Genomic DNA, 72,089 nt, shown 5'->3' on the forward strand with positions numbered 1-72,089 from the left:
CTATGTGCTGCTTAAGAAGCATAAACTATGGAATTTTTTGGCAACATTGCGTTTCCTAGCTCCTTTTGTTTCATTAATGATTGGAAGCCTCACCACCTTCTCATTAGCTTCTCACTATTCATTAACTTGTTTCTGAACTGCCTAATAATGGTGGCACCTTAAAAACTGCCCAAGGTACAAGGAAAAAAATTAGAAATTTGATGGACTTCAGATGTGTCTCTAGAGTTCTTAATTATTAAGAACTATTATTAATTATCTAGTAGTTATTTGTAGCTAATTGTTATAACATTTTTTACAACTGATATACTGAAGAGACTATATTATTTTTAATCTTCTGACTTATTCTTTAATTCTCTCCAGTAATAAGAATATACTGATGGCTTTCTGTAAAGACTTGTCCAGTAATTTTTGGTACTTCTTTCTCATTGTTTCTGACCCAAACCCGGGATTTCAGCAATGCTTGCTCTGTAGAGTGGTGAAATATAATATAAACCTTTTGCAGACTCTAAGTTAAATACCCACAATTTTGCATAAGACACTAATATGTTTGGTTCAAGCTGTCACATTCTGTTCTGAATATGTTATAGTATGCACTTTAAATTTGATTTTAAGAAGTTAGTTTAGTTCTTCTTCTGGAAGTGTAAAGATAGACACTTTGGGAATGAGGAAGGAAGCTACTGTACTTCTAATAAAGGTGGAAGTAGATTTTAAGTTACCTGAACGTTGTGAGAAAAAAAACCCTATACATCTCTAAAAGAGTAGTAACAGCAATTTGTTGTTTTTTTTTTTCTTTAAGTCAAACTAATAGAAATTCAAGATAAAATTAGAAAGAGAGAGCTTCTCTTAACTAGTAGAGAACATTTCATTCTGTTTTGGTTGGGGTTTTTTTGCGAATGATCATCTGTTACATTTCTTTTGCCAGAATATACCAATTATATTTCTAAAAAAAGGTTTCTTTCTTGAGATAGTTTACTATTTAACTTGAGAACTGGGATATTAAATGATGTCATTGTTTTTAAGATGCATAATAATTACCTTCTAAATAGAGATAGAAACACCATATACTCTAAAGAATCTTGGTCTTATATTTGTTTTTCTCAAATAAACTAAACAAGAGTGTCTTCCATGACAGGGTTAAATCTGCCCAGTTGATTTCCATGAGTTAAGGTCAAGTTCTTAAGCAAACCTACTTGACTAGAGTTAGTGAGAATAAAACCAGAGGAAAACTCTTTGGAGGAGGCCTCTGAAATAGAATAGATAGGGCAAAAGTTTTTATCCTCTTTTAATGTGAAAGTAAAAGTAAGCTAATGGCTAAACTAAGGAAGTTTTTATTAGATAGTTAAAAGAAAATTATAATTTATGTTCAAGGAACCATGCTGAAAACAGCAAACTTTCCTGGATATTGCTATTTTATAAAAACATGATATCAGATACTGTTTCATCTTTTGAATTATGACTCATTTGTGATTTACATTATGTATAAAATTCACCTAGAATAAATCAACTACCTTACTTTAATCCCTTCAAGTGAGCTTTCCAAAGCATTTTTAATTTTCCCCAAATTCATTAACAAATAATCTCCAATCAAACTGCAAACCATTTGTCAGTTCTGATATTTCTCAGTGATCATAAGTTCAGAGGAAGGCACTACACAAATCAAAAGGTTCAGAGCGTTCCCTGACTTTTTTCACTTACTGTTTTCTGGTTAAACTGGGTTAAATCAGCCTTACAATGTATTTGAATAATTATCTGTTACTTCTACAAGGAAGCTTTAATAGTTCTTTGAATATACAAATGTTTCTGCAAATCCTAACTTCTTCCTGAATTAAGTTCTCACTTCATAATTCTCTCTTTGATCCTTAGACCTCAGAATTAGATGTGTTTTTTTTGCAAAGTGCAATGGGCCACTGTTCTCCTCACATATCTTTATAATATATGTTCTTTTACTTTAATTATGAGACATGTTATTCTTTTGTTGCTTTTTAAAGCTTAAATATTTTTGTATCATCTCCCAGATAATATGATAAACTTAAAAAAAATGTTTAGAATATATGTATATAATATAATAATGTATAATGTTATGAACCATTGTGACTACTGAAAATTAGTAGTTGTAAATTAAGGCTTTTAACAGCTTTGCAGTTCTCAGATTCCCATCTAACGGGTTTTAGAGTGTTAATCTGTGTCATAGTGGGTAACAACACATAAGAGATTCAGACCTTCATTTCTGTTTTCATTTTCTGGTTTCCTTAAAGTGGAACCCTCAGATTAGTGTAACAGCTGCTTCCTTTTTATCCATGTCCTGCCTTAAAGAGACCTCACCTGCTTTCAGTTTGCAAATGGAAAGTGTTTGCTGCAGAACTGCCTTGAATAACAATAATGTTATTGAATATGCTCATCTTAACAATGTGAATTTGGAGTAGTTGGCAAACCTGCTCTTAACTTGGACATCACCGTCTTCTCGTAATGGTTGTCATAATCCGCCTTGTCAGCCTGCAGTACATTCCTTATTAAGCCCTGTGCATGGATATTACAGCTCAGGTTTGCCATTCAGCACCCTAAGTGCACTGTAGGAAATTACCACCATGTATCTGAGAATAAAGCAGGATTATACAGTGGACTTTTCCATTGTTTTCTTTGTTAATGACTTGTTTTCCACGGGCAAACTTTCTCCATTAGGAAGACCCCAATTAATTATTTTGAAAACCAAGGCTACAAATCCAGATCCACTGCCCTCCTGGCTTTGGTAAGAAGCCACCACCTTTTACAAAAGTGTGCTAGACTACTGTTCTGTCTCATGATTTAATGATTCTCTGTATTAATGACTGTTGTGTCTGCAGACAAATCCTATTGTTCGCACAAAGTGAGTCTGTCCCAAAATGTTGGACTCTGTGCATGTGTTGAAACTGTTCTAAATACACAGAGTTGTTTATTGAATTGGAGGCTCATGTCTAGAACAATAGAATTTAGGCAATAATTTTAGCATGATTTTTTTGGTTTTGGATCTGTCAAAATCACATGGTCTGCAAAACATGCCACTGGAACAAGTTTGAATCTCATTGATGTTGATCGGATGATTGTAGAGAGCTATAAGGTATTACACAGAACTCATGTAGTCCATAAAGGCTACATAGGATGGTAATTTCATTCAAGCTGATTAAAATGTTAACTGAGTATATCTCAGTAGGACCAGGATATTTCTTTCTACAGCTCAGTCATTTCCAATTTTCTTGCCAGGAGAGATCAATCAATCTACCTTTTACCTAGAACAGAATGCTTCTTGGAGACCCAAGTTTTAAAAATTGAGGTCAGACTCACCAGTTTACTGATTTTGGAGAAAGCACAGAATTTTCTTTCAATTAGCCAGCTACTTTATCTTTGACTGCCCCTATCATCACTATGGCTTGCAATATTGCCAGCTCCTAACAAGAGTTAGGAACTCATAATCCTCTTTCCTCTAGTGATTAAGAATATTGTATGAATTAAATTGCCAATACTTTATGAGACTGCTTGTAGATCCAAAGAGAAATGTAAAACTGTGTATACATTCCAGACTACAACTAAGTGGCAATCAATTGTGCTTTGAAATTTGCCTGTAGATTAATATAAAAGTTCTACTTACAAATGACATTGCACTCTTTAAAATGAATGTTGTTTTCAGTCAAGTATAATGAAAATTATGGAAACTTATCTGGTCAAAAAGAAAACCTAACTTTATTGATAATATTTAGATAAAGTATGTTTTTCTTTTTTTATTGTTAGCAAAACGAAGCTAATGTTTATAATGAAATTAATGGGTAAATCAATCAGAATTATTAAGCAATGACCAGATCCCATTAGGAAAACTGCTTTTAAAAGTAGAAATTGAAATTAAAGCACTAATTTGTCCCTGTATACTTTTTTCTTTGTCCTAAAATGAAAGGGCAGGAAGTAAATAGACAAATTTTTACAGTGGCTAGATAAAATCCACTTCTCAGGTTTTGTACCCTGATACTGAAGATCAGAGGTCTAAGGATCTTTCCAAGCTAAGAGTGCTAAGGTTGCTCCTGCATTGTTCCAGTGACTAAATGAAAGTGGCCAGACTGTCTTGCATGCATCTTTATCCATTCCCTTAATTCTGAAGTGTGGGTTCCCTGAAGATAAAATAGCCAGATTCCTTCTTAGTCTGTAGCAAGCATCAGGGACTGTTAGAGGCACTATTATTCAAATAGATGGACCCAGGGTCTCAGTCCACAGATGCCTGACATTACAGGCAAATTATTAATTCAAAAATCTACACTGAAAATTAAAACCACAAAAATCTGTAATAAATTTGTGAAATAAATCCCAGATTTTTTTATCCTGTCATAACTCATGCAATATGGGATAAGCAGGTGAAAATGCTGATGGGAGCTTTAAAACCTGAGGGACTTAAGACCATAAGTCCTCTTTGATTTGCACAGACAGAATATATAGAAAATTCTCCTCCTGGTGAAGTAATTTTGCTGGTTTTGAGTGGAAAATATTTTTGTCCTCTACTTCATTGAACATGTGTATTTAATGATGTAGTGATGAGATTTCACCATGGAACCATCCTGATATGGTAAAGTCTTAGCCATGGGCTCTTACTGAAGAGACATTTTAAAGTTCTAAACCTCTGAAAAAATCACCATTTTCATTTTCAGTTTGCTTTATTTTAGCAGCTATGAAATAAATTACTGTTGCTGTTATTATAGCCTCACACCTGATCCTACTTCCCTCGGCCCTTTGTCCCTGATTCATTTACAAGTGTGACACGTTCAGTGTGAGAGGCAGAAGAACAATGATGAGACAAAGGTGTGGAGGAAGGGTTCTGGGGTTATGCAATCAACAGCCTTTTACATTTTATTTAAACAGTTCTGGTGGTGGTACACCTACATTTCACAGATTCCTGTGGGTAAAACCTCTGCCAGCCTTAAAGGGTTTTCATTTTGAGTGAACTCTGTGACCGGTTCTTTTTTTCCTTATACTATTTTGAAAATAACCCTTCTTGATAAGATCACTTGTGGCTCAGCAGGTGATTGCTGCACTCCCAGGTGCACAATTCTGATTTATGCTTACTGACAATTCTTGAGCATTAAAAAATAGCAATAAAGCAAGGAGATATATCCATGGCAGCTGAACATCTATCCATTCTTAAATTATTCTGAAATTCTTATTGGGTTTAATGTTTTCTTAGGAGACCAGGACCTCCATGCTTATCAGTGTCTATACACAGGGATAGATTATGTTAAATCTTCAATATATTTCATCACTTCTTTCAAATGATGTAGAAACAAAAAATCAATTATGAAGCTTTCTCATCAACATAATAGTAGTAGTAGTAGTAACAATAACACTAATAATTTAAAAAAGAAAAAATCTAGGTATGTAGAAGAAAAGTTGGAATACAATTGGCTGAGTACCATTTGTACAGTACAGTTGTATCAGTACCATTGAATTGATTGAAGGACAGAGGTTAAACTGTGAAGGGGCTTTTGAATACCAAACACAACAGGAAGATTTTTACTTTCAGATGTAATATTGCTGCTGAAAAATGTCTTTGTCTTTATATGAATGACCTTAAATAGCTATTCTCCCTGCTTACTACTTATGAACAATACTTGAGAAAATAGGATTGTAAAGTATATAGATTACCAGAGTTCTCCATTATGAGAGTTAAAGACAACTCATTGACTGAAGAAAATTCAAAATCTCCATTTAACGACTCTCTATGGCTACTCAGCCTGTGGATTTTTAAAACAAACCAATTCTTCTTTTATGAAATATTGCAAACATTTATTCATTGGCTTAACTAGTCACTAGTAAAATAGAAATAACAAATATATGAAGACACTTAGGCTTCTGTGTGAAGTATGTTTATGGATATTTTGGAAATAGACAAATCATAGAAATTAATTTTAAAGGAATTTGTATGTCAGAAGCCCAATGTGAGCTATATGGAAAGTGGAATCTCTTGGCAAGATACAGAAGTACAAATCCCAAGGTCTTGTAGAGTTAAGCACTTTTTAAGTAAGACTGCTGACAGCAAAAAAACAAATAAAAAAGGAGATATCTAGATAACTTCAGAAAGATAGAAATAATGTTGGTGGTTAATGCTTTTGGCTAAGTAACTAGTTTTTTAATCTTTAAAAGAGTAGACATTAGCCTATATATTTAAATTGTTTATTGTTTTTCATGATTTTCCCTTCATACAATTAATTTAATCTCCTAGAAAAAAACAATGTCTGAATAAGAAGTTATCAAGCAAATTTGAAGTTGCTTGTGGTGAAATATGGGAACCCAGGCTGCTGAGCTGATAAAGAAAATTGTATTTTTAGTTTTCATATGTTGACCAGATGTCCTTGAATTTAATTTATTAAAGCTAACACTCTTGGAGTTGTTAAATAATTTATAGAGACATCATTGCAGAATTTTGCATTTGGTGACTTATTGAATCATTTTTTATTAATACATGACTTTTAATTAAATATTTAAAGCATCACTACCATGTATAACGGCTTTAGGAAAAAAAAATCTTATAATCAATATGTTTCAAATATCATATCAATAACCACAACACATTGTGGTGCTATTTCATACTTACAGACGTTTCTGCCATTATTCCAAAGAAATTAAGTAATTTCTAAATAGCACTTAACATTGAAAATGGTGTACAATAGATGGACATGAATTTCAGTTTCTTTTTTTATAAGAGAATTAAATGTAAAATTTGTAATATTTCCTTTTCCTAAAAATCTAGCTATTGAATTCTTAACTTAGTATAAACTGATATTCTTCAGTTTTCTCTGATCTTTTATTTTGTTCTGGATCTTTTTAAATCCTCTTACAGGCTCACATACTCCTTGTCAATGTTAAGCACTCTCCTTTAGGGTTTGATTGTGGAATAATCTGAATTTTGAGAAACCACATAGGCTGATTTAGTGATGCAGAATAGAAAAAGGCTCAAAACTGGTTTGTGACCATAAAGAATTTGCAGTCTCAGCATTTATTTCTTTATTAAAAAAACTTTCTGGTTTCATTTCAAAATCTGCCCTACTTTTCATCTTTACTATGAAGATGTTTGTCTCTTCTCAGGTAATAAAACTGTCCAGATAAAGGGTTAATTTCTATATTCAGATATAAGCAACATTTAGACGATAGAAGGATATTTTCAATAATACTGAGAGCAAACTGATCATATCAAAACCAATTAAGAAACTTTTCTTAGATTATCAAGTATGCATTGAATGTAAAAATTTGGCAAAGTGTTGGGTTTGCTCTGAGTAATTTTGTTTGTTAACCATGTTGATTCACTTTAAACAATGCAATGCTAAATCTAAAAACTGTACAGGTCCAAATCTAAAGGTCACACAGATGCCTGAACTTTCATTTCTAAACTATTCAGTAAGTAAACACTACAGTTGTATGCTATACATTATTCAACTAGCATGCCTGTTGGTTTAGCTACATATTATAATGATGCTTGTGTGGATTTTCTCAAGAACACTTAGCAACAACAAAAAAAATCACTTCTTTTTGTACATAGGTTTGCTTAGTACTGTAGTTTCCATGGAAACTCCTAGAAATAGCAATTTCATTCCAACCTTTACAAACCCACTGTGAGCTTTTTCATTTCAACATTTTTTCTTTTCTGCTTTAATATACTCTTAAATTATAACTAGTTAGAACAAACAGTATTGTTGTGAGTTATTGTTTATTTGGATATTCTCTTCATTTTTTTTCTCAAATAAAAAATAATACTATCATTGTCCTTTTACTGCCAAAGAATATGAAACAACCTAATTTTGAAAAAAATATTGTTTAAATTGACTGTCACTATGAACAGCTTTGATTAAGTTTTCTACTGCATTTTAGCTCTCTGATAGCATCTGAGTTATACAGAAAAATTATATACCTAACTCTTAGCATTATTAAAATAGCTGCAGCTGGGAGGTGTAACTCCATCATGAATGAATGACAAAGTTAAAAAAAAAATTATCCTCTGCAAGGAAGCTTCTCAATGAAAATGCTGGTAAACAAGTCTGAGAAAAAAGGAAACAGATGCTAAGTGATAAGAATGTGCTTGTTCTGCCAGGGAGCACCACCAGCATGCGTGTGTGATGGGCTGAATGTGTGTGTCTGCAGGGGGAACTTATTCAGCTGTTTCCTCGCTGCATTCAAGAGTGAACCAGTAAAAAAAGATTTGCTTTTCAGCTGGGAAATGACACTTTGATTCTGTGCTATAAAGGAAATGTCCCTTTTGTCCTCAAGTGTAAATTACTCTTTAGGAATTCAAGACAGCTTGGGTGCAGCCAGGATCTGGAAAAATTATTTTTCAAGACTCGGAAGATGTGTGCTGTTGCAAAAACAAGCAAGTGGCAGCTGGCACCAAATTAAAACAACTGAGTGACCACCAAGGATGGAACTGGTAGCAAATTTTGTGGAGCTTGATTAACTTTGTGGTCTAGTCAGCTGTTAAAGACTATTCACAAAGGGATCCTGCAGAAATTCCAGTGCCTGGAAGCCAGCTAGAGAGAACATGTTATGTTTAATATAGTCTGAGTTATGGCAAATGGCAAAATAATTTTCCATTATGTATTCTATGCAAATCATGAAGAAGTTAACAAGAGAAGCTATAGGAATGTTAATCAGCCTGATACTGCCTTTACCAAGGTTGAAAACTTGGGTACATTCTAATGGGCAATTTCAACTTCATTATGACTGGTAGGGTTGAACTTCAATGATTTAAGAAGTACCTGTGTGGCACACCCATATATATTAACATAATAAGATATATCTTAAATCTTCACATAACATATATAGTCCTACTGCAGAAGACAATTGCCACTGTGGATTTCTGTTTTCCTAGCTGGAAAGCAGTGTCCAGTTTTGACAGAACAGATCAGGTACTGCTTTTTGGATTAAATATTTTCACATTTTCCATTTTAGAAACAGCTGATGTCTTTCTTAATTGTGAGCTTTCTTGATTGTTGCACATGTTGTCCTCTGCTTTTGATCCCTCTTAGAGGAAATATTTCCAAGAATACTTTATTGATGATGGTGTGGAAAGCAGATGTGAAGGGTTCATTCTGTAATCTCAGAAATGTACATGTGGTGAGTATCTGCAAAAATACATTATCTATCTATGGTGGCCACATTTGTAATGATTTCTTTTATATAGAAAACAAGAGATCCTTTTGCAAAGTATACAAATTTTTCCATTTGCATACTGTTCTCCAAATAGTAAATTAATGTATTTTTAATTTCCTTGAATCAAAAAAATGATAGTATTTTGAATCTTGTTTCCGCTGTCTTAAGAAATTTTAGATTATTTACTAGGATTCTTTAAAGACAGAATAGATACTCTTTTTGTCAGATCTCAAAAGTAATGTATGGTCTCTGAAACAAATGGTACTATCTGATTTCAACTTTCTACATTTTCAGATCAAAATTTTTGTTCAGTTCATGCCTGGGTTCAAAGTAAAGCAAGTGTTCAAAGTAAAGCACATGCAGTGTGAAAACTACTAATGGAAGCACCACAAATTCAGACATTTCAACTTTTATTGCTTTAAAAGGCATAGATGCATTTTGACTCCCTTATCAGTATATTACCTGAATCAGAAGGGCTTCTACTGAGAACAGTATAACTCACAGATAACAAAGAACAGCACTGAATAAATAAAAATCTTTCCTGCAGTTGTAAAATAAATATCCCATGCTTGGGATTAAGCTTCCTTGCAACTCTACAGTTAAATATGCCTGAATCTTACACTTCAGTCGATGGAACTCATCTTCTTTCGAGGCTTGGGGGTAGAGATGGTCAGCTCTTACAGCTGTGATATTCTGAGAAAAACTCATTTAATGTCTGCTGTTGTTTCTTCTTTTGCCATTTACTTTTTCTCGAACAATGTGATATGCATATCTTAACAGAAATACATCTGCAGTAAACTGGGAGTAGGATGTCTCTCTCAAACACATATGGGTATAACTTGATTAAGATGAGTCAAAATTTCAGCCTCCTTTCCTCTCTGATGTTACTCTTTACAGCTATAAGGGCACTGTTTTGTCCTTTTTTTATTTGATCAAAGTAAGAAGTTTACCTGTAGGTCCATAATAAAGTTTGAATCCCTGAGGTAAAAATTCAATCTCTTGTGTTAACAAGGCTTTGGAGAAAAGACTGGAAGGAAAATAACATCTGTTGAACAACTCTTGGACAGGGTTCATTTTGGAATGAAGTGCTAAAGTCTTCCCTCAACATTGTTTCTATGCTCAAGGCAAAAGAACAGAGAGTGACTTTACCTCAAAACCAGAGTAAGGATTAAAATAACATTGAGCTTCAAAGCCCATAGGTGACAAATTCCTTCTCTTATACCGATATTCAGCACAACTAAGGGTGCTGATCCCTCTTCAGTCATCTGCCACCAGAAGTAGTGGGAATAAGAGCTTCTTTTAATCTGTTCTCCACAAACATGCTTTGAGTAGCAATACAGAAGTGCTTGCAGAGAAATATGAAGGTGCCTTAAAGGCCTTTGAGGAGCAGTGAAGGCAATAATTCCAAGTTCTCTGCACTACTTTTGCCATCAGCTGTGACTTAATTTCATAGAGGGAGGAATGGGAAATGTGGTAAGGAGACACTTTAGGGGTCAGGGTGTAAGACTGGGTGATGCTCTCTGAACACATCCGTGGTGTGGGGCTCTGAGGGGAAGCTTTTCTTTCAGAACCATAAACTAAACTGAACAAAACCAATCTTGTGGAGGGCTAAAACAAAGGCTTAACCTTATACAAGACCCTATAGGTCAGTTGATTTTTACCTTTCAACATCTGGGCTGAAAAAGTAGCATTGATTACAAGTACCTTACACTTTGAAAATGATAACATCTGCACAGCCAAAATTTGTCACTGCTCAAAATATCAGTACATGGTGCGATAAAAAGTTTTAGAGCTTTGAAATAAGATACATTTTTATGTGATTTTAACAGCACATCTGAGTCCTGTAAAATGATGATGAAAGAAGCAAAAACCTTCAGATAGAGACAGCAGAAGTTCCTTGTGATAACTTGCTATTGAATTAATATTAGACCCCATGCCTTTTTCAGAAAAAAAATAATCCATTGCATTCTAACACAACTGATCCTTATATCAGATGCACATTATATTGGACTGTAAAGAAACATTTTAGATTAACAAATCTCCTTGCCATAGTCAAATGATAATTTGAAAAAACACAATTTATATGAAGATATCTCTATTTCTGTGGCATGAAATTCTCATAAAAATTACTTCAACAGTTATATATTTTCCTACATATTAATTATTTTCTATTTTTAACTAAAAACATCTCCATTCAAAGGTCTAACTGAGACAGGAATCAGATCTTAAATTAAAAAAAAAAAAAAAGAAAAAAAGAAAAGAAAAAAGTTAAATAATATCTAATCATTCCTTTAAAAAATTTTGCAGTGTTAGTGGGATTCAGTATTCACATAAAATTTGCCCAGTTTGAAGCTGACACATTTAACTCCAGAGAATTTTCTATCACTCTCAGTTCTATCAGTTTCCCCATGACAGCTGTGACACAATGTTTCAATGAGGGGGTTATAACTACCCTGTGAACTGTGGGACCTAGAAAAACACACTCCTGATTTCTCTCATGCAAAATGGCAATAAGGGAAACAGAGGGTGCAGGATGACATAACTTCTGAGTCTGTGGTGTATTGTTTCCAAACTTTATGCTTACTTTGATAAGAAAAATTAATTAAGATAAAAACTTCAGAGCTAAAGAGGTTTAAACTTCTCTGTTTATATTAACTTCTTATGCAGAACCACTAAACCTCTCCTGTACCTGAGGTTAATTTAGATTTGTGGCTTTGAGGAACAGTTCAGTAGTCATCTATAAAGTATCAATTTAGGTGGGAGAATTTTAGATAAGACACACAATTATCTTAAATTCTGATTTCACAACTTGTTTGGGGAGAAGAGATACTGCTAACACATCACTGTCCTGTGATGTCAGACTGGTGCCTATAATGAATTCTTCTCAAGGTGTATTTGTCATATATTACAATTATCTTTCAGTGATGGATATATTTAGCAAGTGAACAGTTACTCCAAGAGGATTAATGCTACAGACATGGAACAAGGATGGAAAAAAAGGGCTGATCATGCAGAAATGCTGGGAGTTCTATGAAGGAATATAAATGTAACAGGACCTTTTTAATCTTTCTGCTAACAGGTATAATATCCCTGTATTTAACTGAATGGGATTTTTTAAAGTACTAAGTAAAGCCTTCCACAGGAACTTCACTATGAGCTTGTGCTTTCTTGTGCAGTTTGGATTGGAAACTAAAAATGTGGCTTTCATCAGCTATCAAATTTTCTCTTCAACTTTTATTTAGGACTGGACTAGCCTGCAATATGCTGGGTGGGCTTTGCTCAGGAACATCAAAATTCTGTAAGTTTCTGGGAACACTGATGAAAACTTTCCTTCTCATTAACATGCCTTATTTCCTTCTCACTCCTGTTATTAATGCTGTCCCAAATAAAGACAGTCAATGCCACTACGTGCACTGCTATATACAGCCTCTTTCCCAAGCATATGAGAAAATAAACTTTAAGACAAACATCTGTGGAAGTTAATATTCCCCTTCCCAGTCCCTATGCTGATCAAGCAATGAACAATGTGACATATTTCTCTCCAGTATGAAAGCTGCTTATGTCATCATTGGGCATCCAGCTGTGGTGGTACATGCCAGCTCTTAATATAGTACTTTTTTAAAAATCACATTTTAGAGCTGGATAAAAACATAAAAGCTTGTCCCTTTTGATCATCTCTTCCAGTTTGGGAAGGCCTTGGTTGGAAGTGTTACATTTTATTTTTGGCAGAGCTTAATTTACACAGATAACTGTAATGATACCTATTATATCTGGATGAAGGCAGTTTGACAGTTGCATGCATGTTTCATAACTTTGTAGGGACACAGCAAGAGATATCTGGTATTCTACAACAAATAATAGCTTGTGTTGCTTTGTATTTTTTTCCATTGTATTTTAAGTGAGACCTGCAACACTTGAATCCAGGGAATTTTTTAGCTAAATTTTTCTGAGATTATCCATCCTTCTGTATCTCCATATGACATTTAAAGACAAACATGCTTTGAAGGAAGCATTTTGAAGGAAATTTAAAATAAGTATAATATCTATTTCTTCCTCTATATTAAAAACACATTGAATACTCTAGTACCACAAAAGATTATGTCTACTGTTTCCAGCTTTCTTTATACAGCTTAACTAAAGTCTTCCTGCCTCCCTAGGTCTTCTTCATGTCCCTATTCATCTGCTAATAACTCCAGGTCTAGGCTCCCTTTTAATTCTTCCCTCTGTCCTAAAAATATTACTATTCTCAGACCAAAAAAACTAAGCTAACTGCTAAACTCTATGCTCCTTTCACAGAGGTTCAAGTTTGCCTCAAACTACTTTCCAGTCGACCTATAGCTACAAAATACAATAGAAAAATCCATGTGCTTAATGTGACTGCAAGTAGTTTTCCTCTTCTTCAGTGTCTCCCTTGGGCACAGTCTATGCTTTGACCTTAGAAAGTATAACTGCACTTGGAACAGCTCTATTAGCACAGCTGGAAGATGGGTACAGAGCTGCAGTAGAATTGCAGAGGTGACTGCAGATAAACAGATCTGTGGATCTGCTAACAAGTGTTAGCTCGGATGCACAGGGTGGTCTTATTTGGGGGTGATGAATGGTGCTGTTTTAGCCAAAGACCTGTGTGAGATAACTAATCCTGTCTGCTGTATGCAAATTCTGGATCAGAATTTGGTTTGATTCTTGTCATACAGTTTATTTAGAAAGTAATGTTAAAAAGTCCTTCATCAGCTTAAAGAATATTTAATATTTTTATATTAAGTATTCTTCAGACGCTTCAAGAATTACAAGCCATATCACCTTGCTTTGTAGTCAGATGGCATTTCTCCAATTTTAACAATTATTAGATCATTGATCTGACAGAAAACAATGAATATGGCAATAAAATGTCAAAAAAACAAAAAGTATACAAATGGGGATTATAAAACAGACATTAAAAAAAAAATACATAGAAGAGGTAATCTTTTTGCTTTATTCCTTCCAGTACTGTTGTGGGCTTGATGAGCCAAGAAAATGTTGAAGTATTTGTTTACCCTTAGATATATGATTATCTTCATTAGAATTTGCCTAGATTATCTGAAAAGAATAATGAGATGCTTAAAGATATGTTTAAATGCTTTATTGGCTCTAGGCCATAAATCTTTGGTATTTTCAAAAATCAAAGCTTGCAGCAAGAAGCGTCATCTCATACAAGAAAAACCTTTTAAATTCAATTTTCACAAGGTCACCCTATCTCAAAAAAATAAGCCCTAGGAAAAAAAAATTGTAAAGGTGGAAAAAAAGCATAAGATTACCAGACATAATATTGAATAGTTAAATCTTTTTGGCTTAGAAAATACTGAGTGGGAAGTACAGTTTTTGAAGGTTTTTTGAAGGTTGCAGAGAAGATGAATGCTTTATGTCTCTAACTTTTTAAAGCTGAAATGCAGCCACCACTGACTGCAGTGGTGCAGTCTGAATGCACAGACTCAGCCAGTTAAACCAGAGTAAGATCATGAAGTCAGTTACAGACAAGAAGCTGTTTGCACAATGGATCTGATGGTCTTCTCCAGCTTTAGCTTGTCCCATTTTCCACACAGACAATTCTTACATACTGTTCAGGCTTTTTACATGGACTGTTTCCCACCCTGTACCCGATCCCAGTGGGGGAATAGTTCTGAAACATTTTTCTACCCTTCTTGTCATATCACACCTGGGGAAGGTGTTGAATATCCTCCATTTCTTGTTGTAGAGCACCACAGTACTGGTCTTCTTTAGCCTTTCACGGCTCAGACATTACCTTATACATTTTGAACCAACTAATACAAGAATTGTTGTCTTAGTGTCAGGGGAACACTTATCCATGAATTACAATTTGTGTTATGTAGTGAGGATGTGGTCAAGCTACTCATGAGGCTATGAAGATGTAAAACAAACCATATTTGGCTTCAAGTGTAAGTTTCTGACCTTTTTGTTGTTTAGCAGTTAGAACACATCCATAGAAACCAAATATTGCAAAGAAAAGAAAGAAATATTGTGTTCAAGGACAAATTAGATAAGTATATAAGTATGAGAAAAACAATGGTTGAGATTGAACTTCCATTCCAGAATCCCCTAAACACATATCTGTTGGAAGAGAGAAGATATTTCAAAGGAAATGTCACTCCATGAAAATGTTCCATGGCAAGTGTTTGATACACTGGCAAGGACCTCTGATCTGACCTAATGATATTAGACAGAAGAATCAATGAACCTCAAATAAAAAAGCTATTTCTGATCTCTCTCTTTTAGAATTTTTTCTTTTTATTTTTTCATTTTTGAATGTGTAGAATTCACATGAACTTTGTATTTTTTGAGTTTTACATTACTTCTCTCAAAAGCTCTCAGATCAAGTAATACTTTCATTTCTTTGAACACATCTTTTTTTTTCTGCAAACTCAATATTATATGCAGTTCCTAATGCTTTTTTTGGGCCAAGTTACTGGTTAACTAGTTAACTATCAAATATCCTGTTCCTTACAAGATGCATTTAGGCTAATGACTTCTGAAGATATATCCTTCTTCAGCTGTTCAATTAAATTAGTTTTTAAAATTATTTTTATTTTGTTTTTCTTTATTCTTTGTGCTGCATACTTTTAGGCACAGATTTGTTACTCTGCATCACAAGGTATATTTAGTCTGTTTTACACTTTGCATCTCACATTCTAAGAATCACATTTTTTTCCCCTTGAAAAGCTTTTCATTTGCACAATTACCACAGTCCATGACTGCGGTCTGTCATGCCACATGACAGTCTGTATGGTACTGTGTGGAGAAAAGCTGCTCTGCTTTGAAATACCAAGAATTCTTTTTACACTAAATCTAAAATGTTTGCAATATCTCAGATTTTAACCCAAGCAAATCTTACAGAAACACAATATAAAATCCTTAAGACTAGAATTTCCACATTCCATTTGCCTCAATGATAACACAGATTAATATGTTACGAGTTAAGCCCTGCATAGGGTGTACATAGTCTTAAACCTGTAGCCTTGGCTCCCTAATTTAAGCTTTGCCCAGTGAGAGTTCTTCAGCTCAGATGTTGTGCTGACAGAAAAAAGAAAGCAAACAAACAAACCAAATCCCAAACCTCTCAACTGTCACACAAGTTTTCAGAGAGAAATGTGATATTAGAATTTAGAGATAGAGTGAGTCTGGGCAAGATCTTAACTGAAAAAATTGCTTAACCACTTTCAATCATGCTATTAGATGAATATCTTCATATTCATATTTGATAATGTAATTTTTTGCTGACCATTTGACATTTAATGGGTTAGATTCTCTATTGATATCATAGAATCACAAGATTATTGAGGTTGACTCTGGAGGTCATCTGATTCAACCCGCCTGCTCAAGAGGTGCAGCTCTTGAGTGCACAAAGAACAGGTTGTCCAAGATGATGTCCAGACACTTTAGAATATTTCCAAGAATGAAGAGTTCACAACTTCCTTGGGTACCTTATACCACTGCTCTGTCACCCTCACATTCCAGAAGTGTTTCATTATGTTCAGATATAACTTTCTGTTTCTCAATTTGTGCTCATTGCCTCTTGTCTTTGAGGCAGCTTGTCCAGAACTTGTCTCTGTCTTCTTCACAGCCTCCCTTCAGATACTGATACACATTGGTGGGTTTCCCTCTGAGCCTTCTTTTCACACTGAGCACATTCTGAGTCCTCCACTCCCTTCAGTCTTTCCTCATACGAGACAGGCTTCAGTCCCTTAATCATTTTAGTGACTCTTTGCTGGCCTCTCTCCAGTAGCTCCATATTCCTCTGGCCCAGGGAAGCTCAGAACTCTGTATTTCTATATGCCTTTTGTGTTTCAGCTTTGGCAGGAGCTCCATGTTCATCCACACAGGGTTCCTGACATTTTAGTTTTCTGCTCACTGGGATGGGCAGCTCTTGAGCTTGGAAGACAAGACTTTTAAATATAAATTATCTTTTCTGGCCTCCTTTCCTATCCAGGGTAAATGGTTCATATTTATTATACTGTCATGCTTATTTTACCCAATGTACCCAATGTTTACTTCATGCATGTTTATTTAACCCAGACAGTCCATGTTTATATCATTAACATAATCCTGTTAAAGTATCTATATTCCATCATTTTTGAAATTATATTGTATTTTTTCAATAATAGCCTTTAATTACTTTTTTCTTTTTTTCTGGTTAGCAGGTAAATTAAAAACCAGAAAAGACTATTGCCAATATAAAGCTTGTATTTTATTAAAACCTCCTCTCCTTTCTGTTATTCACACTGCATACATGTTTTAAAGAGGAGCCAGGTGATTCATACAGAACTAATTAGTGGTTTAATATAAAATGAAAATCTATAGAGAGACCTTAAATTTACACCACTGTACATGAGATCAGAATTTGGCTTTTGGCATTTGTCATAAAGAGCAAGTCAAATAGCAGCCTTACACCAACCTAATCTAAAGATAAAAAGCATTCATTCCAGTCCATGATTTCAATATTAAAGCAGTGCATGGGGAAAGGTCATCACAATTAAAGGCATAATGTAACACTGAAACTCTGAACAAGTGTTTGTGCTGCTTCTCCATCTCAAGATTTATGTGATTGACTCTTAATTGGAGACCTAGGGTTTCATTTCATAGCTTGGGCAGACAGGCTATTAGATCTCAAATGAACAGAGAGAAAATAGCAATACTTTGTGTGCATGTAATAGAGAATTAAGATACTTTTCGACCTTTTATGATGATTAATTAAAGAAAAAAAAGTTTAATATTCAGAAATTCAATATATTTGGTATAGGAGTAGAGTATTACTTTATGATGGTGAGCAGGACAAAACTAAAAAACACATGTCCACACCACCATATATGAGCATTATGAAAATATACAGATGGATGGGGAACACTGGCATTTCAGCAAACTGATGGCACTTCCTCGCTGGTTTTAGGCTATAAAATAACCGCATAATGAAAAATTTATTGTGGATTTAAGCTTCTTTGGGTACCACTGAGTGTGGAAATAGAAATGATTGCTTAGTTATACTTGGTAATTAATATAAGACTAGGTGAAAAGACATCATTGGTCTGCCAAAACTGTGAGACTGGGCACCTTCAATCCAGCTGCCTAGATCCTACCTTCCTAAGCCCAGCAAGGTGAGTTATACTGGGAGGCAAACTGGTGGATATCACAAATCTCCAAGGTTTTTCTGGGTTGCTAGCATCTCTATCCATGTTTATGGGAAAAGAATCTTAGCAGAGTAAAGACTGCCTTTGCAGCTATGTTGGTTACATTGTACAATAGAAGCAGAGTGGATAAATAAATATCATATCACGTTGTGACATATTGTGATATTGTACAAGGTTTTTTTGTCTTCTATTTTCTTTATTTTTTTTTTTTCCTACAAGAAATTTGATTTCATTTGTAGGAAGCCTGACTAGGAGACATAATATGTACAATCTCAGAATGATTTTTGCAAACTTATGATAAAAGAAAAAAAATACCAGCTCCAGACTACATCTGTTGTAATGTAATGAGGCCCTCACAAATCAGGAGGCCTGGGGCAAATGGCTTATTTTTCTTGCTTCTTTCATATGTAAGTAACTTCTTTCAGCTCAATAACTGAGCTTCTGGGCTTTTACTTTTAATGCCTTTCATTTGGTTTCTGAGGCTTCTATTTTCTTTTAGCATATTCCAAGGCCAATAAGATAACAGCTTTCAGAAATGTAATGAGCAAACTTCTCAGCTTTGCATTTGCTGAACTGCAGTTGGGGATGCTCAACAGAATATTAAACTGGAGAGTTATTATTCCACTATATCATCTCCACTCTTCAGATGAGACATACAGACACAAAAAAAAGGCATGTCAATGTGGCAACTGAACTGTGGGTGGATAAGGATAGTGTGCAGCTGAAATCTAAATCCATCAATCAAATAAAATTAAAACCATAGTCAGCACCTTGTGTCATAATCTCTGTGAAGAGATAATCAAACCATTTGCTTCAGGTGGGAAGAAGGCAAGTGTGCTTAAACAATCTTGTGCTATTGATCCACTGCAATTCTGAAAACAGCCCCTGCAGTGTAATCTCTAAAGCTTGACAGATTGCATTAGTAGATACACTGAGATCACTGAGATTACCTTCCACATCAGTGAAATAAAATGTATCAAAAATAAAATAACAGCATTCTTTAAAGTAGGAAAATCATGGACTAGAAAGTACAAAGAGGGTATGCATCTGCCTTCCATCAGTGAAGTGTCTGAATACAACACCATTTTGAGTGTAAGAAACTCACACATTTGGGTAGAATAGTGCTTGGCAGATATGGAAACTGATATTTATCGGTATTTTCATAAATATCTGAGGCCCAAAGATCCACATAGCCTCTCAGAATGCCTGCATCAAAAAACCAAACTGACTTGCTCAAAACAAAAGTCAGGGTATACAGATCTCTTTTTCTTTTTCTTTTTTTTTTCAATAGCCCTTTACTGACAGGAACTGGGAAGTTATAAAGCATTATTTTGATTTCTGATCATTTTAAAGATAATCTTAGCAAGTGAAAATCTTAACTACTTAATTTCAGGTTTAGTTTAAAATGTCAAGAAAATGAGCTCACAAAAAGTTCAGCAGCTAGCTGCATGTATAGACAATCACACATCTCTAGGTTAAAATATGAGTTGCAAATAGACTGGGAAAAATGATGCCACACACAGTTCTGCTGAGTTACCTTGCTATATGAATGGTGCAATTTGACAGAGCTTGGATAATTTTTTGTAGAACTCTGCTGCTTTATACAAGAAGAAAAATTGACTTTTCAACTTCACTGACTTTATATTTTATTTATTCACTGACTTAATTTATATCACCAAGTTCACAGCATGACTGGACTTTCAAAGTTGAAACTCTAATAAAAACTATTCACTTTCATATTTTGTGCATTTGCAGCCATAGAGAACAGCAGTTAAAGATTTTTTTTCTTATTGCAGTTTCTTTATGTAGGCATTTATTATGTATGACAATATCTTGAAGGGATAAATCAGTAAAATTTAATTTGGTCACTCATGACAGTAAGGGAAAGAATACCTGAAGTCAAGTGTTTCTTTCAGCTTCATAAAGTAAATGGACTTTAGTTTTCATCTGAATAGAACCTGACTTCTCATGCTTTCCATTTCACCTTCTTATTTTAGAGACTGCATGGAAAGAAGTTCAGATGATCATTCCTTTAAATTAGACTGGAGTTGTGTTTGTTTGAGCTATTAGTAAACATTGAAACAGATGAAACTTAAAGAGAACTGAAACATGAAGTAGTTTAAAAATAGCCCAACCTTCATGCAGTTTTTGAAATTATTACCATATTCTTCAAATCCTATATCCTTCCACCTTCCTATTTTTCCTTTCTAAGGTTTGATTTTAAAATTTGCACATTTGACCTAAAGGAAGGGGAATATAAGACCACAAGCTTCATTAGTGCTTTCATTGTGTGACAAATTCATCACAATGTTTATACCACTGCAAGCTGCCTCCCCATGGGCCTGATTGGAGAGAAAAGGGAAATTCTGGGCTGTGACTCCATGCTCAAGGAGGTTCTCAGTGCCAGGGGAAGTGGTGTGAGGAATTAGTGCAGAAAGCCTTGGAGCTGGGCATGGGAGGTTGCTGTCCAGCTGCCTGCAGATGCAGTCCTCGGGACACAGAAAGCCTTGAGCAGCTGTGGGGAAGCAAAATGTTTCCAAATGCTCCTTTTTACTTGCCATTTTCAGGCTTGCTGATACCGAGGAACTGTTTAAATCCTCATTCTGTATTTCACAAGAATGTGCTTGCAAGGAACCTTTCCTTATCATGGGTATACTGGAAACCAGCATTGAAGATTTATATTAATTTAAATATTCATATAATGCCATTTTACCCACTTTCCTTCTCTCCTGTGCCAAGCTCCTATTTCTGACATTTTTTCAAGCCCTTTTTTGCATTTAGCAAGTCATATTCCTTCTCTTAAGTCATCACATTAAAAATTTTCCCCAGTAAAGATTTATTTGTCTCCTAAATTTGGCAGAATAACTGAGGATGAACGTGTATGGTAAGCGTAGAGAAGAGTCTAAGGTCACATCCTCATGGGAAAAGCTAAGCTTGTCTCTTGGGTTTTGCTATCAAATAAATGAAAATTAAGTAAACTGAGAGATCATTTTAGTCCTTGAAAATGCATTGCTGGAATAGGCAGAATAAAAGACTGCACATGAAACATTTTGTGTGGAAGATTTCACAGTACACTGATGATCCAGTTCTGTCCTTGATTCTCTGTGAACATGCCAAAAGGTTTTGCATACTAATGAAGTTTTTTTTTCTCTTATGACAGGATGATTTTCTTCAGGCAGTGATCAGTCATGTCTTCCATGTTCACATTTTCCATGAACTGTACTCTCAAACATATTAAACAGGTTTGCTACTAAAGTTTTTCTTTTTTTTTTCTTGCAAATTCAAATACAATTACTTCAGTTTGTTGTGGACATTTTGTCAATACAGTTATGTGGAAGTCCTGCTAAAATGTCTAGTATACCTCTATAACTGAATCAAATTACATTGTCAGTTTGCAAGAAGAAATTTCTGTCAATTTTGGTGGTGAAAACTGCTTAAAAATTATAATATGACAAGCCAATGAAAAATAATAATAATGAATTACTTATGCAGCCAGCTAACCACTCTTGAGAGAAAAGAGAGGAGGGAGAGGAACAGAGGGTGAAGTTTCTTTTCAGGTTTTCTAAGACTAGATCTGAATATCAGCTGTGATTGAATATAAGAGTGGATAGACCATTTCACTGGTCCCATTTAACATCTTTTTTCTCTCATATATTTTAGCTGGCCTGTGGTGCTCTATCACTTCTTTAACTAGAATAACTTTGCATAATGTGCTAACTCTAGCAAAATACTGAATTGTGTAAAAATAGCCTTACCTTGAATTACTGAAAGCAAGGTTATATAAGTTGTTAAATATGGGATAATTATTCTACCACAGGATCATCAGCGGCCACATGTGCTTCACATAAGTGAATGGCAAGATATAAATTTACTGTGTTAAGAAAAGGTCTCTAATGACCTCTTAAAATTTTAATACCTGAACAGAAAATGTGTGCTGCACACACATCAGCTAAGGACAAAACTGCTAAACTTGGTATCAAGAACATTTTCAAAAGAAGAGGAAAGTGAGAACATGTGAAATAATTGGCTAATTCTGTGTCAAATTTCAATACAGAACTGTGAAGGGGGTGAGAGAAGTCCCCCTCCCCTCAAACTTCTGCTGCTGAAACAGCCCCCAGTAACTTGGGCACACAACCTCAGAAGGAGCTGGCCTTTGGGAAATTCATCATTTAACAGAGAGGAGGGGAGAGGGTGTGTATGGAAAGTCAGAAGGAGCACAAAGGATGATTTGACAAAACTAAACTCACAATATCTACAATAGGCACAGTCACAGTCTGCACAGCAAGTACCATATGGGCTGGGGGTGAGGGGGCATCATTTGTCATCTACTGACTAATTTGATATATAGCACAATTCTTCTATCTTTTCAATACATATGAAGTCAAAAATTATTTGAAAATTACTAAGGAGATAACTGACTCTTTTTTTTTTTTGTCTTGCAAAGCATGCAGTTCACTGCACCTGACTTGGGGGAAGGAAAGTATGAAGTAATGGCAAAATTCTTAGAGCCACACTTTCAACTTGGTAATCAAAAAGGAATATTATCAATCAATTACATTTTCTCCTAGAATGTCCTTATGTTATTGGGAAAAAAAAAATAGAGAAAAGACTTGAAAAATGGCAAACTCTTCTAATCACCTTTCTGATTCATATTGACCAATGCCACTGAGCTTAGCTTCAGGTTATGGAACATGCCTGGAATCTTTATTTAACAAAGCAAAGAACTTGCCATTTGTCAATCTGCAGAAAGTCTAATTCAGCTCCAAAAGGATCAGAAGTTTGAAATTTAATTAGAGTTAAATTTTTGTAGGGACTATATTTGGACAAACTCAACAAATATAAATATTTTAAATTAAATTTTTTGTACAAATTTATTTTCACATTTTTCTGACAATTTCCAAAAGCTAGGAGTATTATTCCATTATTTTAATTTTTTTTTTCTTGTGCAATATCAGCAAAAACATTTATGAATTCTTAGTTCACGTCAGGAATTGCTATTTTTAGCAATACTTAGTCATGACTATGAAAGAGCAATATCATCTGATGAAATTTTTTGATTGTCTGTGTGTTAGCCCTGGAATTGCATGAGATGTTCAAAATACACATAAAAAATATGAGTAAAGGGCTATTCCAAACTAAACATCTCTATTCTTTTAAAAATTTTGTTCTTCTGTACATAGGTATTTTCATAAAATTGTATTTGAACTGTGATATACATTTAGAATAAAAAAAAAACTAGAGATGAAAAACTATTGTTCATTTTTAATTTTTATATTATTTTAAAATTATTCAAAATTATTATTATATTATTATTCAAACCTTAGCAATGGGAAGGCATTAAGGATAGTCTACCTATGTCATATTCCATGACAAGTACAAGTTCTAGTGTCCACACATAACCCTTCCATTCTTGTTAATATAGTACATTTCTTAGGGGGAAAAAAGGATTCCACAATGTTTTATCACCAAGTAGTTAATCTGACCTTTAGCTCACAGATGCTTGCACAGGTTTTTTATATTATTCCTTGCTAAATGTTTTAGAGTCTCAAATAATCATCTTCACACTTAAAGTTTTAAATATGCATAGACTGTCATTATACTTACCTACATCAATTGTCTGAAATAAACAAGAAAAGAATATATGGGTCTTTTTTTATTAATTTTGACTGCAATTTTTTTGTGAGCTTTGGTCATTTTAACAATAAGGAAAGCACAAACAGTAGCATCTGCCAGAGAATATTGTGAGTGGTAACATGTCAAACAGCAGACAAGTGTGGAAGAAATCTTAGAAGACCAGAATGATATTTTTACATAATCATCTTACTTTGTTAAGTTCAAATCTTTGAGTCTGAACAACAGTTCTTGAAATTCACTTCAGTTTTATTATTGAATTCTCTTCTTTTTTTTTTTTTGAGGTGCAATAAAGCTCTAGATTTCCAGCTCCAATTATTTAATTACTAGGTCTATCATATGACAGATATAATTTATGAAAATAGATTGCATTTAATTATTCAGGCAAGGTCTATTCATTATAATCTTCTTGAAAATGCAGATAGAAACTCCTTCAAAATTTGTAATAGTCTTCTTTAAGCTATTAAGCTCTTCACTACTGGTCCCATCAGGTATTATAGATTCAGGGGGTTTTTCACTGTGTCACCTGCACCTGAAGTTGTTCTTTTAGGCAGGGAACAACATCTCTTACCCCTAAAGAGCATGGAAGAGGCACTCAGCTGACTAAACAAAAGAGGAGAACAAACAAAAAGAAGCTGTATCTACGGCCTCTAAGTATTCTGAAAACAGTTCTCAAAAGGTTTTTTGTCAGAGGACAGTGAAAAGGAGAACCCATCAGCCCAGAGCCAAAGGTACTCAATGGTCACTGAAATCAGTTACCTGGGGGTCAGTGCTAGAATTGGAAAAGGTTTATTTTTTTTTCCCCCACCTTCTACCCACCCTATTTAGGCACAGAAAAAGACAGGATGGAGTCTTGCCAAGCTTGCTCACCACGCCTGAAAGGACACATGAACAGTGTGGGCATGGTGAGAAGCTGGTCCCGTGGGATGAGCTGCAGGCTCACCTCGCTGTAGTCAGAGACATCTCACCCTCTGCACTTCGGGCAGAACTTTTAGGGCAGGTTATCCAAAGAAAGTAAATTGGTAAATGTTGTAATACTGCCAATCACTGGAAAAATAAAATACAGAAAAGCAACCTTTGGATTTTTGTTAAAACATCAGTTCAAACAGAAAAGCTGGGGAGACATGCAAATGCAGCTCCCACTCACAAGCCTTGGGGTCTCCATTTCTATCTGCATTTTATTTCTGAAACACTTGTGAATTGCATGATTCAACCTGAACTCATGGCAGTCACCTTTAATGGGACAAAAGACCTTAGGAAAAACAGAGATTACAAGAACTGCTTTCAATGACTGAGAATGAAAACAAAAATATGTCTGGCAACTTGCCAAAATTACTTGTGCCTGAGTGGAACTGGAGGAAAGCCAAAAAATCTGGCAGCTTTGCTCTGAATGCAAATATTATTACAGAGCTCTAATCAAAACTTTGCAAAAGATAAAGCCATACCATGGGAGCAAAGACATCATCCAATTACACAAATGCCATGATTTTGTCCATTTTCACTAGCAAAAGCTAGAAAGCAGAAGCTACCCTTTTGAGTGTGAGTGGGTTTTAAAAACAAAGCCAAATTCTTTCTCACTGGGATTGTATCTCAGGTGTTTCTTACCACATCTCTTGTCCTGCAAAATATGCATCCACCCCAACTTTAACAAGTGCAGTTGGGCCATCTTGTCAGTGCTGAGGATTTTAGATGATCACCTGTGTTCAGCTCTCATTTTTGGTTCAGTACTTTAAAACTGAATTAAGCGATCTTCTAGTTCATAGTCTGTGTGCTCAGTAAGTTTAAGGATGGACTGTAAGCACTAAATGTTGTTAAAACTATTAGTCACAAATCCTCAGAAGAACAAGTTATATTTATTCTTGCTGCTTCTTAATATGTCTGACTATAAACATGCATTTCTACTAGATTGCAACTAGTCTATTCATCCAGTTTAAGGTGCCATTCGTAATGGAATCAGTCGAAGCTGAACCCAAACAACTGAGTAGAATTGCTCCAAATTGCTTTAGTCTCAAATTGAACCAGATTTACCTGTCATTTATGTTGCACAGTCAGGTGGCCCTATTTCCTAGCCCTGCAATCAGGAAACTATTGACCAGCAACAATAGTTTTCACTTCATATTATTGAAATGAATGACCCCTGCAGTACAGAGAGACTTTTTGCTGGATTGTTGTTTTTGTTGTTGTTGTGGTGGTGGTTTGTTTGTTTTGTTGGGTGGTGGTGGGGTCTTGTTGGTTTGTTGATTTTTATTTTTTTATAAATTTCAGATAATTCAGTGAAATAAGAATCTTAAAGATGGGGAGCTTGGGCATGAAGGTGTCAAGCAGTCTGTGAGAATTAACTACATTTCAGCTTTCCAAAAACTTTGGAAATATTCAATTTCTTTCAAGAGTAAGATAATGAATTTTTATTTTGGTTTACAGAACTGGTAGCTCTTTAGGAGACTTTTATACCCAGACTTCTTTTCTTGCATGGGAGACATGTACCTGTGAGTATGCATACAGCAGTGGTTTGCTGCTTTTCAGTCCTCTATAGCAAAGCATCTCATGGAGATCACCCCAGTTTCTATTTATTTATTTATTTGTTCATTTTTAATCTCCCAAGAAAGTAACTCCCAGGCATATGATTTTTATAGGTCAAAGAAAGGTGAGTCCCATGACTCCCTTTTCCATTCATGAAACCATTTCTCTACTTTTCCTTTCTATTGTTGCTCTAGAATTTCCATCAACAAGTATGGCACAGTCCCTAAATATGAAACTCAGTGGCACTTAGTGTAATAGGACACTTCAATATGTGTTTTTCATTCTGCACCACAATTAGGAAAAAAAAAAAATATTTTAGGGGAAAAAATAATTTAAGCTAAAATGAATAAAGGCAAGAAAAATAAGTATGAAGGTTTAAGACAGTAATTTTAAGTGTCACGGATCTGTGCATATTGCAGTGCTCTACCCTTGGTGCAGAAACCTTTGTCAGACATTTTAACTTGGGGATGCTGCAGGTTGTTGTTCCCTTCTACATTGTAATTTAGTTCTATCATGATCTACTTGTTACCTAGGAAACAGATTTATGAGGAAAGTATGGGTGATTGTGTAAGCACTGATTTGGATTTTTGGTTTTAGGGTGAGAGTTTTTTTCAATTTTTCAGAAGCTGAAAGTATATTTATATTGCTAGATGTTACAGAATTTCCAAAATTCTTCTAGGCTTTCATATTAGTTAAGTATATTTTACTATACTACAATTACAAAACATAATAAAGGCTATGATTTTTAAAAGACCCCTAATAAACTGTACAACCATGTACAGACACTGAGCAGCTCATTATCAACATTCTGACAATGTCACTGATTTATTATTGCCATGGTTATTCATGATACTATAAACTTTCTAAAAGCTTAACTGATCTACCACAGGGATTTCTACCACAAAAACTCAGGTGATAAGAGATGTCTTGTATTCAGCTTCCAATCTGTGTCACATTAGATTCTGGTCATTTCAGTACCTCTGTTTAGATCACATTAAATTAGATCTTCTCAAAGGAATTCACATATTATCTTGAACAATATATCTTAGTGTAGAAATAATTCCCACTTCACTTGATTCAGAAAAATTAAAATTTTTATACTATCACAGGTTGTTCTGATAGTTAATAAGATGCTGAGCATGAAAATTTCAGGGGAGAAATACAGATCTTTTAAAGATGTATTAAAGGTGTAATACATGCATTAAAAAGTGCATGTATTACACCTGTTATTTTTTTTTTTTTAAAAATAAACCCATATATTAATTCACCAAAGTATTTCACTGAAAAAAGTATCAGATATGTTAGCATTAGTAAAGGTGAAGTATAGTATCCTATAAATTACGAGTAAAATTTTGAGTACTGAATAATTATTTTATTGGCAAAAATAAAACATTTCTTTACAAAATTTCTTTGCCCTGCTTGGCTATCTGCTTTCATTAACCCACTATCTGCAACCAGCATGGATAATGTGTCTATAATGCATTAAGACACAAAGCAAATTAGCACAGTTGCTATAATTTAAATTCAGTAAATTCCTAAAATAGCTTCCTACAAATGCTACTGAAGCAAATCAGAAAGGCCAAAAAAGTGTACTCTCCCATATGCTGAAAAACCTGCACATTGCTTTTATTTACTTTATTACTTGCCAATAATATGACTGTGCAAAACTAATGTTAATAAAAATATATAATTCAATCCTCATGATCACTCTTTGAATTGTCAAATATTGCAAGAAATTGCTGTTGTGCAGGATTAGAAGGTCACCCAAAAATACTGAAATTTTGCAGTGTCCTCTCTTTTTTACCTTCCCTTTTTCACCCTCCCCTTTTTACCTCCATTTTTTTACTATTTATGTCAAAGTTTGTGAGACTTCACACAGCTCTACTAGCCATTCCTTGGTTTTACTTCCATTTTCCTCATTTATCAGTTTTTCATAGGTTACCTAATGAGTATTGAATAAAAAATTCCAATAGTAGTGTCCATATGGCATTATTTAATTTTCTTGAAACCTTCCAAGATATTTATGGTGTTTTCAGACTTCAGTGATAAAATGTTTGGACTTATTGAAAACTATAAAATTAGAGATTGCACTTTCTTTTTGGCCTATAAATCTCAACTGAGATGTAAAACAATTTTGTATTATGAGAAGAAAATCAGTTTAGTGCTTATGTAACTTACAAGTATTTCTAACCCTGTGCGTGAAAGAAGGCAACATTATTTTTCTTAGACACAGATATTCAACAAAGCAAAGAACTTGTCTAATGCAATCTTTGGTATACTTTTGTTAATAACTGAAAATAAACCATGCCTGTTTTATTTCCTTATAGCACATTTTGTTTTAATTTAACAATAATCTCCAAGGTTTACTTCTATTATACATTTGGTTTTACTCTGGATTTACCCTTAGATGCCCACAGAACAGGACTGTAAATCATCTTCCACTGTAAGGGAAAGGGCACATGTCATTCACAAAAATAATTGGCATGTTTCTTCTATAAAATCTGCTACAGCTATTTTCAGGCCCCACCTTAGAAACACCAAGAAATTTATGGCAAAGAAAGTACTAACACAACTGGTGTGATTGCAAAATCAAGAGGTGGAATGCAAAGCATTTAAAGGCTGGGAAATAATTTACTCTTCTTTTTAGAACATAATTACTTTCAAGTTATTTCATAAACACTTTTTTTTTATATCTAAACTTTGGTGGTTTACAATTTATTATCTAATAAAATCACCTTACATACATAGGACAATGAACACACCTAAAAATAATAGTTTTTCTTATTTAAACTTTTTAAAAATAATTTTCTATTTTAAAAAGTAATACACTTTTGCATTTGCAATTCCATATATATGTCGTGCTCTCAAAACCCACCCACTAGGAAAATCATCTGTGTGGGGTTGGGGATTTTTTGGTTAGGTTTTTTGAGTTAAAAGAGGATCAGGGTTTTGGGTCAGTGTATGCTGTTTATCACTTTTATGGGAAGGAGCAGAGCTCCTCCTAAAAGATTTTGAGCTCCAACATTCCACAGGGTGGGGCGAGGCACGCCCTGTCCCAGCCACTCCTCTTTGTCCTCCCAGTGCTCCACAAGGATGGGCACACAGACACAAACACCACCTCTGTGTCTTCCTGAGATGTCTCAAGTTGTACTTTGGCCTGGCCCATCAGCTCCAAAAAACTTTCTTCACTGAACTCTCATGCCAGAAAACTTTGTAAACAAAACCACAATAAAAGCAGCAGGGCTGTGTCTAGTAGCATTGAGAAAAACTTTTTGTTTTTTTGTTGAGGACTTAATTCTAGCCATCAGATAATTTTGGATTTTTTTTCCATTTTTCAGTCTGAAATTTCTTTCAAGAGAAAAGCCAGCATAACATATTCACTTTTCCATTCATCTCCCTCTCCCACCCTCTTGTACCCACCCCTTCCTTCCCCTTCTAATCCATACAGAGAAATGGATTTGGAACTAATGGTCAAAAGGGTAAGAAATGGATACATCAGAATTCATTTAGCTGCTGCTGTCTTTCACTTGCAGAGGAGAACAATGTTTTTGTACATTAAATTAAGCTGTTGGCTTTTGGGGATTGTTTTACAATGGTTTCTCTTTTAAAGGAAAAATCAAACAGGACAATGATTTAGCACATATAAACATGTATTTTAGAAATAATTAAAATATTCCCTTTCATTTAATGATCTGCACATGAAAATAAATTTTATTGTCTGTTTTTTATTACTGGTAAAATCAACTTTTCAGAAAAATAACATTAATTATAGTTAGAAATACATCACTTGAACCATTAGATCATTACTGCAGGATCTCCAAAATGAATGCAATAGATTGCATTGCATTTACTCCAGAGATACTCTTTTGTACAAAACTCAGTCTGTTTTCTGTTAACAATATATTTAACAATGTAAGAAAGACTACAGACTAGAACATTACACCCTGTGAGATAAGGAAGTAATTTGCTCAGGTGTGTGAGTGGAAAATAACCCAATATATGAATTGACTGCTGTGTTGGTGTGAGTCAGCTTTAGAAAAGAGATTGATACTAAAAAAAATGTCTTTCCCTTTTTATGGGCAGCATATAATGGAAAGAAATCAACAATTATATCTGCTGAAAATCAGATTGCACCAAATACACTATCCTGTCTGATGTCTTTAGAAAAAACACTTTTAATGTCCATTTATATTTCTGGGAAGAGGATATTCCCTGATCTCAACTCCACCCTACACAGGACCTTTAACAACAGTAGTGAGGAGTGACACTGAATGCCATGGAATTTGTAAACTGGATGTTACTCTCTGAAAGACTTTTGGGTATAGACAGGGATTTTTTTGCTACCTGGTAGGACATTAAGAAGCTTATCTGGGTAGGAAAGTGAGTAAAAAGTAGCTGTTCCATAAGATCTCTGGATTCCCCAGCAGATACATGAGAAAAACTGTCCAAACTTATTTTCTTACTCTTTACTTCATGACATAAAAACTGCTGTAAAAAAGTGAAAAGTTCAGCTACTGAATGTATCTAATTACTATAAAAAAACATCAGAAATGACTCAAACACCTTCTATCACAATTTTTGAGAGATAGAAAAAGTGTAGATGTATTTTTGCGAATACTGAAAGAGAAAAACCTTTCAGACTTGTGAATATCATGTCTAGGTATTTTTACTTTCTTGAGAAAACTCTCTTCCTGTCACAGATGATAACCATTCTTGAATGATTTTTTGTTGTTCTTGGCTAAATAAAACTCTCTTGATATTTGATCTAATTATAATAGTATTTTGTTATCTTCTCCTTTTACTTTTCCTAAGTAAACTGTCCTGGTTTTCATTTAGGATAGGCTTCCTTTGAGAGTTTTAAGTGGCTTAAAATTTCAAGAGTTGACTATGTTGCTCTCCTACTCTCCTTTATGCAAGTTTCCATAATGTTTTTGATAAATTACCACTATTACCAAATGTAACATTTTCACCAAGTTCTCAATTATATTTTCAATCAAATTTAGTAGGACATGAGAATGCTACTATGAGCTCTGCTTTCTGTCAGGAAGTAGAGTGTGAGAGTCTCTCTTATTATCCTTGAATACAGTAATCTTTGGGCTTGGTGATCGACATCTGTGGAGATTTTCATCACCCATCTGTACCAATCCCTAAGCAACCCCATCTGAACTTTGGCTGACCCGGTTCTGGGCACCTCCTGGGGTTCCTGTCACCCCAATGACTCTGTGGTGCCGTGATTTCCTGAGCGAGGGCGAGACCCTGCAGCTTCTCTCTCTGTTCTCTTCCCTTGTGCTCTGAATAAAAAGAGGGCAAAAAGAGTCACTGAAGAACTACAGAGCATATTGCTTAGTCAGTTTTCCTAGTTCTCCAAATTCCTCAATAAGCATAGTTCCAAATTCTCCTGTGCTTTGACTGGCACTCAGAAAAAAAAGAAAGAATGTGTAACTCATCATCATGATTCAGAGAACTGTAAAGATCTGTGTTAATTTTATTGTCCCTTTTCTTTTATCATTACTAGGAGACTGTCAGGATATCTGTCCCTCCTTTTTTGCAGACACAGGAAAAATGTGTGAATACCTCTTTTTATATTTTCCATTCTTTCATTTGCCCTGATAGAGTGACTGTCAAATATATTTCATTTGTTTGCTCATTAATTTGATGTTTTTCTTATACTTACTTTGCATTTTCATTACATTCTATTGATAACAATTATAAAAAATAAATTTGCATATATTCTGTACAAAAATGACTACTATAGTAAGTTATGACAGCTTCCAGTAGCAAGAAACAAATTTGTTGAATGTTTTAAGAAGACACTGCTTGAAAGAACAAGTAAGAAAATATTAGATATCATAAGGAATCAGGAACATATTGATCTGGGAGACAGAAAAATATCCAGCATAAATCTATCAATAACAAAATTAAATACATCTTCAAGCATTAAAAATGGTATAAGACTGACTCTTTCTTAAGAATCTATCATTCAAAGTTTAATTAGGTCTTGATAATTTTAAATTTGTCAAACATTATAACTGTTTGGCGAGATATGTATGTTTTCATCTCTTGACAGGGAATTTTAACAAATATATCAAAAAAAGTATATTAGAAAACTCATCTTCACCGAATTTGTGCAAAACAAATACCTGCAGGTATTTAATTCTTGTTAAATTATTATAATCTTTTTCAGTACATTTGCTCTCATCAAGGAAGGATTTTTCAACAGGAAGGTTCATGTACAGGTTATTGTGATACCATTCCTCTATCTGATACTGAGGTAACCTCCAATCTCCACCTGCTTATCTTTAGTGAAACACTAGAGAAGTTCAGAAAAGAACATTTTTTAACTTCATATGATAATTTTTAATTTTTTTTTTTTTTTCTAAGAAAAACACTGAGGATTCCATGTGCCTTACTGCTCCCCTCCCATTGATTGGTCAGCCAATGTTCTTTACTGCAGTCTGCACTACAGGGCAGCCAGTTTGCTTCATGGCTGCTGCTGTAATTTTTTGCTCTTTTTCCTCTAGTTGCCCTAATTCTTTAAGAGAGAATGAGCAGAAATTGGAACAAAAGTACTTTTCCGGTAAAATATTGAGTCCAGTGTTGCTCTTGCATATTAGAAATAAAATTAATATGAATTGGAAATAAATTATTTTGTATGGGGTTGTATGGTTGTATGGGAAAATATCATTTTCCCCCTAAATATCTCTTTGCTATTTTTAATTTTATGCTTTAAATTCTGAAATTCAATGCGATTTGAGGGAATTTCCTTATTTAGAAATCAGCCATATATACCACCAAAAAAGTTTGGTGACAGAAAGAAGACTGACATCTGAGCTCTTATATTTATTCTAATCCACTGGTTGTATTTATTTCTCTGTTGGATGTTGGCACTCAACGGTTTTCTTAAAAACTTTCCATATTCTAAACATTATGGTGATCTTTTTTCTATCTAGGACATTTACCATTTACAGCTGTGTCTGGTGCCTTTAGGCTCCATCTTACTACACCTGATTGCTGAGCTCAAAATGCAGAGCAAACATGTCTCTTTTGTTATCTTGGCAGACAACACTGACAGGCATTTTCCATAGATGTTCTCCTTCCCAGTGTTTGCAGTGGACAGAAAGTGGCGTGAGGAGATGGGATCAATGAAGCATAAAGAGATCAATTACTTGCATCTGTTACAGTCCAGTATTAAAACTGAGACAAGCTCAGGCCAGATCAGATCCATGCTGCCCTCCCATGACTAATCCCACCCTGTCCCCTATCCCAGTTCCCATCAGTTCTACCTTCATATCAGAGACACAACAAAAACTTGCCTATTATCAGTTTTATGTGTACCACACATCCTTCTGTTCACTTCAGCTTCTCTTGACTATAGCTTGAATCTTGAATTCTTTTTCTTGTTTGTCAGAGGTTTGCCTCTTCATGTTATTTGCTGCCTACATTCTGGAGGAAAAAGAATCACAGTAGCCAGGAGCACAGTTACTCAGAGACTCAGCCAGGATGCCCTATGGTGTATCATTAATATTTTACCAAAGGGCTTTTCCTCTGGCCGCCAGCACCTTGCTCCTGCATATGCTCAGGTCATTCAGCTGTAGCCAGCACTGAATTGCAGAGGGTTCTTAATGTGCTGCTAACAGAAAAAGCTTTAAATATCAGTTCAATTTAAAAAGGTAAGCTAGTATTAGTAAACTGTGACAAGGAGAGAGAATGATTCATCAGACAGAAGGGCACATTTTTTTCCTACCCTGTTGTTTGCTCTTCTACTAAGAGCAAGTAGAGGTAACAATTTATGCCTTAAAACTCTTTGGATTCTTTCTTGTTTTCCCTACTGTTAAATAAGACCCACACCAAAAATTGCTCCAAGTACTGTAGCTTTGTAGGTGATTCATCTCACAGGAATTATTAGAGAGAAAATACCTTTGTGAACTGCATTCATTGAGGTAATTTGGTGGTTTTTATGTATTGTTATTTATTAGCATTTCACAGACACTCATAATAATAGTTCAAAATACATAATACTGTCATAAATCTAGAAAAGTTAGCTTTATCCTCTCACTTTTTATTACACACTTTGCTCTCATAAATCTTTGGCATTTCTCCCAAAATAGGAAGAATATCCCATTGCATTTCTCTGAAGCAGAAAAAGGCTGTGGTGTTATGTCTGTGATTTTGTCCATGGCACTGGTCCTTCAGCTTCAATTAAGTGGAAGTCCTTGCTCCACTGGAAGATCTAAATTCAGTTTGGATACTGATTAAAAGCTTTTTGCTCTCAGGGGAAAAATGATTTGGTGGCTGAATTGCTCAGTTGTAGTACACTGCTGCAAGCTGATTCTGCATATTTCTGGTTTTCATATTGACATTATTTTCCAACTGGAGATCTCTGTGTTCACAGTTCATTTACACTTGATGCCCCAGAGATTGTTTTCTTGAGCAGGCATTTTGTAAAAATAGAGTGAATTAAATCCAGTTCTGTTCTGTGCTGTGCTCTGGATTGTGTATTCTCATAAAAGCACTTTATGGAAGGACTGTTGTTCCTGACAATTAATCCCTTAATTCTGGTTCCTGTGCTTACCCCAAAGTTTTTGTTCCTCTACAAATGAGAATGTATGAGATGTATGGTTTGGGTTTGGGTTTTTGGAGGGTTTTGCAGGCTTTTGGGTATTGTGGATTTTTTTAGAGTATGTTAATGTTATTTGTTTTTCAGATCTGCCCTATACCTTCACTAATCGCTTGAGACACAGCACAAGAATGAATTATTATGAAGTGTCTTTCTGTCTCCTGACAGGTTTGCTTGAAAAGCAGCTTGCCTGAAGCTGAATTCATCACTATTCCACTTATCTCCAAGTCAGCAAGGGACAGTTTTACAAATCTCTAACATAAGGCATGAAATGGAATTCAACAGCAGTGCTGATTTCTTCTTTGTATTTGGTTCTGGCCAAATGAATGGAGGCTGGTGGACTGCAAACACAGAGAGCACATTTTGGAGTGTATTCTTGAAATGTTAACTTTATTAAAATCAGTCACCCTGTGAGAAAAACAGTAATCTCATAGAGAAACAACTCTTCCTGATTTATTTATCTTTCCTTGTATATGCTTCAAAATACAACCTTGGGGTGAAATACTCTGGAAGCTGATTGCTTTTACTGACAATTATGAGCCATTTAATATTTTTTTGACCATTACGTCTCTAACATTAATGCTAATAAACTTTATTTTTTAAAAAAAGTGTAATTAGCTTACAGCCATTAAAAGACATTACATTTTCTCAAAGCAGAGTCCTTCCCTGAATCTTTCAGTGAGCAGGGATGATCTCAAACACATTTTCCTAATAACAGCATTGTTGTAATCGACTTCTACTCATGGCTTGACTCCCATCTCTATACTTACATGAACAGAAGCCAAGGACATAACTATATTATTAACTACACATGACCAGGGTCTTGATGACACAATTATCGGCAGCTGAGAGACGGGGACATCCAAGCTGAGATCAGAAGCCAATTTTATTGAGTATACAAGGCATTTATATAGGGTTTTACTTGTGTGGCACTTATATTGGGTTCTATTTTTGGTAGCAATTTACATTGGTTACACATTCTTCATGACATCACTTCACCTGGTAACATTATCTTATCACAAAATTTCGCAACATGTTTCTCCGTCACTTATTGCCCAGGGAGCACTTATCTGTGTCTGTCTCTCCCACAGTTTCTGCTCCAGCAGGCCTAAGATATCAGGGTCCTTTATCAGTTCCATTGTACTGTTTTATTCCCTATACACAACTACATAACCATACAGTCAGATTAGACCCTAGTGTGGTTCATCTGCTGTCCCAAACCACGGGCAAGGGCCAAGCCAGTACTTATGCTGAAGCCCTTGGGCTAGAGAGCCATTCCCTTGCAGCAGTCTGAGTATGGTCACCTCTGATCACTGTGAAATTTGGGTTAACTTTGCACATCTGAGCTCTGCCACATGCCCTCAGATCTAGAGAAGGTGCTTTAGCTCTGCTTTTAGTAGTAGCAAAGCAGTCAAAGTCTGCTTCCATCAGGGAAGAGTTTTTTCAGGCCTGGATGATATGGCCCTCTGCTTGCTGGGAACAGAGACCCAAATAACCAGAACAGCCTTACCAGTTAACTTAGTAAGGTCATTTGCTTTGCTTTGGCTCCTGCATCTTGATAAAGCAACACTTAAAAACTGAAAGGATCTTCTTGCACTCATCCAATGCCCCTCAACTGAAGATTGCCTGCTGAAGAAATACTTGTGGCAATGAGACAGGACCCTAGACCTGTCCCAGCCCACAGCACAGCTTTCAATGTGTTCTATGTCCTTTGTCCTATGTCCTTTTTCCTATGTGTCAGTGCATAGAAATGAGCTAGGAGTGACTCCGTGCCTGAGTGTGCTTTGTCCATGCTGGAAACATTGCTGGGTCCTTGAACTGTGCTGTCATTGAGGAGCAGGGGTCAGAGATCAGAGATGTGTTTAAAGGGTGTTACCACATGCCAGCATCCATGACTCTTCAATTAAACCTGCAGCCTTTAAGGGCATTGTTGCCCTGATCTCATGGCAGCTAAAAACTGACCTCAGACTGCTACAGCTCATTCGCCTGCCCAAGGACCTTGAGATTTGTCATGGACAGAACCTTACTCAGAGCATTTAATATGCAGGCAGAGTGCACTGAAATTCTGTGGATATCACAGAAACATAGAATAAGCTGAGCTGGAAGACACCCATCAGGGTCATCAGGTCCAGCTCCTGGCTCTGCACGGGGCACCCCAAGAACGACATCACGGGCCTGAGAGTCTTGTCCAAACGCTTGAGCACAGATACTCAGAAGCTGCCTTTGCTCTCAGTCTCTATATGAGACACCAAAGATTAGGTGGAAAAATTTCAAATCAATCAGGAGTAGGCTAAGTCCGTCCTTTTTAAAAATTCTTTTTACTTTCTCCCATAAATACTAGTAATTAGTCAAAGAAAATTTGGAAGTTACGCTGGAAGTAACTCCATTAAAACCAACAAGATGTTCTTTGTACAATTTAGTGTTTAACATTAGCAAAAAGGGCTGAAGTCAACATGCAAAGTCTAAGACTGTTTGTAACTGTAATATTTTCTAGCATTGTAACAGATTAAGAGACTGGTAACTGCAAGTTGCAGCACTAATCCTTAATGTAATTTAACAATTACTAATGCACAGTAAGTTTTTTCTATTATTTTCTTTTTAGTTTCATCAAAAAGACCAGATCAAATGCAAACTGCTATTGTAAGGATTTTTAATCAAATGCAATTATATAATTAATGATACACTACTAAGCCGTGGCAGTCCAATTACCATTGATAAACATTTCTTCAGGGGTCTCTAGCTCTTCATAGTGAAGACTGGCAGAGAATGGATTCTTATTAGGCAGCTCAGAGCCCCTTGGGCTCTGTCATAGATAAATAGAATTTTACATGCTTGTACTGCTCTTGTCTTATTCTAACAGCTCCCCTTCTAGTCATATTAAATAAGTTAGGCTTGTTCTGTTGAAGGCAAGTTCAATTCTGGATGAATGCTATAACCAGTAAATGCAAATGTTGGAGTGCAGAACTGTTACGCATTATGTTTTCCTCTAGTACCAGCAAATTTCAGGGTAGAAAATTTCACTGCAGTTAAATTTCACACTGTTATGAATTTCATTAAACACTTTTTCAGTCAGATATCCCAGGAAAACCGTGTTTAAGCAGCCAATAGTCAGTGTTCACACAGATTGAAAGTGAACTACAAGAACTGAAACTTGTTTTGCACTAAGGATGTTAGAGATAATATCAGTGTCACTTCCTCTCAGATAAATTCTTGGAAAATAAGCAAGATACAGTAGCTTTAAAGAATTGTGGAAAGGCTGAGATAGAAAGCAAAACAAGAAGGGAAGAAAGTACAATTATCTAAAAGAAATTGACTATATGAACTCCCTCTTCCCAAATAACAGAAGAACACAGAATATAGTGACAAAAACAAAAACTTTGCAAGTCGTAGAATCATAGAATGGTTTGGGTTGGAAGGGACATTAAAGATCATCGAATTCCAACCCCCTGCCATCGAGGCAAGGACACCTTCTACAACATCAGGTTGTTCAAAGTCCTGTTCAACTTTGTCTTGAACACTTCCAGGAACTGAGCATCCATAGTTTCTCTGGGCAACCGGCGACTGTCTCACCACTCTCAATATTGATTTGTGCCACATCTGTCATCACTCCTGAATGACATGGCTTATGGTTATGTTACTAGGGAAATGTTTTATAGAGCTGTAGGTGTTGGGAGAGGGTTTAATTCTGCTTCTTCTGTAGATATTCTTGGGCTTAATCCAGGACAGAGCTATTCTGGTAACAATGAAGGAGGGGCACAGAGCAGCACATGATTTTCACTTTAAAGGTTGAACAGCTGTCACTGCATGTGCTGCTAACCAGAGGGACTCCAGCCACATTGCTGTTCTCCAGGAAGTCTCCTTACTCCTGCTCAGGATACAAAACCACCAAGAATCATCAAGTAATAAAATCCTCATGTGTGTGCGTGTGTGTTTAATTATATATGTATATTTATATATTTCCATTTAAATTGACCTTTGAAATAATCTGTGGAGTTTATTACCGCTGACTACCTCCTGTCTTTTACCTTCTTCTGTGTTGTGCTGTAGCTATTTTGCTGTATGTGTCTGCCAGTAACTATATAAGCCATTATCTCATCCCAGTTCTTTAGAAAATAAATGGAGGAAAGTCGAGCAATTTGTGTTACACTGGGGGGGTTTTATTAGTTTTCTTTTTTTTCCCCCTTATTATTCACTCTTCTCTTGAGATTAAGAATTATACTTTGTATTGCATTGTTAAACTTAGAAAAATTGTTCCATACAAGGAGGGAATATATAACTCCTCACACACAGCTTTTCAGTCCACAATGTCTCACTCAGCCGAGTTACTCCGATTTAGTCCAAAAAGCATTTGTTCCTGCTGCCACTGGTACTATTGCACACATTGTTCCAATTACAGAGCTATAGTTTCTTTATGAAGCTGGCTTCAGTTTTTACAGCCAAAAATGATGTGTAAAATATTGCAAAATCAAATATATATTGTGCCAATCGATTGTGTACCTACAATGAGTCATAAAACTTAATCACTACCATGAAACCTCTTCATAGACTTACTGCCTCAAAACTCTGAATGAATTAACTGGTCCCTATACAAATGCCAAATACAAATATGTATTTTTCCAAAGGCATGATTTCTATTAACCTAACAGTGAAATTTCCTTTTTTTTTTTTTTAAATATTATCATTATTATTTTAAATATAATGCATCAATTCACCAATTGACACTTAATGGAAGTTGTGGACAAAATAGTGTTTGGTCACCAGGTTCTGGATTTGCAATATGCACTGTTATTGGCTACATCACCAACTACAGAGCTGTATAATCAACAAAAAAAGGGGGTTGAATGAGTCTTGGTGTGTCTATCTTTTGACAAAGATTAATATTGACATCAGCATAGATAAATGTGTCTCAATTAATGTGAGTACTCCCATAAATTTCCCCTAGGTTTTTCTTTTTTTTTAATTTAAAGACTGCTTAAATTCTGAAAAATAACAGTTTCATGTTAATACTTCTGAAAAGCAACTTGATAATATTTCATTGCCTTTTATGCATTATAATTTGAACAGGTTCTGTCCACTCTACAATTTATTCTAGATAATAATGTTGTATTATTATGCAAATATCACTCTTTTTTATTGTTAAGAATGTGAATAGTTTAGGCTCCCTATCCACTGCTACCTCTTTCAGTCAGTTTTCTAGAAGGATATTAATGTAATTATGCTTTTTCAGTTTTACTCTTTCTCAGGACAGCTAAAAACTTCTTGACTAAAGAAAGGATGTGTAGGTAAGCAATAACATTCAACCTTTAATGTTGGTATCCATCTTAAACATCTGTAAATACATTGCTAAAACCAGGTCTATTTTGCAAGTTTAGAGAGCAAATCACGCTGTTTTAAACACAGATGTTTTGAAAGTAAAATAAGTCTCTACATAATTCTCATGACAGGGCTTATCTTGTATATCTCAATGTATATATGTGTATGTATAATGCATCTGTATGTAATTCAAATTGTCTTTTTTAAAATTCCTCCCCTTTCTTGCACCAAAAGCCAGAATGATTAAGCTACTATGAAATCAATTTTTCTTTCTAGAGATTTTGAACGTGAAACAATACAATATCAGCTCAAATTTTAAATAAGAAATATTTCTCTCTCAATCTTGTCTCCCATTTCAAGACTGTGCAATACCAAAAAGGTGTGACAGACCGTGCAATTGAGAAGTCCAGTTCTTGAGGTCTGAAGTAAAGACAAATGAAGACTGGTATTGTCTTAAGGGCATTTCTGTTATTCAAAATTGTCATCATTTATTTATAATTATTTTGCTGGAGAACATATTCCATCAGTGGATGGAAAATGCTCTGTTGTAGCCATGAGGGAACTACTGTAGTGCAGCACACATATCATCCATGGAAGCAATATGTTTCCTCTCCTTCCCAGTAACCACCATCAAACTGCACCAGAGGCTGTGCATTGCAGATTTTAAAAAAACCAACCCCATGAAGTTGTAACTTAATCCCAGACAGACTTGGTCAGTTTCATTTTACCAAATTTTGATATGAGTAGTGTAGACATCTACAGCTGGTTTCATCACCCAGATTTCTTTTCTAGCCAGAGGAGACAGCAAGGCATTTCTAGAGCACGAGGAACCACACCTATTTTAAAGTACCTAATTCTCCCTGTTAGAAGTAGACAAGTGAGTTTATAGGTAGATATTCATACAACACACATCCAAAGCTTGATGAAATAGAGTTTAATCTTGGAGACTACTTTAAACCCCAAAATAAGCAGTTATAGTTTCCAAAACTCTCTCATCCATCATGAAAATTAGTATGCACTTCAAACCATTTTGTGTAATATGTTGATACATTAACACCACTCCTAAAGCTCTTTGAAGGTTAATTTCAGTTTAACAGTATAATCCGGGAAAAGCTTTCACTTTTTGCCCAGAGTACTGGAGAAATGGGTCACTGAGGTCGTTTATGGAGCAGAAGCTGACACAAACAGGAAGAGACTCTTATCAGCACCTGAGTATAAAATAACCATCAGCTGGAGCTTGTCCATACATGATTCACTGCAGGAATTCAGCAGATGATTGATAAAGGAGTACACCAGAAATGTAAGCAGGCTACATATGAAAAGAATGTAAACATTTCAGCATTCCTGCCTGCACTCACCACCATGGAAACAATAACAACCATCTCTCTGTTGACATATTTTGCAGCTCAGCCTTACCTCTCCTGTGCATTGACACATTGTAGTGGCTACAGATCCTCTCCAAACTCACAGCCCTTCCAGAAGGAAAAAGAATCATGATGCCTCACACAGCGCTCCAGAACACCAGCATGAAGATAATATTAAATCTATTGATCATCCAGAAACTCTGACTGGGAGGCAGAACAGATCAGCCAGAGATGCCAAAACACCCACACTTTTTTTTTCTTGTGGACAACCCAAACAACAGCTTAAAGCTCTCTGTTTCCAGCTCAGGTGTTAATGTAAGCAAGTCAAACTGAGATGCCAAGGCAGACAGGCAGGGGTAGATTCTTTTGGACATGTCTCTAATATCCTGCTGTCTGGATCCTCCTGCCTACCTTGAGGAGGTGGAAAGGGACAACACACGGGCTACAGACAGGAAGTGTAATTAATACTACAACCTTTTGGATAAAACCAGATTTTCAGTAGAGGATGTTGTAGAATATAATTTCTGGAGTAGCTGTATGGTAGTACAAAGCTAAGACCAAGTAAGAAAGTTGAGGAGTGACTTGGGTCCTCTTTCCTTTCATATTGAAAAAGTCATAACTCTTTAATCTATGATTTATGCGAGCAGCTTGATGATTTTTCATCACTGCAGATTCATTTGATTTAGTACAATGAAAGAAATTAAAGCTCCAGTGATAACATCAGTGTATTGTTAAGAGTCAGATTCACATTCCTCATGTCTTGTCTCCTATTACTAAGAACTACATTGACAAATTACAGTAAATGGTTAAACACATGGACTCCTGAACCCTACTCATATCCCAATTAATACTGCTGCTTTCATCCTGCTTATTTTGTAAAATGACCCTGTTGTTTTGATGCTGTTTCTTTGCATGAGATTTTGCAGATTTATGTCAGTCAAGCTCCACACACATTAGATGACCATTTCATATGACCCTGCTCAGAAGAACAAGAGCCTTCCAAGAGTGTCCCAAGTTGTTTTAAATAGATTCCCCACATTCTTCTATTTATCAACAGTTACTCAGCAAAGTGTTTGACCTCTGAAATTTTCTGACCAATTTTTTTCAAAGCTTGAATTTATTCCATTTCATTTTTCCTTCTGCATATGGATGATAGTGCATAGATGTGCAAAGTCCAGAAAGGACTAAAAATAATGCCTTGAGTAGACAACTTGTCTCTGTGTGTTGTCTCAGTTTGAAAAAGTGTGATGAGGTTCTTAAATCTAATCATCTTTACTTTCAAATGAGAAAAGAGAATGTGATTCATACTGAACTAAGAGGAAAAAACACTGCAGAATGAATTAGAACCATGAATTACCCAGAAGTCCTAAACAGAAGTGAAGGCTGCAATCGGTGAGCATAACTGTGGTATTCAATCCTCCACTCAGAAATGCATATGTCTCAAAGGGCTCAAAACTGGTTAATGTTATACCCAATTTTTAAAAGTATTTCTGGAAAATCTGGAGAAATGCTAATCTGTTGTTTTACAGCCATGCCACACAGATCAGGCAATCTGCAGTAAAGACTCAACATGAGAGGTTTGATGTATTAGGGAATAGCAAGCCGGATTTTCTCTACATTAATTTCGTCTAAACAATACTACTGCAGCTCTTTGGTTAGAAGTGACGTGGAGAGTAGGTTCATAAAATCTACTTGAATCTCCAAAAATGCACTTGGAAATTTAACTTGCTGGAGGTTTTTCTGAATGAGTAGTAGATGGTCATGAAGATGGTGCATCTGCATATGGGTTGTCTACCCAAAGCACCATTTTTACCCTTTTCTAGTCTTTCCATATTTATGCACCAATATGCAAAAGGAAGACTGACCATGGATAAGACAAACACTTGGTCAGAAAATGGAAAACACATTACAGAATCACAGAATATGCTGAAGTGGAGGGGACTAACAAGGACCATCAAGTCTGACTCCTGGTCCTGCTCAGCACCATCCCCAGGAATCACACCATGGTCCCAAGATCATTGTCCAAACACCTCTTGAACTCTGCCAGGTTTGGTGCTGCCACCACTTCCCTGGAGAACCTGTTCCAGTGACCAACCACACTCTGGGGGAAGAAACATTTCCTAATATCCAGCCTAAACCTCCCCTGACACAACTTTAGTTCATTCACTGGTCACCACAGAGAAGAGATCAGTGTCTGTCTCTCCTCTTCCCCTTATGAGGAATCTGTAACTGCAATGAGGTCTTTCCTCAGTCTCCTCCAGGCTGAACAGACAAGTGACCTCAGCTGTTCTTCATACAGCTTCCCCTCAGGGACCTTCACCACCTTTGTTGCTCTCCTTGGGACGCTCTCTCATAGTTTAATGTCTTAGATTGTGGCACCCAGAACTGTCTCCAGAACTGAGGTGAGGCTGTCCCAGCCCAGAACAGAGTGGGACAATCCCCTCCCTTGCCTGGCTGTGATGCTGTCCCTGATGCCCCCAGGACAGGGCTGGCCCTCCTGGCTGCCAGGGCACTGCTGGCTCCTGTTCAACTTGCCATGGAGCAGGAGCCCAGTTCCCTTTCCACGGTGCTGCTTTCCAGCCCCTCATTCCCCAGTCTGTCAGTACCTCCAGGGTTGCCTGGATACATTGTCAGTATTGCCAGCAGAGTGAAATGATCAATAGCATACCTCAGAGGTCTGTGCTGTTAACTTATCAATAAATTATCTAGAAAGTTACCCATAAACTATCTAGAAAGTGGAATAGCTGAACTGACACAGTCTGATGGGAAGCCTTTGAAACTGAAGTTGTTCAAAGCTGCAAAAAAATGCACAATGTCTGTGCAGCAGCATTTCATAAGAACCTAGCCAAATTCTGGCTGTACTGAATATGTGACAAAAATAGCATTGACTGTGAACCTTGGTGTAGATAATGGTAAAGTAATATAATTATGAGGAATGATCCTTAAGTATGCAATCTTTTTTTACCAGTACTAATGTAGAGTGAATTTTAGCACCAAATTCTGTGGAAATAATTTTCTCAGAGCTTAGTGCAGTCAAAAAGCAAAGAAAATTTTCCAAGCAGTGTTGGAAAATTAAAGAGAGCAACCCAAAAACTGCATATTGATGGTATAATCTAATGTTTGCCGTATATTTGCAAGACCAAGGTGAAAATATAACTACTTCAATATTTTCTTTGAAGGCATTAATAATAATAATAGCAATACTTCTTTAAAGTCAGCTTCTTATATTAAGGCTGCCTGAAAGATCATCAGCTGCTAAGGTGTCATAATAGGTGTTGACAGTCATTGCTAATTAAAATAAACACTTGCTTTTAGTCTCTAGAAAATTAGTTTTGCAAGTAATAGTAAACTCTCAATTTGGTTCCTAGTTATACACAAATGGATATTCAGTTTTGTCTCCTAAATCCTTTGGGTTTTGCTTTGGTTTTGTGGGGTTTTTTTTTAATGTGTGGGGTTTTTTTATTTCTCACCCCCTACAATTTCTTTCCTGGATGCAACACAGTAGGAGACGCAGTAACTGGAGCTCTTGAAACCAAGACACTACAAAAATAATTGCAAACACATTAGCACCAGAAATTCTTTAAGACCAATTAATGGGGAGATTCACTAAAAGCTCCATTATGTCTTTAAAAGAGCTTTATATGCTTATGTCATGCAGCTCATAAATAACAGGGATCTAAAAGGAAATCCCTTTGTAAATTGTTCTTCAGACTTTGTAAGAGTAGATGCCAGTCATGAAGCTATTTAAACATAAGTTTGTGTTCAGAATAAATGCACCACTGAATGAATCGTGATCTCATTTTGGAAATTACTGTGGGTGGAAATGGAAGACTTTGGCCAGACTGGTTATGTTACAGACACATAAGCGAACTGAGGAGATTTGAGCTAAACAAGGGAGTCTCAAACATGGTTTATTGGTGATTTGAAATTCCTGTTAAAGTCAGACACATTGGGCAAAATATAAAATGGAGGTCATAAAAACATATAAAGCTACGTATATAAATGACAAATGTTAGAAAGAATGTAATTAGAATAATGATCTATTCTTGCCTTAGTAACAGTCACTCAAGAAAATACATAATATAATAAACTGACTGGATTAAAAGCCAAGAAGCATGAAGCCAGTCTGGTTGAACTGTACTCACAGAGTGACTGGTAAGGCATCATTGCAGGAATGAGGGAGCATTTGAGAATTCAGGCTTCTCCAGAAAGCAGGATGCATTGATTGTGGTAACATCTAATGTCAGTTGGAATTACCTCATTGTATATGCTCCTGATCAAGGGTGATAATTTCAATAAAGCCAAACTGACTTTCATTGTGTTTGTGACAGCTGGGGGGAACTGGCTTATAATTTGTGTTATGTTTTTGTTCTGATATTTTGTCTCAAAATAATCTTAAAGTCTTAAAAAACCTTTGTGAACTGCTATATGGTGATACTTGCCATTAACTATCAAGAAGGTATAACAGGAGCTAACCTAAGGAAACTATCTGGGATTTATCTTATTTAAGGCAATTTCTCACAGTGTCCATGCCAGCCAGACAAGAAACCTTACCAAGAACAGCTGCAAGATAATCAGATGCAGCAAATCCTATCAGGAATGTGTTAACATGTTGTGATGGGGAACTGCAGCATCTTTTTTTTTTACCACCTTCCTAATGTGAAATTATAGCTTGATTTTTTTTTTAGGTGTTAGAACATTTTCAAAGATCACAATTCAGATGTCAGAGAATGAGGCACAGGACCTTTATGACTACTGGTCCTCTCTACCAGGGGTATATCTTATGTGCATATGCTGGATATAAATGTAGATATTTAGGAGGTACTTTCACTGAAACATAGGCTATATTCAATTACACCCTGGTTGTGTTTTCACTTCCTGTTCTTTGGAAATGCCCCTAGAGAGCAAGGCAATAACTTTCCCTAGGAAAAGAGAAACGAGAAAAAAACCTACTGAAATAATAAAAATTCAACAGTGTGGTTACTGTCCCCAGCTTTGCAGTGGTTCCATTTTAGCCTTTGGGTGTCAGGCTTTCATTTCATACTACAGAACACTTCCTGAATTCCTGGGGCTTCATTTCTTCTGCATCTGTAAATTTTACCCCTGTCTTTTTCCTCTGTTTTGCTGCCCTTTCTTCTTAGTGCCATGCTCTGGAAAGAGTGTTTAAGTTGAATTTACGCTGAAGAAATCTGAACAGGAATATCAGGTTGCAGCATCCCTTTCATCTCATTGCTCTTTCAACAGACAGCCCCAACTCTGTTTTGCTAATTTTGACAGAGAAAGTGTTTCAAATAGGATTACTGAAAGGCATCTGGTCTCATTTTTGTCAGTACCTTCTTGGATTGTATCATGGGAAGATGTTTGTCTTATGGAAATTAATGAGAGAACTTTCTCTGCCGACGAAGGAACAGAAGAGCAGGAAACCTTTCATGCTTGCTGTAATACTCTTTCTTCTTTATGTTAGTAGGCACCATTAGCACCAGAAAGTCTTTGGTGAAACATTCTCTTAATTTCATCTTGTTCACAACATACAGAGAAGTAGCAGCAAAGCCAGTGATGATAATCATGTATAACCTCTGTAAGGCTGACATAGACCTACAGAATCTGATGGAACATCAGCTGTATCTGCAGATGGATTTCTGTAATAAAAACCTTTTAATCTTAAATGCTGTCTGGAAATAGCAGAAAATTTGGCATAGTGCAAACAACTTTCAAAGAAGATATAATTCTAACTTAAATCCTTAGAGCTAGTTTTTGATGGAAGAATTTTCAATTATTTATTGTTGCATATACATCTATATGTAATAAATAAATTAAAAATACCTGTAATGAATTAGCTGTTGAATAGTGTCAGTTAATTATCATTGCACTCAACATTTTATTTTTTACTGTTTAAATTATGTGAGTAAATTGCAAGATTGTTTTTAACATAACATTGCATAACAAAATTCTTAACACCTTCTGATTTCTGAAGGAAATCTACTAGATCTGGGAACTTTGTACTGTATCTTATTTCTTTGCCTAAGAGCTAATTATCTGAAAAATGTGCTGTAATGGAAAGTAAAACTGCTCAAAATTTGTACTAAAACACTCATAATAAAGTTCCAGCCATAACTAGGAGCATGTGGCTGCCAAATATCAATACAGGATTAGGGGACTTGGCTTCTATTCCTTTTGCAAAGAAGGACTCAAACCCTTCTGACTCATGAGAGATGCAGTAAGTGTTGTATTGAGATGGGTGTCTTACACTGCTTCTGTTATTCTATTCCATTTTACATTTCATAATAAAATATTGATCAGAACATTAAAGTTGCTATATAGCCTGATAATTAGGACAGTAATCTGAATCTTGTTTCCTGTGCCAGCTGGTATTTCTGTATAAAGGCATCCAATCAGCTTGGATTCAAATCCCCATTTTAAATCAGGTGGTGTCCTAAACTACTAGAGAGGCAGACTGTTTTGGCTCAATGAATATTTCATTATGTCCAAAGTGAAGAGATGGAGAGCAGAATTCTCTGAGAAGCTGGAATTATCATGGTCACTGAAGACCCAGGGCAGTAATTGTGAGGCTTTCAGTTTTCAGGCTCCTAAATCCACATGAGCCCATCTGTTGACCTATGAATTTAAAAATCCTGGAAGCCTTCAGGCGGGTTGTAAAGGAGACAGACTCCAAGGTTCTTTGTCCTCTCACCTGTTCATTTATTCATTAATTGGGTGCTAAAGAACTCAGCAGGTACCTTGGCATGTGATTATAGGGTTTTGCAACATTTTTGGCATGAGATTCATCCGTTTTTCTGTGATCTTTGAAAAATATTTTTCTTTCACTAATTCAGTATCCTTCAAATGAAAAAGCAGAATTGTTCATATTTTCCAAACAGCTAAGTGTTTACCTTTCAGGCTTAATTCATTACACGTAATGAAGCCAGACAACTCATGACACAAGCTGAAGGAGAGCTCTCTCTCTATAGAGGAACATGACAGACTGTGTCACTGGCTTCTAATACATATGAGCTTTCCTGAAGATCATGTTTCTGATATTTGCTTAAAGTAGGATGCCAGGATCTTATTGCTTGGAGTGGGAGGATAAGATGATCCGATCAGTGTGCCAAGTTCCTGTAAGTCATCACTTTCCATTCTCCACGAAGTGGCATTCCCCTAATCTGTCTGCCAAAAACTGGTTTCTGTTTCACAGCCCCAAGGATGGTGTAAAATCTCACTTACTTATTACCTTCCTGTTAGGCTAAGTACTGCAAAACCTGTTTCTGATTTGCACTTGGTTTGAACTGGTGGTCAGCTACTAATAAACTCTCTTTCTTATTCTCCTTCTCTCTTCCACACCCACCCCTACCCTTTCCCCCCCTCATCCCCCCAGCCCTTTCCCCACCCCAGTTTGGGCATACTTCCAAGTGTCAGCAGAAACTGAGTCCCCAGCCACAATACAATAGGCAGTGCCTGCTGTGTTTCATTTTTGTTTCAGATGGATTGAAATACAAGACACAGAAAGGATTCTGTCTGGACTCAGACTTGCTCAAAAAGGTATGTTAGTATATTAGACTGTTATTTCTGTGATATTGGCACTTAGATTCATGTGATATTCACACATAAGACCAGTAAGTTTGGAAAAAGTCCACACGGATTGCTAGTTGTGTCTGGAACAAGCAGGTGTAATCCTGGAAAGATAAATTCAATCCAGTTGCTAGCACCAATCCCTTTAGCATTTTATCAAAATCCCTGTTGTAGCAATGGTCTTATTCTGTTTTTTCCATTCTGCTTAACCAGCAGATGACTCAGTCTACAGACCAAGATAATGCTGTACAATTATAGCATTCAAAATGGTTTATGTGTGACTACTCAAGGCTTGTCTTCACTCTGTTTATTGGCTACCAGCACACTAAGCTAAATGCAAGTTAACAAATTCCTAAAAATACCCCAGGGATGAATCATCCCTTTCAAAAGGGTTCTGGAGAGTGTTTACCACAGTGATGGTAAGTCATGGGGTAGCAGGGAAGCCAATTTCTGTTACAGAAAGAGACAAGCTTGAGTCAGCCAAATGCTATGTTACAGTTTCTGAATGCTTTGCCTGGAAGATGGCTATTATGAGTTCATGTTCTCAAATTTGGACAGCTAAAGGAAACCGTTAAAGCAAAATTTTCCCAAAGTATCTTGCAAGCCTGATGTCTGCTGCTTTCCATAGGGATACAGGAATTAAGATTTTCTAATTTATTTTTTTTACTTCCAAATCCTAGAGTGACTCGTCACTGTCAAAGAAAAGAGTCTGTTTGCTGGAATTTAGAAAATTGCTTTTCAAATTGGACAATGTATGTTCAAATTCATTGCATAGATGTGTGCTTGAACATTCTCTGCTAACTACAGAGCAGACTGAATTATTTTTTGAAAAGAAAATAAATATATGTTCTATTTTTTCCTTATATATGTTGGTGTTAGATAGATCCAGGATTTCAGATAAAGTCTTGGAAACAGAAGGGTTAAATAATAACAAACACAATAAAACCTAGGAGAAATTAACATTGACATTTCAACCACTGCCTGTAATGAGCACACAACAAACCATAACAAATGTATTCATCTACGTATAAGTACTTAATTTTTTCCCAGTGTTACGACTTTCCACTCTGATTTAATCTGATTGAACAATATTTACTGTAAATTGAAGAAATGCAAAAAGCATAATTCATGGAGATCTTTCTGTTTGTTAAATAATGGTTTCAGATTTACAATTTGATCTCTGATAAATGGAATAGGCAGCAATGCTCCAGTGTGGATTAAGGAGTTATCTCCAGGGCTGCTCAGCTGTGCTTTTCTCATGGAATTTGCTATCCCCACACATCTGAGATGCCTTAAGTGACCACACAGCTGCATCATGACATCCCTTCAGTTGTGTTTTGGGCACCCTGCTCATCCACTAAGCCACAACTAATTCAGATGGCTTGTAATAAGATGTTTTTAGTAGTACTTTAGATAACTCAGGCTTTAGGTTGAAAAAATAAAGTCCTGAAGGTATCATTCAATAAATAGGTTACCAATTACAGTTACCATAGAAATGTGTCAGGTCTTCCACATTTGCACCTTGACAGGTTGCAAAAGAGAGCTATACTCTCCAGATAGAAGTGGAAAATAGAGGATAAAAATAATTTTAGGAATCCTGATTCAAGCAGTGGAATATATAGAATGCATCTCAGAGCCCATTCCTGACACACCCCTCTGTTCATCTGAGAAGCAGCAAAGGGAAAAGCGGGGATTCACCTGGGAAAATTTAAATAAGGTTTGTGACCAAGAAGGTAAATTAGATAGAATTTTAAAAGTAAAATTCTGAAAATAGGGATAGTGTGAATGATTTTGTACTCTGCTGACTTCTTCCCTGCCAGCATTCACCGCAACCAGGCAAGTTTGGAATTCCTCATAGGTGACCAGTGAGATGTGCCACACAAAGGCACGTGGACTGGCATCTTCGCCCTCACAGACCAGGATCCTGGATAATTTCCTGGGAATCTACTGACTGCTCAGAGGTTAATTTTATTTCACAGTGAAAAAATACAGTAAATTCTTATTTCAGAATTAAAACCTTTTTTTCACAATTCTGTTTGAAACTTCCATTGTCCTTTGATTCCTCCCTCTCACAGTTACACTTTAATAAGTGTTCTGATGTTTGTATTGAGATAGTGTTACAAATTTTTAAGAAAGTAGCCTATGAAAATTTTCACTTGTGCTCTCACTCATCTTGTGAGAAGGAAAAGAGTTACCTAAGATGTGCTGCAGCCATGTTTGCAGAGGCAGATCTGGGAAACTGACTGCTGTAAAGAGTTTCTGTGAAGAGTTAATGAGGATATCTTTAAATAATCACCTGTGATGGAGACTTTGAGATGTACACCAGAAATGTTTGTAATAGCAAAACCTCCCACTTGATCCCGTGAAGGTCTGGAGGAGAGGCTGCTGTTGTTAAGTGATGTGTTGCCTCACGCTGGATGCCCTGCTAAAGTCCTTTATAAAACCTTTGCCCTTAGGTTGATGTGAACTGCAAGCTTTTAGCTCCTGCATTTTTCTAGATGATGTACTTGCTGTCCTTCCCAGACCATACTTTGGAAGAGGTGCTGTAATGCAGCTTCACAGAGTGAGATGCAAAATAAATGAGCCTGCAGGCAGAATGCTACTTACCAGCCTTCTGGGAGCTGTGTATCAGAGCCCAGCCCTGCCTCACATCCATCCTCAGCACCATCAACCCCTGGCTGGATGAGGGCTCAGAGCACTCACTGCAGCCACTGAGCAGTTGCAAACTCACCAAATAACCCAGATGCATGAGGGGCCAGGAGAGGACTGAAAACTTTCTCCTTCAGAGTTCTTCCTCTCACTTTTTTACAGCCAAAGGCAGCTGGCAGCCCAAGGAGTCTTACAGGATTTAAAACCAAAGAAAACTGAAATCTCTCACTGGAAATTTGGCACACCTCAAAAATGAGAAGACTAAGGGTTTATGTGGTAAATGTGTAAGAAGAGAAATAGGTATTAATGAAAAATTTATAATGATAAATTTGTATTAATGAGTGCTTGGACAAGAAGATCACTCAAAAGCTGCTTTGCCTACAGAAAATAATTCACTTCAGGGAAGGGCTTCAACTTGCCCCTTATTCCTAATTCAAATTCTGCTAAAGAAAGTGTTGATGTCAATAAATATATAGAGCAAAAATAACACACTGGCCTAAAAATAAGTAAGCATCTGCACAAGCTTCATTGCCCACAAGCCCACCTTCAGATTGTGTTATAATCTCTCCTCACAACTGGGAGGAATTTACATATTTCTATTTACGTGCAATTGATCCTGTAGAATGGGACATAAGACAAGAAAAATCACAGAATAGTTTTGCAAACAACTCTAACTAAGGCAAAGGTTTATTGCAAAAGCAAATTCACGGTTTTACACTAAATTTGCTTTCTGCTCTGCTCACAAATGTGTGATAATATTAGAACAGTACTCAAACAAGAAAAAAAAAATATTTTGGAATAAAATTATACACATCCAAACACATAGTCCTCAGAAAAGTGCTTGAAGAAGTCCAAGCACAAATAATTGTCTTAAGTATGCATGGTTTTCTCAACTGCATATTCATTTTCTATAATTAGACCTGCATGAATAACAGTTTTTTTCTGTTTGCTGGCAGTTCTAAAAACAGACCCAATCAATGAATGTACAGGCATCAAAGGACATTTAGCATTGATTAAAACCAAAACATTTTGGTTCAAAAATATTTTCAAACTAAATATTTTCTCTTCTGAATTTTTAACAAGAACAATTAGCAAAGATATGAATTTATGAAACACTTCAGTAGAGCTGTACATGTATTTTTTTTCTTGTATTTTCTTCCTCTAAAGGCTTCTACAAATCACAAATTAGGAAGTTATAGTTTGCTGAGAAATTGCCGACAAAATGTTAGAATTCAGTTGTTTATATAATCTCCATCATTTCCAGTTCTGTGCCTTTTTTTCCCCTACTTATTTTTACTATTTTTTTCATCATTTTAATATTTTCAGTCCTCTGCTCAGCCTCTGTCCATGCCTAGTTTATTTTAGTTCGGATGCACGTGTGCTAACAGTGAAATCAGACCTTTCATGGATTCAAAATCAAAGAGACTAAACAGTCTTCTGTTCCTCAGTGTTTCTGGTTTTGATATGGTTGACAGTGCCGGGTCTGTATTGGTTTATATTTTCAGTACTTTTTAAGAATTAGTCACCTTTTTGACCTCCTAGGACAGCAAATGTAAACAAATGTAGAGGAAAACCTTGTTTGGACTCTTGACATGACAAGGAAATCACTAGAGCAGGCTCATACATATGCACTGTCAAGGTGCCATCCTGACAAAGTATCTTTTTTCACTACAGTTACAGAATATGTAGTATCAGCAAGTTTTAGAAGTGAAAGATGTGTATTTCATTGTTAGAATTAAAAGGAAAGCTTTAAAATCCTTTTCCACAGCATTTTTTTTTTCTTTTTAACAACTTATTAAGTAAAAATGCTGTTAATGCAAAAAAAATAAAAAAATAAAAAATAAAAAAAGAGAGAGAGAAAGCATGCAGGGAAAGGTCAGTGTGACAGGCTTAAAGATGTGCTGCTGATTACTCATTAAAGCAATTTTACAATGAGGATTTTAAACAGTGTCTTTGCTTCCACTAATGTTCTGCAATCTCTCCAGCAAGGGTCAAAAGCCCTGGGGGCTTGATAGGAGATAAACAAATGCATAAAGTTCATGAGTGCTTGAATTTATCCTTCTTCACTGAAATGCACAATTACATCCCCTTAATTAAAACTGTCTTGTTGTACTGCTGTGTGTGGAATAGGAGTGTGAGTTAGGAGTCTCCTGGAGGCTTTGATCCAGACGATGATGTCAAGGAGAGCTGGAGTTCAGGCTCCCTGGAACTCTGGTTCCTGGTGGCCAGGGGGGTCTGACCACTGGCAGAGGGTTCAGAAGTAATTAAGGGTTCAGTCTTTTGCAAGTGTTTTACACGTGGCAGTATCTCAACTTCGATTACACTTGAAATGTGGTGTGAATATTTTTTTCTACAAAAAGGAGGAAAAATCAGACTGCTGCATCAAAAACTTGTGTAACAGATGGTACTGATTCTCTGGTATCGATGGTGATGGGATACACCACTATGGATATCCTACCACTTTGGGTGGCTCTGCCATCATCCCTCTGCATGGCAAGAAACATTTGTGGAGAAACCACACCTTAAAGAAAACAAAGAAACAAAATGTAAAACAATAAGTCTGTAAGTTCTGTATGTTGGATGAAAAAGGGAAAACCAGGCCACAGATGTTTTCTGCCCACCTGGAGCCACTGGCTGCATTTCTGTCATGTGCTGCAGAAATATTCTGTCACATATCTCAAAACTCCACTGTGAGTTTGTAACAAGTTTCTGCACCTAAATGAAGAAAATATATTGGAGAGGAGGGAACAGGGAAATGGATGCAAAAAGCTGGGAACATCTCAGAAAATAGAGAAACATTGCAGAAATTTCCATGACTTTCAATCAAACAAAATCACAGAAACCAAACTTCTCTCTGATAACATTTGATTTTAATTGTTTGATAGGAAAGGTATCCCTGGAGGAATTTCTAACTTCAAGAGTAATTACCAGCAATGTTTTGACTACTGGTGCCTTTGGGCAGCAATTTGTTTCTGTTTAGTTTTAAGATACTGTCATGTCAATCAGATCTGTGGCGTCATTCACAGGGAATTGTGACACTTAGACCAAGGAAAATACATGTTAGAAGGCACGTCCTCCAATCCATGCTTAAGGCAGAGTCATTTCATCCAGCTGTTTTTTTTTCAGAAAATAAGACTGGAAGTGTTAATTGGAGAGATGAGACATTCATTAAGCATAAAGATGGTTGGAAACAAATTTCTCCTCTTTTCCTTGCCACAGTTTTATTTACAGACACTGATAGTTCTGTAATTGTTATTTATCATATTTCTTTGCACAACATTAATGAATAAGCATAAAACATTTATTTATGAAGTTCTGCACAATCTCTCACCCTCCCTCCTTCCTCCTATGCATCTGTTCTGTAGCTCATCAAAACTAGCTGCAATTTCCATCAGTGCGTTCACAGATATCTATCCAAGAAAAGTTAATGTAGATACAAAATCTCTATGCTGGAATTTTGGAGGAGGTGGTGGGAAATTTTTCATTTGTTTGTTAAGTTTTTGTATTTTTTCTTCTGCCAGCTTCATGTACTCAGTCTGGCTGTGTAAAACATTCATAACTGAAATTTAAGGGTTTTTTATTAGACCTTAATGGCCTATATTATACTTTAATTTTTTTGACTGATTATGTCTCTTAGAATTAATATTGAAAATAGTAATTTAAAAATATTTTCTATGTATATTCTACAAACTACTTTAAAATATTTGAAAATGTTCCTAAATTAACAATCTTTCTCTTTTAAGTCCTCAAGTGACAGAATATCCATGGCTGCTGTTTCTTACACCCCTGTGGTCCCACCTGCCAGAAGATAGGGAAATTAATTTCCCTTTTTCTGTGGCAGGCTGGTCAGCTGTGGGGACTTTACTCAGTGGTTTCAGCTGTAGGATACAGAAGTGCATCTCATGGAAAAAGACTCCCATCCTATCCACCTCCTACCTCCACTTCAAGCCAGACTTTTTCCCGTGGGAAGGAATACTCACAGAGGCTGGAGCCTCTCTGCAGCACAGGGCACATTTTAGGTGTCACCATGGCAAGTCTGCAGCAGGGGAGGATTTTCCTGTGTACAAAGAGACTGATGCATTATTTTTAGGATAACTACAAAATACCAGTACATGCAAAAATGTAGTCAAAAATATCAAAAAGATACTTGAAGAAGCTCCCTTAAATTACCAACTGTAATCACTGTAATTATTATAATTTAGGACTGTATTAGCACCTAAAGACCCCAGTTCCATGCTCCAGAAATTGTTTAGATATAAGGTGAGTGAAGGGTTCAGCTACCAGCAGAGAAGTAAAATATTTTCCAGTGTGTTACAAAAGATAATGTGCTAAATTGTGCTCCTAGGACTGGACAACCCTGCAATGTTTGGTAGGTGACTTTATCACCTCGTGCCTGCTTCCTGTTCACAGATTTGGGATGTGAGTGTGTTACTTCATGTTATAGTGTTTTCAGATTTGCAGGTGCAAGGATCTATTAAATATTTTTTTAAAAAAAAAAATAAAAAAGGAAATTAGGAAACAGTTTTGGCAAATGAAACAACATTAAAGAAAACATCTGTGAAGAATCTGAAAATATAAAAGGTCAATCTGCTCCCCAGCCACGTGTTCAATTTTTTAATTTTTTTTTTTTCTATGAGAACTGTAACATAAAATCTTATATAATCTAACAAATGAATCATCCATGGGAGAGTTGTGCAACAATGCAGGAAAATAAAATTCAGTGATGGTGAATTGAGAAGGTAGATAAATAGTCAAATTTTCAAATCCTAACAACTTTATTCCCCAGAAAGAATAAAACTGTTTTTTAGAGCTTTTATCTGGACATTTTTTAACTTGTATTCATTCTATACTACAGCTATGAATCCTAACAGTCACTCAAATAAAACTCCTATTTATACTGGACTATAAGGATTCCTTCTTTATCCTGCCAGAAATCTTTAGGGTTCAAACTCTTTGAAAGTAATAGTAATTGTAATTTTAGCTAGATCAAACTTAAGTGAGTGAAATACAACAATTGAAATAATATCAGAATTTTATAAAACTATTGGGTTTTGCAGATCTCTACTCTCTTTGTCCTTTAAAGAATAATGAAAATATCTTTAAAGATGGTAGAAAAGCTGCAATTTCCTACATATTCTTAATTTCACACAGAGATCTGGAAGAAAAAATAAAAATTAATGGAAAACCAGAGCAATCACGTGCTGGCTATTATGTCTTACATAGAGTAATCAAGGGGCATTAAGGGGAAATCAGGCTGTGCTGAGTTTTGGATGACTGATAGCACTGCAGCCATTGCATTTTTTCAGCAAATGGGACAAAATGTGACACCTGCAGCTTCTCTCCTGTGTCAGTGTAACAGCTCAGCCAGGATCTGAGGTCTCTGTGCTGCAGGGAAGGCAGAGATGGGGTGTTGGCCTGGGACACGAACTGCACCAGGCAATTCAAAATACTGCCTTGGTCTGAAGGCTGTGCTTCAGCATTTCCAAAACTTTGCAGAAGTTGATAACATTCTGTTGGGTTTTTTCAGGCTTGTTCAGAGTGCTACACTCCGTGTGACACTGCCATGGCACTCCCCAGCTGCATTCTGAAGGCACCACCCAAGGTGCAGAACGGAGAAATCCCATCCCTGGTTGTGCCTGGGTCTCTGCAGCACTCAGTGATGGAGACCTTGCCCTCAGCAGCTCACTCTTGTTACAGTGCTGCAGCCCAGAGCCTGGCACAAGGCCTGAGAGGACTCCAGGAAGGATGTTCTACTAGCACAAAATCTGTTCTGTGTTAACATAATTATATTCCAGTGTCAGGGCAGCCTTAGCCAGCAGCAGCTAAGGAATATCCACCCTTGCTCCATTATGCAGTGCAAATACAGCCCCCATGGCCCTCATCTTCCCTCCCTTCTATTTATGAAGGCTGAAACAATAGCTTCCACAATCATATTGAGAGCTTCAAATGGTGACAATAATGCTGTTAAAGGGCACTCAGTCCTGCTATACTTTTGTAAAGACAAAAGCAAATAACCCTGTCATGCAGCAGGTTCCCACTGATAGGTGGGGTGAGGTGGAGGCACTTCTGCAGGTGGGTTATGTGCAAGTAACTAACAAAGTTTAAAAGAACACCATAGACATATTCTGTGATTGTGTAAATGGACTTTGGAGCAGATCAACTTTCAGCATCAAAATTTCCAGATAAAAAATACCTTATATACCTAAATATAAATATTACTTTAAAACAATATTAGTTTATAATTTTTAATATTTAATAACTTTTAATATTATATATTACTATAAAAAGCTCAGTCCAATAAATTAATTTTTCTCAAGAGATTTGATTTTACAGTTTCAAACTGAAGGAGTCCAGTCTCACCACCCTCTTTGTGTGTCATGATTTCCTTTGCACAGATGGAGAAATCAACAGTGAAACAAAATGAATGACTTGTCTCAGATCATGCAGAATTTTATAACTAAGCTATAATTACTTGATTTTATGATTCTACAACAAAACCATATAAGGGCCAACTGCTGCCCCTGGAGTTGTTCTGTCATTCTTTGAAATATTTACATTTTCAATCAGATTAAACATATATTAAACTGTACTGCCCACCTACAAATCAAAGCCGTAGCATTGAAATGGGCTATATTAACTTTTAATACTACTCCATAGACTACTCTGACTTTACACCATGGATAAATTGATGCACTGCTTGGCTTCCAGTGAGTTTGATATTTTATGGGACAGGTAATATACTGTTTGTTCCCAGTCCCCAAGAACACCAGCTTCCATTGTTACTCTCCTTAAACAGCCTGAAGATACATCTGTAGTTTTCTGTCCCATTTTTTGTAACCTCACCTTTTTGGTGAGAGTAGATCTCTGACTACTTTAAACACTTCTCAATTACATTGTGAAGCTGAGCAGCTCATTCATAGCTATACATATCCTTCCTTATTTCTTCATCATTCATCATTTAAAAGGCTGTTTCTCAGTTAATCCTCTGTGCTCTTTTGTTTCCAGTTGTGAATATTCATTTGGCTTAGGAAAGAGACAAATGTTGGTTATACTTTAAACGGTGCCTCAAGGTTAAATTGTTTGGGAAAATAAAGAATTACAACAACCAACCCAATAAAAGAGTGCCTTCCCAAACCCTGGCCTTCACAAACTTGTCTCTTGATGGCACTATAAATATGAGGCACTACCCAGGGGAGATTGAGAAGGTTTTCTAATGTGGTAGTCCCTCTTCCACCACTGTGTTTTTTCATAGGAAACCAAAATCCCTTTATTTTTCAGAGATGGGAAAAATGCAACTAACAATGTTGACTCTAGACTGATCATGATAAGAATTCCTAGCTAATATCTCACCAAGGTGAGAAAAAACAGTTTACACTTTCAGGAACTACTTTGTCTTCAGAAAATGTTGCCCTCAAAATAGAATGACCTCAACCGTAGCAATTCACACCCAGCTCAGCCTCTGAACAGCCACTTTAACAAATAGGAGAATCTAAAATGAGCAGTTTCCTTTTCTTGTTGTTTTTAATAACTTCTGAAAGACTTCTGAAAGTCTCTTAGTGTGTCACTGCCAACTGGCAGAGATCCTTTATCTGAAAATTTTATTTTCTTACATATTAATCTTTGTTGTGTAGAGAAGAAACTTAAAATGCAGAAATTGTGGAGTTCTCCTTCCACCACAGGAGTTTCTTTTTATGAATAAATAGCATGAGACTAGATTCTTGCTTCAGATAGTACCTCTTCCTTTTGCAGGGAGAAAAAGCCCTACCTTTATATCTTTAATTTTTCTTTAATTTTTCTTTGGTTGATGGCATTGTTGCTTTAATATGCCACTATATCAGTTGTTGGTGATGTGACAAGTAGATAAGGTTTAGACATTGCCATCAACAGATGCATGCTAAATAAATTATATACAGACAAGGAAGGCAAGAAATTGCTTAGCTCTGGATACAATGTCCATTCTCTGAGACCACACTTGATGAAGCATTATAAAACATACTGTAAATGTTGCTCCAGGGACAGTGTTTTGCTTACTCTGTCTTTTTATTAATAAGGAGAGATTAAACATTATTTTTCAGGCAGAAGTTTGAGTGAAGATCAGGAAGTCTTTCATCTAATGTTTTTTACTGTTGGGTTTTTTAATTCATCATCTATTTTTTGTGGCACTCGATTTTCCCAAACACATGAAGCAAAATAACACTCCGGAGGTATCAAAGCCACTGTCTTTTTCTTATCTTTGTGCTTTTCATTCTGTTTTCTCTGGCTTTAATCCCTGGGTGGGGGGGAGAAGCTGTACACAGAATATTGTCAGGAGTAGAGAATGGAGGTAAATCATACCTTTGCCTGTCCCTATGAAAATTGTTGACCAAGTCTCTTTCCAAGAACCCTATGTGTTTTTTTTTTTTAATTTGAAGGATACATTATTCATATATTCCCAGTCTTGAGGTATGTGCTGTTGGACATTGAAGAAGACATTTTCTTAGCTCACTGAGGAAGGTTTATTACTTTGAAGGCATTTTGCTGGTTGAATTTCCCTCCTCCATTCCCCTTCCTCCCTCTTCTCCTTGGAACTGTTACCTTTTCTGTCCAGCTGATGTAGCCTTATAAAATAAATGACTTTAGATGTATCTAAGTGTACTCAAGTGAGACTGGAGCAAAAGAGGGGGATTTACTTCCACAAATATGCACCAGATCTGAACTAAAAAGCTGGTGGAGAGACACCAATAGACACTAGTTCACTAATCCAAGTCAGATAAAAAGTGCTAGTCTGAGAATAACCAGGGACAAATTGGAATCACTGAAAAATTTTTTCAACTTTTTTTTTTTTTTCCATGGAACTGAATAAAATATTTCTGACATGAAGGTAAATAGTAAGACATAAAAAGACAAGTGCCAAGAGTTGGTTGTTTTTAATCTCATCCCATGGTGAGAGGTTTTGGTTCCAGATTTTGGCCATGTTCATGTCACCATTTGTTGAAGCCTTCTGGAACCAGAGTAGACATAGGAAATTCTACAGCACTCCTAGAAACATAACAAATCCTGTTTTAAGTTAGGTTTGTTAATCACTAGGCTATGGAATCCCATATCCTTTTGTTATTATTATATTACCAATACTATTGATAAAAGAAGGTTTTCTTATTTTATTTATATATGTAATTACATATATGTTTATATATCATTTTATCCATATATAGTCATGATAATTATAGATATAACGTTTGCTTTCTCTTTCTTTTCATTTATGATCCTTTTCTATTAGTGCATTTTTAATATACTTGAAATTATCTTAGAGTAGAAGATAAAATTAAAACCTGCAGCTGAGTACTGAAGTTAAGAAAAGCTAAATAAGTGCTCTGATACTCAGTACTTCAATCACAGAACTCCTGTGCTCTGTTTATTCTTGCTGGTCTCTTCAGGGCTTGATCCCCTCCCTCTTGTTGCCAGCATCAGTGAGTGTACTAATGCCACCTGTGTGGATATTTGAGGTAGAAAAGGATTTGAAAAGGTCATTGTGTTTAATTTGCACCATGAACACCAACTCCATGGAAACCCTTTCATACCATGAGAAGAAAGGCAGCCCAGATAAGAGAAATGAGATGAATGTGAGTGTGATCCATTTTTCAACAGATCCTGTTCTTTAACATTGTGGGCAAAAAATGCTTGCTAGTGCTTCAACTACACTATTATATCTATTCTTTAGGGCTTCCTATCTTTCTGTGGGAGAAAATCTCACCAGTCTCAACCAGGTTAGAAGCCTGAAATTCACTGTGGCTTGGGTGTTTCAGCAGTGAAAGAAAACAATGCATAGTGCCATGCTTACCTTCTGGGAAAAAGGGGCTCAGAAGTGAAGACAATCTGTACCCAGGGCTGGAGGCTGTCACAGTCCTGAGCTGATTGCTTCACTGCTAATTTAGTGAGCTGCACAAATTGCAACTACTTCTGAGTGAAAACCATGTAAATTCACCTGTAGATGTGTGTGGTCACTTCATCTGTAGAAAATAAATTGTTAAAAACATTGCTGCGCCTCAGAGGCTCAGAGACCATATCTACTGATAAAGCTCAGGGAAATATAAACTTTGTGTATTTTAACAAGTGGAATTATTTTCCTTCCTTTTTAAAAATGACTTATAAAATTTTCCTCCACCTTTGAAAGTGCAAGTAGTCTCACTGAATCATCAAAACTCAATTGGCTTAATCTAGGCATACTGTGTAGTTAACATTGCAAGATAAACCCTTTATTTAAAATAATTATTTGGATGGTTGAAGACAGATTTAATATCAACAAATTGCAGTTCCTTTCTTTGTGTTGTAGCTTTTATGCATCTGAATGAAGCATTTCTCAGGTCATTGAGACTTGTATCTGAAATTGTAATATATGTCTTGCTTCCAGTGTGACCTTTAAGGTTTTATTTTTTTGATAGGCTGCTGTTCACAGCAGGGAAAAATGGCAAGAGGAGATTTCTTTATGGCCGAATAAAAATGTGTTTACCTAAAGAAAAAGCAATACAGAGGACAGACTTTTATTTCTTTTAAAATGACAGGAAATGAGAAAAGGCTTCTCAAAGAGCTTTTGAGGAACTTGGTTCACTACCTGTAGCAGATCTCATCAATGCTTGGGGTTAATTTACTCATTTCATTCTTTGAGATACATGTATTAATATATATTTACCCTTCAGGAAAGATATTAAACTCAGGCTTGTTGAAACGATAACTTTTTTCCTTCAGTGCACTAGCAGTACAGCTCGATTTAACCAGAATAGTGTTCTATGGGTCTGTGTCCTTGAACTGGCTGGGAGAGTTCATTTGGGGAAGGATTACAGTCCAAGAGTCACTACCTGGTTGTGCTGTGTTACACATTTAATATGGTGTTTTTGGAGGTCCAAATTAACCTTGACTTTGCTCATTTCTGTGAGGAATCATGGCAGAAAAAAAGACTGCTGTAGAAGCAGAAAGAGGTAATATGGTTTAGAATTGGCCTATCCATTTTATCTTTATTTTGGTCAAGGGGGACAGTGATACCATACATCAGATCTTTCTGTAACCACATGTCACCATCTAAGTGGGAATTACAGTGTTGTCCCCATGCACCTCGATGTTCAGCAGAGTGACTCAGGGACTGGAGTAAGATACAAGAGGTCTTTGAAAAAGATTTGTTGCCTGTGACACTGGTGAGGTTTAGGAAAATGTAGCTGGGGTTCAGATTTCACCTAGAATTTACCATTTAAACTTACTGGGCTGGTCACTAATGTGCTGAGGAAAAGTCTGAAAATGTTATTTTCAGACTTGTTCATGGTTTTCTGGCTGACTTTGGTCATTTTTCCCCAAGCTCATTTCTTTGTTATTTCTTTGCCTTTGAAACATGAATGATGATGCTCTATCCACTATCTGGTGAAGCCTGTGTATTAAAATAAATACACATTCCAAAATAATGAACAGATTTCAAATGCTGCATTTTCAGCCCAGTGTATATTGTTCTTAAGTTACCTACATATTTCTCCATGCACCTGCCATGATGAGTTGCTGACCATCTCCAGCAGTGTGCAGCACATTTTCTGTTTGTACTGAAATGGGCAACGTTTGAGAGAGTGCTGCAGTGTAGCACCCGTCAAGAGGAGAGCACAGTGTCAGCAAGTTTCCTGTCATGCAAACTTGGAACCCCCAGGGATGTTCAGAGTCACTGCCTATTAAATTCTGGACAGGGAGAATTAGTGAGGTCACAGTGAGGAAAATAATGTGCAGCCCAAGGTTCATATGGAAACAGATAAGAGACATTTATTACGGCTTTTCAGAAACTCACATGACAGCCAGTTGGTGGTATTTTTAGTAACCTAGAATTATGCCTGTTATCTATGGAAATCCACAAAACACAACTTTCAGTAAATGAGTTTCAAATACCTCATACTCAGCAGGGAAAGTGTAACTGCCAAAGTAGTTATTTAAAGTTACTTAAAACACACTGTGTGGGGAAAAATACTCCAAGATGATGTAAATTTTTAATATTCCTTATTCTACCCTTCTGTGTCTGCTTTAATTTACTACCTTAATTTAACTATGTTAAATCACTGAGCTGTGTAACAGGAGTCTTTAAAATACAGCTTCTAAGTTTACAGAATACTGCATCCTGTTTGCAGTTTTCTAACAAATGTCCAGGAACGTCTCAAATTACAATGCCTTTGTGACAGTTCAGCTTTCTCTTTTTCCACTCCCTCCTACAAACTTTCCAAACAAATAACTCTGCTATGACTAAATTTTGAATATCATGTTTTTCCTTTATTGACATAAAATGCATTAAGATTTTTAACATTCATTATTAAAACAAAAAAAAAGAATAATTAATTTCAATTCATCTTATTATAAATGGAAGTAGTACAATGAATGGCAAAATTAGTACTAAGAAACATTTGGGATTTGACCCTCCACAGAAAATTTCAAGGAGGGGAGTTTGGCCCTATTTATGTTCACTAAATTCAAAGCTGACCATTTATATCCTTTACACTGAAGGATAATTATGGAATCAATATCCAATATAGTTAACATTCAGGTAAAGCAATTTCAGTTTCATCATTTACACAGAGGTTTCATACAGAAATAGTATTACTATTTAAAGGTAAAACATAGGATAAGATAAATGGAGTGAAAACACTACCCTGAGAGAAATTTAAACCCAAACGGTGAATATTATAAATATTCCATGGTAAGGAGATATTGGGATGTACAGGATGTAGTACAGGATGTACTACAAATGTAGTTTACTTTGACAGTGTGCACTGTTACTTACCTTGATGTTCACATTTTACGAAGTTCTCAAGTCAGAATGGTTTTGTATATACACAGACTCTGAAATGTATACTCAAATTTTGATTTAAATCTTCCAGTCACCCATGAGCCCTGTTTCTAAAAATGTTAGTTTCTTCATGAATAGAGATGGTGGAGAAAGGTACATGTGAACTTGAGCTATCACAGCAAGTTCAAATCTGAAATTATATCACCCACATGTCGTTATTCAGAAATCATTCGTAGCCAAGGAACCTGACAGGAGTTCATTACATTTAATGTTTAAATTTTAAACAATGCTCTGCATTGCATAACATGGCTCTCCACATGTCATAACAACCACTATCAAATACTTTTCTCCAGAATCTGTTAAAGGTACAGCTGCCTACATCTTTCCTTATCAGTTAATAATTATTACAGTAATAAACTATAAAAACGAGAGAAACACATAAACACATAAACATTTCCTCACTAATTTATCTGCTCTGTATACATACTGTTAAGGTTACCAGTGTTATTTTATAGGCCTGTCTTCTTTTGAGAGTACTGTTATCAGACATTGCCAAATCCATTGGCTCTGGCTGTATCATGCTCTGATGCTCAGCCATCTCAATCTGCTGTAGCTGCTGCCTGAGACCTTCTTGGGGGGAAAAACCCAAGGCACAACAAAATAAATGCAGAAATTTTGTTTACCTTTCTTTTCTTGGAGATGTGGAGAAGGCTGTCACCCTGCTCTCCATTGTGTGTGACTGAAGTGATATTCCCATGTGACTGGAGGCATCTTAGGATACCACTGTAGTTTAAAATGTACTGTTCTCCACTGGAGACATGCATCCTGCTATTTCCCCTGCTTGGCTTACTCCTCCCCTCATTTTATATTGCTTATTTTATCTTTTCATAAATCTAAAAGTCTCCAGAAGCTGCACCATCAATTTCTAAGACTTCTGGCTTACTTGCAGTTTGAGGCTAAATAAAACACAAACAGGTCTAAATTCCAGATTCAGCGGTGCTGCTCCCTAATTTAACATTTTTTAATGTGGCTCTGAGTTTGATTTTAAATTTCTTGACAAGGCTTTCGTTTAAAGCTATTTTCTACTGAGTCATTAGAAATTCAAATATTGGAGATATTGCCATGTGCTTTAACTTTCAGACCAAGGTCCATTTAAGTAGGTAGCATACTTTTCTTCTCAGGTTCCATGACTCAGAATTGGAGGACTCTGCATTTTAGGCATGTATTAAGCACATCCAGCAAATCAATGATTCAGGAGTATGGTTCTATCTTGGCCTATAAACTCACTAGGAATTGTGTGGGAAAGCAGCAGCAGAAATGGAGGCACCTGTGGATGTGTGAACACTGATAGTCTCTCAGGCCCTAAAGTGGATTTGGAAGGATGATTTTGGATGTCTCTCTCACAAATGAAGATATACAAGTTCTACCAGAGTTGCACTTTTGCTCATTAAGTGCAATTTTGGATCACTCCCTCAGTATCAACTTTCCTTAACCAGAGGAAGATTTGAACAAAAGCTGGCTTTTACAAAAGCCTTTAGGAGGCTCAGTTCTCCATCTATCTCACGGTGTTTCTTGACCTTAACTGTGAAATGAACAGCACACAATTAAAATAATTAATATGTATATAAAGCATGAGGTGGTTTTGGTGCTTATTTAGGGTTTTTTGGGCTGGTTGCTTTTGTTGTTGTTGTTTTTCTTTGTTTTCTGTTGGTTTTTTTATTGTTTTTTTAAAGTCATAAAAAATATCACTTGGGAAACATTCTGGTACACTTCTCTCTGTGTTTAATTTTATCTTTGCTCTTGCTGGGAATGGAATCACAGTGAAGACCTTTATTATGCTTTAATGTTTGGGGAAAAAGAGGGCCTTGCTACTTCTGTGTTGCCAGCACTATACAAGTCATAAATGGAATAAAGCCTTTCAAAATCACATGGTACCAAAAGTATATTTTTAGGAAAAAAACATATGTGTTTCTTTCTTACCAAAAATCTTAGGTATTGGCAAAATATACTGTCTATTGCAAGAGTCCACACTCTTAGGAATTAAAATGTCACATGTATGGCACAGGAAATCATTGCTGTGGGATTCTCTAACGTATGATATCAGGTAAGTTACCATAGAACTGAAATGAAGTGTTGGCTCCCGTAAATTCAAAAATAACTCTTTTTTCCCCTTATTTCTATGAATCAGAGGACTTGAAAGTTTCCATCTCTTTCTTTTCTGTTCCAATAGTGGAATATATTTACGCTATTTGTAAGAAGCAGAAAGATAAAAAACAAATCAAGTGTTTGAGATTCCTGACATTAAAAGTGATTAAGACCCAAATCTACTTAGGATATAGGTGCTGTAAATACATAATTTCTTCAAATCTTGAGTTTTATACACTAAATTAACAATTCCAGCTTCCTTAGAAGACATAAATACCAAACCATTCATGTATTTCCTCATTACTTCAAGAGGAATAATGTTTCAGAGTTTAGTTTACAAAATACAGCTGGAGTTGGCATTAGAGTTGAGAAGCACTCAGCACCACAGCTCACAAAGGGCATTTCTTGGGTTCATCTCTGAGGGTGTGTTGGTGCATGGCTGAGTGTGTGTGTGTTTGTGTTTGCATTCATTTTGCTTGGATACGGTAAATGCAAAATTAGTTCTGATTTTTCACAAGTGCTATTGAAATCACCATAAGAGCTGCAAAGCACATTCCGTGAGTCACGTGTTGACTTCTTTGAAAGTTTGTGTTTTTCTCTCTGTAATGTTATATTCTTGAGAAAAATTGCTACTTTCTTTTTTTTTTTTTGTCTTGCAGTTTTTTTCCTTCTTCTGTGAAAACAAAACAAAGCTCTTGGCAAGGCACCGTGCACTTACAGCCCTCTTCCTTCTCCTTTGTGAGGTGTGATGTCACCACTTGGCACTGGGAAAGCCATTGTCTCCCTGAGACTCCCATAAATGGCCTTTCTGTGCTCCTGATTTACATGTTAAGAAATCGGATGGGAATTGCTTGCTATGGTGACTCCCACTTTCCTTTCAGTTAAACATGATTTGGTAGTAAATATCCACAGGATACATTGTTATTCATGGTACATCCTGCCCACTACCTAAGCACTTTTTTTTTCAGTGTTTTGGAACTCTCAATTTGAACAGAATTTGCAAAATAAAGCTCTTCTTCCCTTCTCCCCCCTCTCCTCCCAAACATTACAAATGTTGGCTCTGATATTTGAACATTTCAATCCTAGAACAAAGGCAACTTGTTTCTTTATTCCAGAAGTAAACTCATAATGGTGGCAAACTTCCAGAGTGGTGTACTATTCCTTACAGAGTCGTATTTACTATGCCTTTGACAAGTCATGGCAAAGCTATTCTATTTTGAAACTGCTCAGGACTGATTCATTTTATAATGAAGCATTCCCTTCTGTATTGCAAAAATGCGTGGGGTTAAATTAGAAGATAAAGGAGGTTTTGTGATTAAAGAGCTCCCCACAGTCTTCTCTTAGGCTTTGGCAAATAACTTTATCTGAGTTTTTCACCTGTAAAATGGGGAAAATATTTCTCTGTGCTTTTGGTTTGAGTTTTGTTGCTTTTTTGTTTGTGTTTGTTTTTGTGTTGGTTGGTCTTTTAAAGTGATTTTAAGATTTTAGCAGCCAAGGCTCCACGTATGCACAAGAACTACTCCAGTGGATTCCTGATCTCAGATGAGCCCTTCATGAGCCATTGTGATAAAATAGCTAATAATAATTAAATCCCAAATCCCAAAGAACTTCAAGATTAGTGGAAGTTCATCTCTCATCTGAAGCATTTTCTTCTCTCACAGAATAAGCACGTTGTAAACAGTGGCAAAATGTCCTCTGACTTTCCAAAAGTCAGTACCACTCACTAGTGAACCACATCATTTGGAGCACTACTTAGATCTGTATTCAGGATTCAGGCAGTCCTCAACTGCAGTAAAAAGCTTGATGATGTGATTTCTTCTATTCTTTTAAGCTTTTAAAATTATGTCTATGGTGAACATTTGCCATCTGTATTTGTTAGAATGTGATAGGCAGGATCCTTGGTTGATGCAAGTCAATGCTGCTCTGATTTACACCTTATTAGGTTTGGCTCTCTGCCTGTTAAATAAAAAGGGAGCTCAGATATTGTTGTAAGTACTGCTGTGAGCTATTTTTACTTAGTCAACCAAGAAAAAATATCACCACCCTAAATAAAGAGAGTTTTAACAAGTCCTGAGTAGGTACTCCAGGGCTGTGAAAAATCTGTTTCTTCTCAGTGAGCATCTGGAACCCCCAGTGGAGCTCTGGCCGGTTCCCATACGCTTTTCTTCCAGCAAAAACACCGGAGAGTGGCAGTTTCCCATCAGCTCTGTGGAGCAGAACTGTAACCTCAGGAAGGAGTGAATAAACATCATTGCCAAGCAGCAGCTCCTGAGGAGAAGGGTGAAATTTCACGTGTTTAGCTCATGTGGAGAAAGGAATGTTGCCCAAGTTCATCTGAATGATTGGAAAAATATCCTGGGCTTCACTAAAATTGCTTTCTCCTTCTGAGGGCTTGACAGCCACTTTCTGTTTCATGACAGCAGCATTTTTCAACAGCAAAACTGCCAAAAATTGCTGAAGCAACCTTTACAGAAGGAATTATTAAGCAACTGCCTTATAATGAGCTAAACAAGAGACAGATTTTTAGAGACACTTTACAGTGCAGGTACAGGATAAGACTGTAATTTGTGTTTTATCGACAGCATGTGTGCCTAAATGTGATGCCAATTTAATATTCAAACCCTATTTAGTGTTTTGAGTACAAGAACTTGATATCCTTTACAATTATGATAATCCAGCTGATGCAACTAAATTAATTAATAATTAAATTAATAATTAAATTATTATTTAATTAATAATTTCATAAAGCAAGAGATACTGGTACGTGGAACAGTATGTCTTCTAGAAAATAATGCATGTTTCCAAGTGAGACCTCTGAAAGAATACAAATTAACTTCTCTGGAATTTGGAGTAAAAAAAAAAAATAAGACAACTAAGAGAAAAAGATAGAGACAGTAACCAGTGAAATAAAAGGGGAGAGAGAACAGATATGGTAGAAAAGGTTATATATAGTATGGAAAATAAGTTACAAGGGTTTGAAAACATCTGGAATACATTTCTGGAATGTCTCTGAAAAACAAAGCAAACCACAGGAGGAAAGTCACACTAAGCATTACTCAATTCTTTTCTTCCTTTCCTTTTTATAGAGGAGGGGATGCGAAGAATGTTTGAGGTTAATGGAAAAATTTCTTCCAGTATATGTGTTCTGCCTCCATAGGCCTCAACTGAGTAAGCACAAACCTAATTTTAAACATTTCAACAGCTCCTTAAAAATCATTGGGATTTTGCTAGTGTTAGAATTAGAGGTATAAAAGGGCCTGAGTGAAAATCTCTTTCCTGTGTTTTTGGTGAGCTTTGGAATAGGCTGGCTGCAAGTGCCTTGCTTCCATGTCCTGCACCTTGAAATTCACAGATTTAAAAGTGTCAGTGTCCAACTGAACAAGAGCTATATAAAGACCAGTGTTGGTCCAAAGTCCAATGAAACACACTCACACACTTTTGTCCTTGTTCAGCCTCAGTATGCAAAAAATGCTAAGAGTGGAGTGGTTAGTAAAAAAAAAAAAAAAGTTTCAAGGTACCACTTAAAATGAAAATCAACTTCTGCAGATGGATGAAGCATCCAAAAGTAAAGATTTCCTGATTTGTAGATGTGATACAGATGACACATATCATGCTTCATTTTACAGATATACTTTGTGGTGTTCAAAATTTAAGTGCTGCTGCTGAGATGTGTATCTATCCTTAAGCAAATGTAGCAATTCAGGTGTTAGCCAGAAGTTTTTAGCTGAAACAAAAACTTGAACCTCCTCTATCCCACTATTGTGAAGAAAAAAGAAAATAAAACACAAAAAAAACCCAAAGAAAAACAAAACACCCCCCCCCCCAAAAAAAAAAAACAAAAAAAACAAACAACAAAAAGCAGGGTTATTCAGAGGGAAGTCAATGAACAAAGTTGATAAGTTGATGTCATGAGAAGGGGATCATGCCCAATATTTATGAAGTCTTTCAAGCTGGAATGTTTATAAAATACTGTGAATTTTGGACCTGAAACCAGCTGCTGTGTTCCAAAGGCAGTCAGTTAGTTCTGAAAAACAAACAAAAGTAGTGTAAAAGTAATACTCTAGGGAGCTTTGGATCTTCTCACTTCCCACGCTCTGTTATCCCAACCCAATTCCCTCATGGAATTGTTCAGCTTTCATGATCCCTTAGAAATAAGGATGTTCTGTTATCAGCACTGGGAAAGGGTTATCTATGTGGCCATGCTTGCTAGGGTCTTATTCTAGTTTTAGCCAACCTGAAAACAGGGATCTGAAGCCTAAAGATTGTACCTGACCTTGGTGGTGATCTGTGGTCTGCCCTGTGCCACTGGCACCTTTTGTAAAAAGAAGACAAATTCTTCGATGTGTCTGGCTTTTGTACTCTTCTCCACTAACTGCCTTACAATTACCATCCAAAATAAAAATGTGTTCTGCTTCTCAGACAATTATGTGATTCATCAAGTTTTCCTTTTTCATTTTTTTTTGAAACTGAAATTTTTAATCTTTAATACTCTAAAACAGGACTATCAGGTGAAATTAACCACCTTCCATGAAACATGTCTTATCATAAAGTTTTCAGGCCTTAAGAGAACCCAGAACTCACATTTGTGTGGATTCCACATAAACATAGATAATTACCATGGAAATGATGAAGTCACTTCTGCACAGTCTGAGCATTAGAGAGTTCTCCCCCCCCAAAAAAACAGATGGAAGGTTATGGATTAATTCCCTATTCCTTGTCCAAACTGCGTGAATGATGAAACAACAGTCTCCTCTGAAGGGCTGAGAATGACAAGCTGATTTCAGTGAACGTGCAAAAGACAAGTCAGATTCCTTTGGTCAGAAAGAGGCAAAAAGTTTTAGTATCTTGTGGTTAGAGTCCTCACAGGAAAATCTCAAGTGTTGTTGTCTTGTACAGTAAGCTGAAACTGCATACAATTTATAAGGAGATGTTTTGTCACCAGCTGTAACCCAAATGAAGATATTTATTTTAAGTTCTTTAGTAGTCTATTATTTTTCAAAGTTGCCAGAATATAAACTATTGCACACTTTCTATTAGATCTTATTGTGACAGTATGCCATTAAATGCATCAAGACTAAACATAACTCTGCAATATTTGATTAATTCCTTCAAAAATAGTATTTATGTATTTTATTCACTATCAGAGCCTAACCATAGCAGTTAAATAGCTGCAGTGT

This window comes from Cyanistes caeruleus, chromosome 1 (assembly GCF_971803275.1).
Source record: "Cyanistes caeruleus chromosome 1, bCyaCae1.hap1.1, whole genome shotgun sequence".
NCBI lineage: Eukaryota > Metazoa > Chordata > Aves > Passeriformes > Paridae > Cyanistes > Cyanistes caeruleus.